This window comes from Scatophagus argus, chromosome 2 (assembly GCF_020382885.2).
Source record: "Scatophagus argus isolate fScaArg1 chromosome 2, fScaArg1.pri, whole genome shotgun sequence".
Taxonomy (NCBI): domain Eukaryota; kingdom Metazoa; phylum Chordata; class Actinopteri; family Scatophagidae; genus Scatophagus; species Scatophagus argus.
The window spans coordinates 20608201-20671813 of NC_058494.1; the positions used below are offsets into that span (position 1 = coordinate 20608201).

General features: G+C 41.9%; 4 protein-coding genes across 6 annotated transcripts in view; 3 read left to right on the top strand and 1 right to left on the bottom strand.

The window, feature by feature from the left end:
• Window positions 1–1238, bottom strand: part of mxd4 (MAX dimerization protein 4) — a 22243-nt gene extending 21005 nt beyond the window's left edge. The window contains exons 1-2 of the mRNA XM_046417096.1: window positions 1023–1238; window positions 270–369 (exon numbers count right to left, since the gene is read on the bottom strand). Of these exons, the coding sequence (XP_046273052.1) occupies window positions 270–369; window positions 1023–1086 (164 nt within the window). The 5' untranslated portion in view covers window positions 1087–1238. The remainder of the gene's footprint in view (window positions 1–269; window positions 370–1022) is intronic.
• A 19349-nt stretch (window positions 1239–20587) lies between these two features.
• Window positions 20588–34086, top strand: LOC124074326. Its single transcript, XM_046417121.1, has 6 exons — window positions 20588–21125; window positions 24965–25009; window positions 25321–25362; window positions 26678–26825; window positions 27976–28137; window positions 29096–34086. Exons 1-6 carry the CDS (start codon window positions 21075–21077, stop codon window positions 30196–30198), a joined length of 1551 nt encoding a protein of 516 aa, XP_046273077.1. The 5' UTR covers window positions 20588–21074; the 3' UTR covers window positions 30199–34086.
• A 2417-nt stretch (window positions 34087–36503) lies between these two features.
• On the top strand, window positions 36504–52890 carry pdcd4a (programmed cell death 4a). Its single transcript, XM_046417171.1, has 11 exons — window positions 36504–36986; window positions 43296–43598; window positions 43941–44038; window positions 46390–46503; window positions 46629–46850; window positions 47065–47162; window positions 47506–47620; window positions 49076–49183; window positions 50225–50335; window positions 50430–50569; window positions 51150–52890. Exons 1-11 carry the CDS (start codon window positions 36941–36943, stop codon window positions 51199–51201), a joined length of 1407 nt encoding a protein of 468 aa, XP_046273127.1. The 5' UTR covers window positions 36504–36940; the 3' UTR covers window positions 51202–52890.
• A 92-nt stretch (window positions 52891–52982) lies between these two features.
• mogs (mannosyl-oligosaccharide glucosidase) lies at window positions 52983–60682 on the top strand. 3 transcript variants are annotated; one of them, XM_046417135.1, is made up of 5 exons: window positions 52983–53106; window positions 54276–54639; window positions 55560–55783; window positions 55940–56133; window positions 57300–60682. In XM_046417135.1, exons 2-5 carry the CDS (start codon window positions 54291–54293, stop codon window positions 59068–59070), a joined length of 2538 nt encoding a protein of 845 aa, XP_046273091.1. In that variant the 5' UTR covers window positions 52983–53106; window positions 54276–54290; the 3' UTR covers window positions 59071–60682. The 3 variants fall into 3 exon arrangements, with proteins under 3 accessions (XP_046273091.1, XP_046273113.1, XP_046273102.1); XM_046417157.1 differs by having other exon boundaries at window positions 53006–53106; window positions 54206–54639; XM_046417146.1 differs by lacking the exon at window positions 52983–53106 and adding an exon at window positions 53166–53333.
• The last annotated feature ends 2931 nt before the right edge of the window (window positions 60683–63613 follow it).

Below are 63613 nucleotides of genomic sequence, written 5' to 3' on the forward strand. Positions count from 1 at the left end.
ATGTGTGTGTGTGAAAAACAGAGAGAGAGAGAGGGAGCAGCAGAGTTGACAGTGTACGCGTGGCAGTGTTTATTGGAGAGACCAAAACAGAGAGCCCAGCCCAGGCAGCAAAAAAGATGGCAGCGTGCGTGAAAAGAGCTCTCCTCCACTATGTGTGTGTGTGTCTCTGTGTGTGTGTGTGTGTGTGTGAGTGAGTGTGTGTTTCTATAAACTGACACTAACACAAACAAATGTTTTAGAGAGAAAAAAAAGCCAAGGGTTATATTTACCTATTGTTTTGAGTTTTTCTGGAAATTGGCGAGGCTTTCGTTTTCTTTCTGGAAAAGTCGCTACTGTACGGTAAAACAGACGCATAACCGTGTTCTGCCTCTATTGAGAAAAAGAAAAAAACACACACACACAAAACAAAATGATTGTTAATTTACTGTGGTGTCTTCAATGCAAGAACAAAATAAAACTGTGACAATACGCTGTGAACGAGTCATTTATGGGAAGAGTGAAACATGAAAATAGCTACAGAGGCTAAATGTCATTTCAGGAGGAACAAAACGTGATCGATCTCCAGCGCAGTCCCTTCCAATACATCCATAAAGCACTGGATAGCCTTCAGCAGGGTCTACATATTAAGCGATTAACGCTACATGAGCGGTTATGAGTATCTGTCGTTATGATCCTGGCACCTAAATTCAATGTCATTCTTGTTTACTCATTTCCCTGGAGCTAAAACAAAAACACACCGCATTCTGAGCGCGTACAACACATGCCCTGTATTAGAAACACTGCAAACACACTTCATAAATACATGACATATCTTAAGTAATAAAATGCAGCGGGTCCTTTCGCGCACGTAGCCAATGTCCCATTGTCTGTAAAGTGACATCATACCTGCACTATGGCAGGACACGTTGAAACTTTACATAGGCACACATCAAACATTAGGCTAGCTGACGTCCTGTTGCTTCATTCTCAAGCTAGTCATTAGCCTAGAAATCCTGTCAACTTGTCAGTTTAGCTTGAAATACCTCTGTCTCTTCTTTCCAAGTACTCTGCAGCCTCCAGCAGAATTAAAAGAGAATTAAGTTCCATCTTGTTGCCTTGTTATAAAAATAGAAGTAGCCTAATCTATTTACACAAATGTACAAGTCATTAAGTAATAGAATGGAAATTTAAAAACTGTGTCACAGCGATGTATGTGCGCTGCTATAATCAGTTCTGAGTCTTGTTGACTCCAAACTACAGTAGGTATCTACAGCACCTAACAGTCAGGAAAGTGAGTGATCGCACTACTGTCCAATAAGAGAAGACCATAGGTGGGCTCTCCGGGTGTCTTAGCCTATGAACAAGCTGAAAACGGTGAGGTGCGATTTGATTGGCTTTACAGTGTAAAACTCATCGGGAGCATACCCTAGCAACAGACTGAGTTGCCCGCCCCCTACGTAGATGACTGGCTTGACACAAATACAAGCAGTCTCTGATTGGCTGAAATGAATTATGGGCGTGTGTCATAGTTGAACTTGTTGTTTTGATGTGCCAAATTTGATAACTTCTCAAATTATGCCTTCGGATTTGAACCGTGAAGTAAAATACAAGCAATGGCCCATCAGTCGACAAGACTGTTCTGTACGTCAACTATTTCCCATAAGCGCGTGTGAGAGCGCAAACATACCCACAGGGTTTGTGTTCATTTCCTGTTCAAGTAATTATGAAAGTGTTGAATGAGGTTGCAGAAAAGAAAGATAATTGGTGTTGGCCTATGACTTGTGAAGATATAAAATAAGCAAGACCACAGCATGGGGTTGAGGAAAATATTGTGAACATGTAAAAGTTTCAAGACAGATTTTCATTGAAAAGTCTGACGATTAGCCACCTCATTTGGAAAAGCAGTTTGAGGTGAGGTAGTAGCATGAACCTATGAGAGCTTTAACACAACCCAAAGCCAAAGCTGAGATAAAGGCATTACTCTGCAGGTCACAAATAAATCTCAGTCATGAAGTTATTCATAAAGTGATTGACTTAATCTCAAGCAAGTCATTTTTAAAGTAAAAATGTTAAATATTGTTAAGTTTCAGCATCTCAGATGTGAACATATACTGTTGGTCTGACAAAACAGTTTGAATAAGTCAACCTTGGCTCTGGAAAATTGTGATGACCTTTTTTTTCGCTATTTTCCGTTCCATGTTTTGCACATCACCGTCTGTTTTCTGCAGACCACCCCAGATTCTTTGTGTCCGAATGTCATAACCCGGGTATTTTGTCTATTAGCTTGTTTGCTGTACCAAAAAAGACAATTTTTTCTTCCGTTAACACTCATTCTATATCCACGTTGGGTTGATGGCCCACTCCTCCATCCCAAAGCATCACTATTTTACAGAGACTCAAAACAGGAGACTCAACAATCAATTATCTTTGTCCAGAATCATTTATTGCACCTTTAAGAAACTGACAAGAGGCAAAATATGTAAAATATATAAGGTTTATTTGCTATTACGGTTATTGCTATTACGGTCAACATTCAGTTGCAAGTCTTTTTGAATTTTGTCACAAGTGTCATCATATTCATGACTCGGGTCTGACCGAGGGCCAAGTCATGTGACTCGCCTGTGGTAGCAGCTACTTCTGTCTCGAGACTCAGCACTAATTTGCTCAGCACTAGGTTGCTATGATGTTACGTAAAGCCCTTTGAGACAAACTGCTTGTAAAAGTGGGCTGTCTTTTACATACTTGAATGTAGATTTGAAATAACACCACTCCAAGACTGTTGCAATTTCGTTGTACAATGACAGTAAAGGCTTCTGGTTCTGATAATGCTTCATTTCAAATCCCATCAGAATCAAACCTAATGTTGCTGCATTTTCAGAAAGAAACCTCATCTGTGTAATATGCTTGAACTGTGGCAATGAGCAAATGGAGGACTGATGGATATCTCAGCAGGAGTGCTTGCAGAGTATGAATGTGGGTTAATATGCATAGCAGGCAGTTTACATTGTCAGCAACCAGATGTTTGTGCCTCACATTGTCCAAGTACATCCTGAAGAAATCACAAAGGCGTCACATTGAAGGAAGCGACTTTTAAGTGTGAATGATGAGGAGGAGGCCCTTGAGGAGCAGAGCCACAAACATTGTTTTTGTTGTAGTTTCTTGGTAATAAGTGTCACACAGGATCCTCATGGGGCCTGTAGTGCAGACAGTTTATCATGCAAGATTTCAGACAGTACAAATTGTTGGCTAAGTCTGTTGCTGTCAGCTCTTGTGATGTTTGCAGGAGGGATGTGTGTGGGGGGAAATGAATATGTAAAGCTATTTATGATTGCCAGTAACATCCACATAAACACAAATGGAAATATTGGTGGTGCTAAAAAAAAACAAATTTACATTGCATTTGCATACAATATATTGTGAAAATAATAAATGCTGTATCTTGGAGATTTATTTCCATCAACCTAAAATGAATGCTTCATACCCAGAAGTGTTTCCATTATTTAGTCAATCCTCCATGATATAATTTGATTGGACAAAAAAAAAAATCATTCTTACTGCAATACAGCTCACCAGCACTGCAAACTACACCCTTCAAAACAGTTTCAACATACACAGTAAATAATAACTTTCATAAAGGTGGGGTTTACTGTAAAATCTACTCTGCATTCCTTTTTTGCCAAGTCCAGATGTTTAAAGACAGTCATGGTGCAGGTGATGGTGGATGGCTTGACATTTACAGAAATTGTGATTACATTTTATCTGCCCAGCTGAAGCCATGCAAAAACCACATTCAGCTGCAGATGAAACTGTATATGAATTTATGCACATGAAGAGCTTTTATTTCCTGTTTTTTAACCTCTGTCTTCGTTTTGCATGACTTAATTTCAGTGTCAGTTAAATGGAGAGCTCACTTCTGCTGAACTCCTTTTGTGATTCACAAATTCACTGTCATCCTGATCCAGACCAGGAACATGTAGACGGTCTCTATGTTGTGTTAGCTATCTTTTGTTATGAGGGAAGGCTGCACACCAATGAGATGATTAATGGGCTCTTCTCCCAAGCAGTTTTAATGTGCTATGTACAGATCAGAGTAGGTGATATTTTTTGCTTCTTTTTGTGTGCCTTGAGCTCACTGGAATACGATGATTTATTTATGAGGAGGTTTTCCACAGGAAAATCCACAGGAAAATATTGTTTGCTGTCTGCCTGCATGCATATTCTTCATGGTGAAGCGAAGACACAGTAAACAAGAGACCAAATTGGCTTCACTACATCCTTGTTTGAAACAGTACAGCCGCTGTACAGTCATAGTGAAATACAACCCGGACGCACGTACGATGCAAGTGTTTCACAACAGCCAAGCTGTCGCATTTCTGGTCAAGACTGATGCTGTGCTTCGGCTAAAATATGTGACTATTTCTGGGGTAATTACAGAGACGTTATGCCATTTATCAAAGTCCCACATGTGCTATGACGTTGATTCACTCTGCCACTGAACTTTGTAGCTCATTTCAGATTGCAATAGGGCACAGGTTTATGGAGTCACACGGTGTATGTGGCTCTTCGGGTTTTGTTGCGTGAGCAATTTTTTTTTACCTCAGCAGAGGCCAATGTAGCCAAGCAAAGGCCCGAGAGAAAGCTGACCTTGACCCAACAAGGATCTTTTATGTAAGCAGGCGTTCATCATCTAACTTCTGCAGTTTTTATTCATCCTGCACTGTTTTAGAGGTCCTGTGTCCTACTCTAATTGACTACTGTAAACATGAAACTTCTTTTTTCCTGCTGCATTTACTGTAATTATGCAGTGACGTGGTTTAACATTCATCTCAGTTACACTTCTAACCTTTGCCAAGATTCTTCATGAAAAAGGGGGGTTAGTATGGTTAATGAATGCGGATCAAGCAGACATAAGGGAAAAACTCAGACCTTCTGTTCATTCACCATGTAAAAGACTTGCAAAATAACATCTGGTTTTGTACAATGCATGTTAATCTACTTGGACTTTTTAGATTTTAGTCTGTATCACATTTATAATCTATTTTAAAATGGAAACTGAACCACAGGCATGCAGACATCTGCAAATGTTTGGCTGCAAACCCAGAAAAAAAATGGGACAAATTTTTTTGATCAGCAGGAGTCATAAAGGAACTCGATCATGGCCTAAACTTTTTATTAATTGTCTGTTTCTATATTCACGATTGTGCTGTTGATGCTTGCAGGATGTTGTTGTTTGTTTGATTTTTTAATTGACACTTGTCCTACAACACACAAAAATCCCGAGTAATTGGAGCAAACTGTTTATTATCATCTCATAAACCCTCCTGCTGATACGCGTTTAGTGACTCTCAACTGGTGACATTTCATTTATATTATTATATATTATTCAATATAATATGGTCAGGTTGTCATCATGCTCATGTGTTTTACATCACTGAGGCAAAATAGGAATGATAACTCGTCATGATATAATGTACCAGAATTCAACCATCCTTTTGTATCATATGAGAGGAAATAGCCTTTGTCCCTCCCGCTGCATGTTTCTATTTATAGACTTATCATCTGCATGCTCTCTGATCATAGTGGCTCAGGCCTTGCTCTGCTCTTCGCCTCGGGCCTCTCAGCCAAATGACTGCTCTTTCTCTTTCTCTGACTGCTCTTTGTTTTTTTTCATCTATCGCTCCATCTTAGCCAAACATCTCGACCCGGTCGATCTCAGTGGTGCCCAGCACAGATCACCAGCTACAGAATGTGCACAGTTATTAAGACCATTATCATTATTGTGATGATGATATTAATTGAGCTTAAAAAGCTTTTCATGATGACTTTAATATTGAGGGTTTGGATTTTAGTTTCCGTTCTGTGCTGCTGGCTTGTACAGATAATAAAGGTCACTGACGCATCATGATTTGTGATTTTGGGCTATGTAAATTAAAGTGACGTATCTTGACTAGTTTACTCTGAAGTTACCATAAATTAAGCCTGCTTCCCTGCATTTAACACCACTGTTATATATTAGCGTTTGCTTGTTATATTATTTTCAGTACCAGTTTTATTCAGTGTAGATAAAATCAGCTGAAACTGCAGACTTCTTCATTGTGGTCTTTTAGGTCACCATTGACTAGTCAAAGCCTTCTCATTTCACTTTCCCTTGCTGACTTATATATTAATGAACAGCCTGCCATATTTAAAACATACCACGCTGAGGCCTGTGCTGCTACTGCTGCAGAAGCTTCCCACATGTAATTGCAGCAAAGTGTGACTGGACTGCAGGTCCCTATTTTTAAGAATTAGAAGATAATGTTAGTCCTCAATCTACAGTTCAGCCATATGCAAAGGTCATCCGTCATAAAAGGAATCAATTTTATGAAACAAAAATGTTGGATTTCACTGTCCTGCTTCGGTCAATTTCCATTTTTAGGCATGAATGAGGAACAGAATATCAGCTACATGTGTTTTCTGCTTCCTGAGCCGCAGCAGGCAGTCTCAAAGTGATAATCCCCCAATCAAAGTGATGTTCTCAGGAAATAACCCAGATGCTTTCAATATGCGACTGGAGGGTGGTTCCTTTTTACACAAGACTTCTCATTTACAGTCAAGCTTGTGGCTCATAAAGTCTTCAACAATAAATGGTCTGGAGACTCAGAAGTCATTAAGTCTTTCAGTTTTAAAAGACAACAATAAATGCTCTGGAGCCAGGACAGACAAACCAAGTCTGTGCCATCCGTTTATTTATTTTTGACCCCTCTTTAACCGGGGGCCCCTCTTAACATCAAATCCTAATCACCGCCATCTCACTAACGAGTTCGTATGCCTTTAATGTAAAGACTGTGAAGTCACCTTAATGGCATGCTTATCTCAAATAAGATCCACTTGCTGGACATCAATATTAAAAACCTTTTCCTGCAGTGTTCTGCACACCTCCGGCCCCCCACTATCCCACTTAGACATGTTAATGCCATGCTGGCAGTCTAGTGTAAAAGGACAGAAGTAAACAGACACACTTAGCATTTTCTGTCCACGGGCCCAGGATCAGATTAAAGTAGGAGTAAAAGCTTCCTTTTAAATACGAATCAAGTCCATAGGTCTTGTCTTGAAATACATGCTAAAACCCTGAGCTGATAGGGTTAAAGCCTATTACAAGCCTAAGATCAGAAATCCGGAGTCCATACCCATATTGAACAAAGGTCACATACTATTAGCGTGCGCACACTCCGATTGGTCTCAAGCACCATCTCCACCATCCCCCATTCATGTCACTAATTATATAATATGACAAAAGAGTGGTCCTGCTTGTGCGAATTCACACTTCCACAATTTTCCACTCAGCTTTAGCTTGATGCAACACACCATGTGGCTTGCATAGTACACGCTGACAAATTACCTTAATCACTGAGTACACGTCACGTCATTCAGGCCTTCCCCCCCCTCGCAGTGTTATTCAAAAGCATCCTGTGTGTCATAGGTGGTGACGTGCCAGATAAATACCAAAGGGTTAACTGTCTGGAAGCGTCCTAAAGGGCAAGGTGGGGCATGTACGCCTGCATGATCTGATGCTTTTGGTCGGTGAGAACATATCAATGTCAATGTTATTAAACAAAGCTGTGACTATGAAAAGTCATCACTTTGATTGGCCTGTTTTAACATTTTTCTGGAGCAGAGAACAAATGTTTCCTGCCCGGAAAAGCACAGCGAGGTACTGTGTATTCTATTGCATCATGTCATTATGGGTTCAAGGCAGGGCACTCTCATGGTATAGTTGGCATTATGCATCACACAATGAAACTTCTGTAAGTCTGAGAGACTCATCTCAGCCCTGACTTAAAAGCTTTGATGTTGCTATGCTTCAAACCTCAGTCCGTGGGCTTACATTTCTTTCTTTCAGCCAGAATATCTCAGATGTATAGGGCAATTCTCCCACATGCACACACATATACATACACACATTTCTGCCTGCAATCCAGACATTTTCCACCCGCAATCATCCCGCTTGATCTTTATGTTTATGGTTTTGCAGCATCATCGTGTCTCTGTCAGATAAAATCGGAAGGACATATTTTTTTCCCCCAGTATATTAGAAGCATTAGTCACACTTCCAAATTATTTATTTCCACAGATCAGCTTCAGCTTGTTGACTTGTGAATCCTTCTCATCAGCTTATATCAGCATGTGTGATGAACATGTTATAGCTTATCTAAGTCACAGTTTGGTTGTTTTCAAGAGCAAACAAGGCAGAAAGGTAATGTAAATTGATGATAAAATGGTTAGTTAGTAGATCTTTGTATTATATATAGATTCAATACATCCATCCATCCATTTTCTATTCCGCTTATCTGTCAGGGTCGCGGGGGAGCTGGAGCCTATCCCAGCTGACTACGGGCGAGAGGCGGGGTTCACCCTGGACTGGTCACCAGTCAATCGCAGGGCCAACACACAAAGGCAGACAACCACACACTCTCACACACTCACACCTCGGGGCAATGTAGAGTAGCCAATTAACCTAATGTGCATGTTTTCAGTATTGTGGGAGGAAGCCGGAGTACCCGGAGAAAACCCACGCAGGCACAGGGAGAACAGGCCCCAAACTGGGATTCGAACCTGGAACCCTCTTGCTTTGAGGCGACAGCGCTAAAACTTCATCATTCATAACCCACTGGAAGTGCATGGTGCTTAAAGCATATCAGTATCTGCAGAGATGCTGCCTATATTTTTATTATGTTTTCTTATTATTTTACTAAAAATGGTTGATTGTCAATAGTGTCAAGTGTCAAGTGGTTGCCAGCTTTTTGATAACCTGGGAATGAGACCCAACAATCGCTTATGTTTCTCCAGAACTGCTTAATGGTGTGTTTCCAGCTGGCAAATCCTGCATAGTGTGCTTTTAAGTACATTTGTGGTAACTCAATCACCAATGTGCATGGGTTGCATGACTGTTATAAGTAAAAGTGTACATGACCACTTTATCATTGGCTGTGTTTGTTTTCTTTTTGATATTGCTATTTTAGAGGCTACTGCTCCACATTTTTCTTGCATCATAATTTTTGCTCCTGCAATTTGCATATACACTATATGGACAAAAAAAACTGGGAAACCTGAACATTACACCCACTGGGACTGCAATGACATCACATTCTAAATGCATAGACATTAGTACAGAGTTGGTCCACCTTTGCGACTTTAGCAGATTTCCACTCTGGAAGAAAAGGCCTGGCTTGCAATCTCCGTTCCAGTTCATCTCAAAGGTGATCGATGGGGTTGAGGTCAGGACTCTGTGTGGGCCAGTCAAGTTCTTCCACATCAAACTCATCCAGCCATGTCTTTATGGAGTTTTGCTTTGTGCACAGGAGCACAGTCATGCTGGAATAGAAAAGGGTCTTCCCCAAACCGTTGCCGCAAAGTTGGAAGCATAGCATTGTCCAAAATGTCTTGGTATGCTGAAGCATCAAGATTTCCCTTCACTGGAAGTCAGGGGCCCAACACAAGCTCTGAAAAACATCCCCATACCACATCTGAAGGGAGATAAGATAAGATAAGATAAGCCATTGTTAGTCCCACAGTGGGGAAATTCTCCTTGTCACAGCAGCACAAGGATAGCAAAGTAAAGGTGCAGAAATGTCGAGTAAAAATATGCAAAGTAAAACATATGGGGATATTTACACCTTTTTTAAGAGACAGAAACATATATACACACAATATTTACAGTATTTCAATAATGAAGGGGCATGTCTCAATACTTTTGTCTACATAGTGTAGCTGATTCGGTATCTCTGTTAGTAATTTACTTGTCACCCTCACAGCATTGTGTTCTTCATCTGTACATGTGAATAAAGACCCCCTGAAAGACTCTTTCCTCCCATTCCACCCATGCGTTCTCCCATCTGTCCTGCTTTCTCTAATGGTGTGGTTCTGCCCACAGAGCTGACGCCTGTTCGCACAGCAACAGGCTGAAAGGTGGTAATCTATGCTGTTCCAGCCTTGTGGTCTAGCCTATTTTTTGTGGTGCTAGCCGGTAGCGCCAGGAGCTTGGACTCTCCCTAAGTTCCTAGGTTCCTCAGTTCTTTCTGCTTGCCTGGCAAAAGATGTTGTGCTAGAATGACTGTCACTTGCTCCTTTCCCTCACATGACCATGACACCAACGCCATGTTATCACCATGTTTTTGCTGGGACATATGTCCTTCATGATAAAGCATGAGAGTGCGCAGGCCATTCGGCTATGTTAGTGGTACAAGTAGAAATAAACTGACTTTAAATTTCTTGCCTCCCTCAATTTTTAAATTTCAATGTTAGCGCTGGCCAGCTAGTGAGGAAAAATCCCTCAAAGCTGAAACACAGACACCAAAACCACGTAAAAACCCCTACAGCCACCAAGGCTCAAAGAAGTCTAAAGGGGGGGCGGCAGGGTTGTGTGTATGTAAGGTTGAATGGGCTCAAATAAAACAACCATATCCGTGACCATGGCAACTGGCGAACTTAAGCTAATTCATACACTCAAACAGCGGGTCTCTAACAACAAACATCCTCCCTATAAATATGCAAACCAGGCCTATCTTCTCCGGTGGGTGGGCAGCAGAGAAGGATGGTGACAGACCACCCACCAATGGATGTGATTCTCTTCTGATAATGGATGAATTTTAGAAAATGAAAGCGTTCTCTAGATGAAATGCGAAGCAGAACCGAAGGCCCTGTACTGGTTTTAGACTTGAGTCTGATATCCCACTGAGAATCCTTGTCAGGATGTCTGGATTTTCAAATCCCTGGTGTGCCATTGCGCCTAACCTTTGTGACTTGTTTACTGTGCATTTCCGTGAATTCAGCTGGAGTAACACCCCGCCCAAAATCTGTCTTTTGAGTATCACCCCCTGTAGGCTTGAAAGCTGGCTAGCCTTTCTGACATAAAACAGTGATCAGCTCGGATGTTCATAAAGTGCTCAGCAGATTTTACAGCCCCAAAACCACAGATATAACATAAATACTGAGATTTCTTTTTACGTGCTTTCTTGCCAGGCGTTAGATGAGAACGTTAATACTACCTCCATATGGGGATTTCACATGCTGTGCTGATACTTCCAGTTTTTATGCTAACATAAACTAATCAATTCCTGGCTCCAACTCCATACTTAGCCAAAGCACAGACATAAGAGTGGCATTGAAATTAAAAATATCAAACGATTAAACCGACTTTTTCAACCACTTCTGCAGCATGATCCATTTTTAAACAATCTGTGTTTTTTTTTTTTACCATGTTCCTGCCTAAATGTGGCTATATTTTGCTGCAAGAGACTTGAGAACTTATTTTAAACACTGCAGCAGGACAATTCAGGCACACATAGCAGTCATCAAACAACATTACTTAAATGGGAGCAAACAACCGTGAGCGTCCGTAAGACTTGGTGGGGATAAAAAAACATGCACACGTGCCCCACCAATAATTAGTTGTGTGTGTGTGTGTGTGTGTGTGTGTGTGTGTGGGAATACCTGTGTTGCTTGAATGTCTAGCTTAAGCTTTTCATCAGCCAGCTCACAAGTGGTGAAAGGGCGTGGCTGAGACAAATGTCAGAGGCAACACGCCACTGTAATTACTACCATCTAACAGGGCTATAGAGTGTGACATGTGTTTTTGTGAATGATTGCATGTGAGCCCTTGTTTACTCTCGCTGTATGCCAGCACGCACACTCGCATGGAGTGTGTGCTATACGTGGATGTGTGTGTTTGGGTGTCTGTGTGTACATTATTTTGCCCATCTGGCATTTTGGGCCCACAGCTGCAAGATGCAGGGTTTGGCTCATATCCGGTGCTGAGCTGGCAGCGATGGGAGGGGTGTTAAAGGGTCTGGACTGTGAAGAGTCATCACAGCTCTCTTCCTGCTGTACTCTTCCATTGCCTCACTTTAACTCATACACAACTTCAGTGTTGTGTTTTTTTGCTTGTGTGGTTTTGTCTCTGCCTTTGGGGAGGGGTCTCTGTGTGTGAAGCTGAACGTGAAGAATGATGTGTGAGGCACTCCACTCCACAAAAATAAGCCATCTTTCTTTCCTCCATACGCACGAGGAGGCCCCTGACAGGTGGCGTCACCGCGGGCCGTGGCAGGTAATTCCCCGCAGGTGCTGTGTGTGTATGTGTGTATATAAAAACCAGCACTGGCAATTAGGGCAGGTCTGGAGGGGCATCAGACGCTAATCCAGACATGCTAGTATTGGTATCACCTTCAGGACCACCGCAGCTCTGACTTAGCTGAGGCACCCTCTGGATAATTCATGTTACACATCAGCTATTGTCCAGAGCAGCAGGGGGGGAAACACATTCTGCAGTTGAGCAATGTTTTCATCTGAAAACAATAGGCAGAACCACAGATATGCCCGGCTGTTTTTCAAGGGCTCGGAGAAAAGGAGGGCAAAGAACCTCCAGGGGTGTTTTTATGAAGGAACCAAAGTAGAAACAAGAGAGGAAACAAGCATGTCGGGAAAAACAAAAACATGCACATTTTTTATTTTTCTGAATGAGTTCAGTAGGACAACAATGATGAGAAGGATTCACAAGATTTGGTCGCGTTTAAAATCCAGAAGCGTGTTTCATAAACCAAAGTGCTCATGCAATCCCCTTATTCATCATTTTCACGGGAGGAAAGTGGAGGGAAGTGCAGGGGTTTCAGAGCAGGAAGGCATTTGAACAGCGAGGTTACAGCTCATTTCGGCTCTGCGATTGTTGCTGGCTTCAGCAGACAGAGAGAATGGCCCACAAATGCACAGCTGTTTCTAATCGGTAACTCAGCACCGATGGCTGACCTACATTCTGGTGCTTGCACGTCTTTGAACCCGTGGCCCTGCCAGACTCAGCCATGGGGGGAAGGTAGAGGGAATAAGGGAGAAAAACAAGAGGGAGGAGAGGCTGAAGTCAAGAGGGGTAAAAGAAACAACAGGAAAGAAAGAAGAAAGGAAGAAAGAAAGAAAGAAAAAGAATGTTTTAGATTTTACTTTGTTTTTATGTCACTACGGGCTGCGCAGGTACTGGTCTAGCACAGGATGTATGGCGTGCATGTATGTTTAATGACAGAGTATGTCAGGGAGCCAGAGCCCTGTGAGTGTCTGCAAATGTTTCCACAGCCCCAAAGTGCAGCTGTGCACACCTAAAAAGGAAAAAGGGGGAAAAAAAATGAACTCATAAAACCCTCCTGACCGTCAATTTTCTGGCCCTCTGGATCGACTTGTTACGCTTGGAAAAATCCTCATTTGTCAAAATTGCCTTTCTTTGTCAACACTCTGCTGTCTATCAGACTTTCATAAAGTTCTGCTGTCTGCATGTGAATGAGTGCCCCCTTTCATTAAAGCTGGAGTGCATGTAGCTAGCATTCCTTGCATGCAGAAGAGGAGTACACCCAAGTGCCAGGGGTCCCCTGGTAATGACTCATGGCAAAGATCCCTATCCACTCCCACTTGCAAACAGGACGTTTCCCTGGATCACGCAGAGAGAGAGAGAGAGAGAGAGAGAGAGTTTGAGTGAGTGAGTGGGGGGGTGGGTGGGTGTGTTGTATGAGAAAGAGAAACGAGGGGTGTGGGCTCTCTGGAGCAAAAACGCTGCAAAAACAAAAACCGTTAGCTTTAACATTTACTCACACACACTGCTTCAGAGAGAGGAAGGAACTGGAAGTGGGTCACTGTGTCTCAGGACTCCAGGAAAAAAAAAAAAGAAAGAAAGAAAACAGAGAGCACCAGAGTGGGGGGAGAAGGGATACTAAGAGAGAGTCAGCGGTGGACTCTGGCCAGCTAACAATTCACTGGATTGAAATGTGCAACAACTAATCTGCAAGGAAAGGAAGAGACAGTGGGCGAGTCAGAATGAGAGAAAATAAGAAATTAGTGTTTGCAAAAGCGTTACTCCTCACAGACGGGGTTTCATCTTGTGTCAGTTGAAGCAGGTGTGACACAGAAAAGTGCAAGCTTCAATAGCTGTGTGCAATATCGCACAAAGGGGCATGTTTCAGTATCAGTCAGTCCCTTTTTACAAATACCATATTACAGTTTCTCACCAGTCTTTTTTTGGCAACAGGCACCATGGTAATTCAACAGGCTGTGGAACAAAACAAAAAACATGTTTTTCCCTTTGTGCATGTGTCTGTGGCTGCAGAAGTAAGTCTCTCTCTCTCTCTGAAACAGTGGCACTGAACTTAGTTAGGTGTTAGGCATGCATATGGTGAAATGGCCGCATTTCAGACATGCAGTTAAAACCAGCTTTTCTGCTTGTGCTGAGTTTCCCCTGCTGACTGACTCGCAGCAGTCAGTGGTGCAGTTCAGCTCGGAGCACTTGCTCATGCGTCTCTGTTCCTCTCTGGGCTCTGATGGTCCTCTGGGTTCCTCTTGTTTTTGTGACGGGTTGAGAGACAAAAGTCTTAAGTCAGCAGCAGCAGCAGCAGCACCAAACACCAACGAAAAACCATCAAGGATCTATGCAGGGAATGGAAACAACTGTGGAATAAAGTGAGGAAGTGTACTCATATGGAGGCTTTTTCTGTTTTTTTGTTTTTACTTATTCATGACTTTTCCTTCTCTGTTTTTCATATGTGCTCCGTCCAATTCCCCACCTCCATTCTTTACTCCACTTCCAATCAAAGTTGTTCAGCACTTAAGTTATTATAGCCTTATCTCAGGTAACTGTGGACATAAGACTGCATTCATCTGGATTAGCTAGAAGGTTTAAGTGTGATCCCGATCCCGGTTTCGTCTCCTTTGTCTTTGATATGTTCTGTTTTTCCAGCACCCAGCAGGTTAAATCGCTGTGGTCTGTATCACTGCTGTGCCCACTTTTAAGCTGTTTTAACTCCCATTTATGACATTAGAGAGTCACAATCAGCATTGCTCTCTGTTTATTGCTGCTTCTAAACCAAGACTCATTAACCTACTCAGTACTCAGTTGGTGGTTTGTCATCACTTTCTCCTTTTTTGATTTTTTTTTTTTTTTTTGACATTTTGAATAAAGTCTGACTTCTGTGAAAAATTACATGTGCTTACTTAAGGATGTACAAGGCTTAGTAAATATTCCTCTTCTAACCTACGAGTAAACAAAACTGTCAAAACTTAAGGATTATGCTGTACAGCTTTTTGTTTGTGTTCTTAGGTTATGATACTCTGATGTTAAACATGGATTTCAGCAAGCAGCGGCGTGAGGTAACCTGATGCAAGCCTTCTCATATGATGTTTTGGTTGTTTCACTCAACGGCATGTTAATCATGTTTGATAGTCCCTGTGTGTGTGTGTGTGTGCGTGCGTGTGTGTGTGTGTGTTTGTGTGAAGGTCTTTACTACCCTCATTAAGTTCACTACGGATGACTTGCCAGGACTTGTCATGAGCCTGTGTTTGTCCTGCTGTAGTTCCAGACTCTGTGAGTGTGTGTGCGTGTGTGTGTGTGTGTGTGTGCAGAGGTCGGCGTGCGGGTGGCGTGTGGGTGTGTGACAGTTTAATCCGCTGCCAAAGAGAGGAACAGGAGAGTTGGGGTGCAAAACAGCCTGTCAGTCACGTGTGCTTTCTCCCTGAGTGGGAATCAGTGTTTGTCTCCTTGTAAACAGAACATTGTTTGCTCAAACCGCTTAATCAGGGAAGCAATACTTTGATCAATAACTACAAAAACGCAAGGGAGGAAAATGAAAAGTTGCAACAGGACATTTTTTGGTTTGCGTCGCTGAGGGTTGTAGATCTGAGCTGAGGTTTGTGCCCAGACAGCAGATCTGTACTGCCAGCTCATGAGTCAGTGACTCACACTGATACGACTATCATGTCCCTGTGAAACCAAGTGCCACACACTGACTGGGCACACATCAGCAAAAATACTGCTAGTGCTCAATAACGCGTGACGTCTACTCACATGAGTGCAGGTCACGAAGTGCGTGTGACAACGTACAAGCCAAGAGCCCTGTTCTGTCTGTGTATTCGCATGCATAGAAATGTGTGTGTGTTTTTCTGTGTTTGCTCTGCGGGTGGTTTGCGAAGGGCTGGACATAATGTCAAATCTGGATTAGTCCTGTGATCCCACGACAAACATCAGAGAAATAGTTTTGTGTATCTGTCGCCTTGTAGTTATGTTGCACAGCTGTAAAATATTAGCACAGCGACAGCTGATTTACAACACCGATGATAACACGCTACAACCACACTTCAAACAAAGTGGCCAAAGACACTGATCCAGTGACTTGGTGTGTCTTAACCAGTGACAGCTGGTGGATGATCTTGCAGGGGGCACATGAAGGGCTCGGGCTGTCAGGTATCATTGGTAGGCATGGGATTGAAGGGATCAGTGATGACGAGTTGTATAAGTACTGGCTGACAAGGTTAAGGCACCTTCAAGAAAACGTGGCTTCTTTATAGCATTAAATATCTAAAACAATGATTGAAGATGGCTTTAAGTTAAAAAAAAAAAACAACAACAAAAAAACACGATTTAATGCAAAAATAAGAGCTAAGAGTTCAGAATTCTGCGAATCTGCTTCATTGACACTGAGTGGGTGGAGTTAAATCAAAGTTGACAGCGGCATCTCCGTGGCAACATCTGCAACAAAGTTAAACAAAACTCACGCATCCTACGAAACCACACCCCGTTTACGACAGACAGATACTTAAATCACTTGTCAACAATTTGATTGATTGACCGTACACTACATGCTTCAGTGACGACGTAAAACGACGACGTTTCAATAAAGTCTGAAGCCCTGACTTCAGTAAGAGGCAAATACAACCAGTATCTTTGTGACAGAATCTGGTCCTGTAAGATCCTGTTTCTTATAATATATAATGATTAAGAACATAGCTTTCTTAGGCCCTTGAAGCTATGAGTTCAGTATGGAAAGTAAGGTGATAAAATGTAGTTTTAGATTTTGTTGACAGTCAAAGTGTGTGTTACCTTCAGCACTGGTTGAGTTTGATCTCTGGATATGCTTTTTGCTTTGAATGTTTTAGAGTAAATATATTGCAAATCAGTGCCTGGGAAGAGGCAATACAACGAGAACAGGAGCCTACACGCCTGCTGAAAATTACCGCACTAAGGCTTCTGACATTCACATATCATCAAAGGCACACACAGGGAAAAAGACAAGTGGCTGTAATTTAACATGAAAATACAAAAAAAAAGCTAAGTGCCCCTCACTACTTTGGAAAATAGCCAGTAATAATGCAAAGTATGGAATTTTTCTCTCCCCTTCAGGGACCCATTGTGCGCCGAGCTGTCATTTACGGTGGCATTTTTAAATGTCACATGTCCATGAGGCACAGGATGTGACTTGACAGTGTGGTAAGTGCAGGCAGATGCATCTTGTTTTTGCAGCACCAGACCACTTTGCATTTCCCAGCATTAGCAGACTGTTAAACTTTGCTGGTTGATTTGTGGACTTTTTGTTTGGACTTTAGGGAGGAAAAAGGAAGTTTAAAGTTGCATGACTTGTGCTGTTTCCCTATCAGTTTTCCAGAGTGGCATCACTGTGAAGACTTATGACAATCACTTGACGGACACGTTTCAAAATAACACAGAAACCACGTAGCCACAGGAAACATTCCTCGTTGTCTTATAAGGCCTGTATTTTTGACAGTGTGTCAGTGTCTCCAACGTGAACCCTTGAGTTTGTGTTCTAGCTGCATCTAATCTTTCACAAAACAACCTGTGTTTTGTTGTCCCCCATGCCGATATGACAGTGGACTTTACTGCACAAGCGCTTACAGTATGTTGGTTGTTCAAAGTAAGATTTTATCAGAAGGTGGAATGAAAACTCATATTTGCTGTAGGTTTGAATGCATACATTTTACAAATTAGCATTACAAGAAAAGAGTCCCACATCCAACCTTCTCAGGCACAGGTACATTGGAAAGTCTGGCTTGAGTACTGAAAATGGAAAATCCCATTTACTGCTCTTGCTAGGAATCCTAATTTATTTTATTATTATTTGTTATTTATTTATTTTTCAAGACAAATTAATAAAGACCAAAAATATCCTGCATGCTGCTTTAACTAAGCCATGTCGTCAAAAAAAAGAGTTAAAAATCCTGCAACTTCATTCCCAGTTTACAGGTTGATAGAAAATCGACACAGTATTCTCTGGAAAGCAGAAGATATTGCTGTTTACCAAGAACTGTTAAAGTGATTGTAACCACAACTTTTGAACCTTGTGTGTGACTGCTGTCTCAGTATTACTCAATGCTAAATAACCTTTGAACAAATGCTAAACTGTCACTTCTTTAAATGAAAAACTATGCATTTGGCTCGCTGAAACATTATTTGTGCATTCTCACTTAACGACATAAAGACCCGCTTGGTCTTTGGTCTTGGAAAACACGGTATGTATGTCATGTGCTTGTGGACGACTTGCATCTCAAGCTACTTGCCTTCTGTGGGCAGAACGAAGCACTGTATATTTCAGCATGGTGTATGGTGTATTTATGTAAATTAATTTAGACAAAAACTAAAAACTTCCGGATTAAATGGACACCATTTATCATGAGTTAGTTTTGTTTCTGTGTGGGCGTGCACGTGCTTGTGTGTCTGTGTGTGTGCGAGATGGGCCAGAGGAAGTTTGTTTTCTCACATTGTGTCATTATGTGGGCGAGTAAACATGCTGACCAGTTTTTTTTAGCATCAAGTTCAGGCATCAAAGCTTTTATTTCTCACAAGGTAAAATACTGATCTGTTTTATTCTCATGTTAGCACACAAATTTAAAAGCCAAGAGGTTGCTTTATTTAACCTAATTGTTTCATTATTATTTCAAAATCTTTCTCAGGTTCTTCTTCTTGCTCTCCAATTGAATTACTCACTCTTTCACTCCAAGTTTTTACTCAAAACAGTTGCAAATAATTATCGCAGACATTTCACATATCAGAGATAAATTCCTGTCTGCACATGGCTCATTGACATGGTATGAGACAAGGTGTCCTTACCAACCAATTAACACCCATTGCTGGTTTATCATAATACCTCAAAGATGCTAACACACCCTGTTTATTAGTTGTTACTCCCTTTAATCCAGATGACTAAATGGGTTTACACTGAAATGCACAAACAAAACTGACAAGCAAGAGATCAAACCTGTATTTCACTGTAAGAGTTTTGAGCCACAGGCTTGAAATATGGGGGAAACAGCAGGCGGGGCGGTGGCAATACCGTACTTTAGAGTTTCTTTGTTCTCCTTTTGTGTCATTGGGCTTACACACACACACACACACACACACACACACACACACACACACAGAACGAAAGAGCAAGAAAAAGAGGGAGAGAATGAATAAATGAGTAAATATAAATAATTCTCAAAAAAGTTTAATTACCATTTCTTTAACTGAAACAATACAACTGTAACTGTATGACCAGATGGAGATGGAGATTTATTTTCTACTGTGGGTCATTAATCCTGCTTCAGAGTCTGTGTGCAAAGAAATTACTTAAAGAGCAAATGCCTGTAGTCTGCTGCCCTCTTGTGACGACCAGATACAACCTGCCAGTGACTGCTGTGTTTGTATCTCCCCAGTAGGGTTTCGAAACAACGAAGAAAGGAAAAGGTTAGAGTCAGTATTATTTTGCCATGAGAATTTCCATTGAAAATCAAAACTGGTTTACAAGGGTCATGGTGAAGACGGCAACAGGCCTTACAATGGACAAAACCAACCAAATTACAAACTTGCATTCAGCAACAGGAGACATATATTATTTGGCCAAGATTTGTTTTTGTAATCTTCATCAGATGTTTTAGCACAGCCTGACTCTGTAACCATGATACAAAGGTATTTATAAAATTGGCATCCGAAACAGAAGGCCTATGTTTCAAAGTATAGGGTGATAATCAACCTGTCAACAAACAGTGCGTATGTCACGGATTTCTGTGAGATCAGGTTGGTATTAATACATACTGTATGTTGTTGATTTTATGTTCAAGATTTAAAAAAAACAAAAAACAAAAAACAGAAAAAACAGAAGACAGTTGAAACAGAAAACACTTCAAGCACAAGGAGGCACAAGAGCCACCAAAGACTCAGGAGCCCCCAAGGACTGACCTGACTCAAGACAATGGAAACATTTATAATAAGAAATGGCAAAAAGCACCGTGACTTTAACATATACGAACATTTAAAAAAAAGAAATATAAAGAAGAAAATAGCTTTCTTTCAAGTATTATCACCATGATAACTAACATGACGGACAGGAAACAACTAAAGTTTTCTAAGCCAATGCTTTTCTTAGCCAGCCTAATAGGATACTTAAACAAGTGATTCAATTTTGAGTTAGCTACTGATCCTACTTTCTACGTATTTCAGAGGGAAATGTAAACTTTAAGCTGTTTATTCAAAACAAATACCAGCTTATAATTTTGACTTCAAATTTCTGCATTTACCCATCTTCACTATTTGCAACAATAAATGGTTTGCATCCAAGGCAACAGTTCAAGACTGTTGAGACACTGTTAGTTAAGTTAAGTTATTTAACCTTTCATTACTTCTACTACTTGTTCACTTTTTTTCTTGTGCAGATTTTTACCAACATGGAATAAATGAAGTGGTTTGCGCCTTTGCACGTGACTAAAAGACCTAAGTACGTCTTTAAAGCTTGGGTACACAAATATTTCAGGTGATGTTATACACATACAGGTGTTGCTGTCTTTTGTTTAGCCGTAGTCCCAGTTAATCAAGCAACAGTGTGTGAACAAGGCCCAGTTGAGGCGGCCTCTGTGCGGCTGTTGCTGGGAGCTCCGGCCAATCAAAGCAGCAGCGCTCCCATACAAGTACTTGGGGGGCTGGAGAAGCATGACATCATGCACAGCTTCGACCCTCTCTGCGAAAACAAACGAGTGAAACATCATTAGCTCACTACAGCAAAACAACAATCGATTACAGAGCCGTTTGCACTCCCATATTCCGCCGTCCCATCCTTAAAATACGCCCGGAGTCCGACCCCGGTTGGCACCCCGCTGTGTGCAGCGGAGTCTGGGAGGGGCATCCGTTTGTCCGTCCGGACAATGGCGGATGGGGAGACCAACTGTGTCTGTGGAGTGGGACGGCGGTGATGGGGACTTAGTAGAACATCATCCCACTTGTCCGTTTGTATTTTCTCTGCATAGCTTGGTACTCAGCTCTCGCCATGGATCCAGAGAAAACGCTGACATTCTGCCTAGGGCTGAAGGCAGAGGAGGTAACACACCGCACAGCTTTTCCTCTGACACAAACACTGCTGCCAGCAGCTGGGCTTCAGTCATTCTGCAGGGCAACATGCTCCCCTCGCCTTGTGTTGTGGTTGACACACAGTGGCCTCAACTTAACAACTGTATCTGTCTTTTTTGTTTTTTTTTGTTGTTGTTTGTTTGTTTTTTTTACCACGAATCGTTGCATGTTGTTGGCATATTTCTGGAGACAGTGGGTGCATTTGTGCACCACTGCAGCAAATATTTTGTGTCCAGTAAAGTCAGTCCACGATGGTTAGTGTCTGATTGTTGCGGTCAGTGGAATGGCTGCGATGCTGTGGTCAGTGCAGAACATGTGTTTTAGAGTTGTGTGCCTTCAAAATGTCCACAATATTGTTATGTTGCTATTCTGCAGATATTCTGAATTTTGTATGGTTACTCAACTTAAATTATTGACACGTCTGCTGAACACATACATTTCAGTAGTTGGTACTTGTTGATTTGTGTTACTGAAACTGCAACTGAAACAGAGAAAGTCTGTGGTAATGCACCAAGGACTTAACTCTAAATTATGCAATAAGAGAGCCTTTTGCTGCCAGACCACTATAGGCTAATAAATCAAATGTACAGTTGCTTGTAGAAGAACACCGTTGTGCTGATTCAGGACACTGACTTGGCGTGATCCAACACCATTGTTGTTTTCTAGATGTGTTTAGCTTAAACAACTATATTTATAATACCAATGACATTGGCTTACACATAGAAAAGCTGAAAGTTCTCAAGGACACGTCCATGTTCAGCCAGTAACTGGGACATGTAAAATTACGTTGACCACGAATTCTCTGGCACTAAAAGGTGAATGTTTTGAGGGGAGAGAAAAAGATGTTTTCAACTCAGAATTTTAAACTCAGCTGTGCTTTAGTGGCTTAACTATAATTATTGGCAAAGCAGATTGTACCAGATATGCATTCTAAGAATATTATTTGCTTTAAAAAGGCAAAAAAGGAATAGTTTCAATCTGTAACTTTTTCATTGTAAGTTTGTTTTGATTTGTCTTATTATTGCCGTTTGATTTTATTTCTACTCAAGAACTTGGTTCGTATGTCGTCAGGCAAATTGCAGTGACTGTCTTTGCATGTCTTGACTTTAGGCTTCAGTGCAACAAAAAACGTTTGTCTTTCTTGAATTCGTCCTGACAGTGAAGTTGAACCTCTTCAGCCCACGCAATAACAACAGTTCTCTTCGCAGTCTAAGCGCGTAAGGCCGACTTTTTTCTGTGCGTGTTGTCACTTTACTGTTGCCACTTGCAGTACCAGATGAAACCTTTTTGACTAATAGTATTGTTGTGGCGGTTCACAGAATTTTCAGTGTTGCCTCACACCACATCCTCCACTCATGATTTTTGGGTTTTTATGTGGCAATGAAAAGGCTCAAACCTTGATGTTCATGGCCCCACAGTCGGACACATAACAACTAATGCGTTCTGCACAGTTTTATCGTCACGTAGGATGGAGGTAGTGAAGGTATGTGTGTAGCGATGCTGAGGGGAACTTTGGGACCCCAGGGTTGGAAATCATTTGTGGTTACCGTGTGGTCTTAAGGGTTGTTTCAATGATCTCTTCACACCCATGCGCATGTACTCAGTGCCTTGTGGTGAGCTTACCACAGGAACTTCGATGCCTGAACATTTCCCCTTTTGACTCTGCCTTTCTTAACTGTATATAAGCTTATTTTTAAACCACCCAAGGTTATATTTGACAGCTGGATATGCAGCATAACTTGTCTGTTGGGTTTTATTGTTGCACAATATTTAGTGGGCTACGCAATACTTGGTAAAAGCGAAGTATCTTTTCAGGCCTGAAGATTTGAGTGTGTCGGCTGCTTTTGTTAAATGAATTAAAACGCTTCAGAAAATGTTTTATATTTCTCAAAGTAAAGTATCAAACTATTATTGATTTCCCATTGATATCAAATTTGAACTGTATAGACAAAAGTATTGGGACACCTGACCATTACACCAACAGGAACTTTAATGACATTGCATTCTAAATGCATTCTTCATGCAGTAGAGCATTTGTGAGGTCAGACACTGATGTTGGACCAAAAGGCCTGACTCACAATCTCCATTGCAGTTCATTCCAAAGGTGTTTGATGGGGTTGAGGTCAGGACTTTGAGTGGGTCACGTTTTTCCACACCAAACTCATCCAATTTCTTGGAGTTTCCTATGTGCACTGGGACACAGTCATGGTGGAATAGAGAAGGGTCTTCCCCAAACTGTTGCCACAAAGATGGAAGCATAGCATTGTCCACATTTCCCTTCACTAGAAGTAAGGGGCCGAACCTCCGAAAAACAACCCCATATGACACCTGAATTCAATAATGAAGAGGTGTGTCCAAATAATTTTGTCTATATTGTATGAGCACTAGTATAGAAAACTTGGCCCAGCTCCGATGCTACTGCCTATGATGATCGTGTCCACATCATGTCACGACCACATAGTTCTGTCTGCAACCAAATTAACTGACTTATCTGTCCCATGTCCTGTCCGTATTTCCTTGGTTAGAAATTTCTGTTTGACCAAAATGCCATATAATGTTGTGTTGTGCAATTTTGATATACCTGTGGATGCATGTGTAAACTATGCACTACAGTATGTACTAACATACACTATTGTCATTTTCTCAGCATCACGTCAGTGTGTGGAGTTAGGTGCTTGTCAAATTTTGGCTCATTCTCATTTTGTATCTTACAAATAGACAGTAGTTGTACTTCTGAATCTGTTAATAGTTGTGTGTGCACTGGCTCGTATCTGTGTATCCACACACACACACACATTGCAGTCATAGGGCCAGCATTGTTCCCCATGCTGAGTACATAACCAGCAGCCAGTTGTTAACAAAAGAGGTCTCATTTACATGGCTGTAGGCCTGGTGCGTAACAAGGCAGTGAGCCCCCAGTGTCTGCACATTGTTTCTGACAGTGGCCCCACATCCACCACCAGCACACACACACACACACACACACACACACACACACACACACAGAGGCATTTTTCATGTTACTCACAGTGGGCCTGAATGACATTTACAGAGACGTGAGTGGCTCACAGAATCTTTTAAATCTGCGATGTGGCAGAACAGCATTTGGAGAGAATAAGTGAAGAAATAGTATTAATAATTTCCACTGCAGATGATATTTGGACACTAATAGTGCTGATGTGCCAGCACCCATCCTTATAGGTAGGTCAGCCTGTCTGATGGTTGTAGGTTTTGCTGCTGGCTGACGTGCTTGTCATAACCAATCCCATGAGGAAAAGTGATAAAAAAATGAATTGCCAGATTTTCGTATGTGTGTGGCTGCTTAGTTTTCAAATGCTCTGTTGATTAGGCAATCAACAGGAAGTGGTTAACTGTAACCCTTGACTGTTTAGCTTCTTCGCAGCTTTAGACGTGTTCCTTTTGCATGCGTGTGTGTGACTGAAAGAAACGAGGAAGGAGAACAAGCACAAAAGGTGTGAGGAGCGAGCCTGGGAATTGGTTCCATCTGCCTGCTCTGTGGAGCCGCAGAGGACAACCGCTTTTTGTTAAAGAGCCATTGACCTTCCCATCTCCTTGAGCCATGAATGTAGAGAAACCAGCATCACTAGACTGGAAAATAGACCTTTAGTGGCCTTTTTTGCCTTGCTTGATTAACGCAAATACCTGAAAGATAATTTGTTTCTTGTGAAGCGCGTGTCCTCGTTAGTTGAAACATGAAGAGTTGATTTTTTTTATTATTATTATTATTGTTCACTTACAATGTGTCATTTCTTTCTCCGCTGCTCCGCCTTCGTCTCTGCCTTTTACCAGATGACCATAACCCTGCAGGGCCTGGATGGGACTGAAGCTGCTACGGTAGGGAGCTCGACCTTCAACCACAACTGAATACTCACATATTGGTGGTCTCATGTGTGGTAATTTTGTCCATAATAGATTTAGCAACCTCTTCTTCTTCTCTTATTGTTATAGTTTATGGTTTTGAAAAGTGCCTGAGCTCATCAAGTTTTGAATCCTAGAGTAGTGAAATTTGCTGGATTTTCTTTATGATCAGACATTTAATATTTAATGTGTGGGTTTAATTCTTCAGTTGCTTCTCTCCGTCACGCTGACTTGCTAATGATTAAGATGTCCCTGTAAAATTCTCAGAGGTCCATTTCTCATTTTAGGTGGCTGTTTCGCGGGAGGCTGACATGCGCCCAGTTAATAAGGTGTGAGGTGTTTTTTCTTTAAATTTAACCTTCACATGTAGCTGCAGACAAACACACTGTCACACTGTCATCGAGCAAAATAATCTCACAGCCGCCTTAATCAATATTTTTACATTAACAGTGGGAATTTTAGTGTCTTTCAGCTCACTGTTTTGGTATCAGGCTTTCTATTTTTATTCTATTCTTATTTTAGTTTTATATACTTCTTATTTATTTCTTTTACTTTCCTGATTTCTTTGTACTTATTGTTGTTCTTGTGCCAAAGTAACAGCTGAATTTCTCTGCTGGGAACCAATTAAGGTTTGTCTTGCACTGACTTGATAGTCGCTGTAGGCCACTTTATTCAGCAAAAAGCTCCGATAAACCTGTTGCACATCACCAAACAGCAGACATAGTAGCATAGTAGCGCATTTAGCACCTAAAGAACCAGACATTTATCTGAGGAGTTGGTGGAGACCAGAGCTGAAACACAAGAGAAGTGAATGTTGGACTTAAATTTGTCAGCTGATCAGAAATGTGACTCTAAATAAATGCTAGTTTTACTCTAAAATGTCATCATAATCTAATTATCAAAAAACATAATATAAATGTAAAAAACAAGTAAGTAAGTTTTAAGATTCATCTACTTTCAGATGCCTACTTTTACTTTCAGACTTTTCTCAGTTGTCAGGGAGGCGGTTCGGTTGTTATCGCATGATTTAAATATGGAAATTCAGTCAAGAGAATAACGACTGGTTGTGTAAAGGGAGATTATAACTCCTGTCTTAGTTCAACGACTGGTGTCAGATGTCAAGGCTTCCTGTTCTGTCCTGATCTTATCTTCTGATTTAAAAAAAAAAAAAAAACAAAAACTGAAGAGTGGACCTTAAATGCCGGATGCAGGATTTGCCTGTTGGTGTTTGTAAGCACAGCAGATGGACTTGGTGCAGTAAGGGGGAAAGGTAGTTGTTTGTTGAGTCTACAGATGCTTTAGGTCTGTGGTGGCATAATGTTTGATGATGATATTTGGAATGAGACTAAACAATCAGCCATCTTTCTCCAGATTCGCTGATGCCCAGAAACATCCCAAACAGCAAAAGATTGAGAACGTAAGAAAATCCAGGCGGGGGGGCCCTGCAGGGGGGACTACTTTTGTAGGAGTCTGTATGCTTTTTTTTTTTTCAGGGAAATCCTACATAGTTTAACTTAAAGTGAAGAGCATTTTACTACTTCTGCGCTGGTCAAGAACGAACTTTTGCACTAACCGTTACAGCTGTCTCTCCAGTTTACACTATTTTTACCGTGCTAATATGTAATGCTGTGTTTCGTCCACTAGGTGGTGAAGCATCACGGGGGCTCCGGTAGCCGGCCTGTTGTCAGTCCCAAGTATTGTCCTGGAGTAAACAACAATCCCGGTTACCTGTGTGAAACAGGGCACTGCTGCGGAGAGACAGGCTGCTGTACCTACTATTACGAACTGTGGTGTGAGTCAACTGACCGAGTGACTGGGGACAAGGACCCGAGTCCAAGTCTGCACTTTGTGACAGTAATCATGCAGTCCTGCCTGGTCTGGATACAAAAATGTTTACTTTAATTACTATCATTTAACTTTAGGATCAGGTTATTGAAGTATTTTGGCTCACCTTGTGAATGGGTTTCTGTTGTATTAACTGGATGCGTGGAACCAGAAATGCAGACAAGCTGCTTCATGTGAAAAGAATCTGACCAGGAAACTCAAAGGTGGATGTTTTCCACATCACCTCATGTCTTATTTTCAGGCTAATTCAGTTGTGGTCATTCCCATTCATTTCACTTGCAGAGATCAGTTTTTGAAAAGAAAAACACAGAGCTTTTTTTTTCTCATTTGGTTAAAAGATGTTTCTGTTTAAGTTATAAAGAACATGTTTAAAAAGGCGTAAACTGTCACTACTTGACTTTATTTTGCATTGTAATGTTGAGGTACAGCTCTTCATGTGCTTTTCCCCTCCCCCCTGACATGTCATCTGTTTAATTTTAATTAAACCAAATTCAAACTAAAATACACGATCATGGTATAAGATTTGAAATGAACACTAGGGGGCACCAAACAGCTGTTCATGGCGACACGTTGCAATGTTAAATTTGAAATTTGATCTTAAAAATCACATTGAAATAACATCTAAATCTGTACTTTTTCCTTGTCTGATGACATGTTCATAAAAGAGTGGACCTCTATAACGTTATAGGTTAAGTACATGCTTAGGTTGATATCAAAAGATTTCTTTGCTGCTAAAAAACGCTGAAATCACGAACTATGCTTAAATGAGCCACCTTTTCAAAATATACACGATACGAAATTCAAAAGAATCAAATTCTTTTTACCTGCCACAAAGATGTTGTCTGAAAGTTGATATCATCTTCAAATGAATGTAACCAAAGCTGGAAAATAAATCTAAAATCTCAGGGTTTGCTTTGGAAAATGAACAGCAGTAACGTAAAACATGAATGATTTGTGTTTAATGAAATAAAATATCCAAAAAATACCATTGCTGTAGGTTTAAAGCATATCTCTATGTAACCTGAGATGTTATTTTGGATAACAGCGCAAAACTTGAATGGTGTGTTCATGTTGGGTTAATTTCCTGTTTTCTGCAGGGTTCTGGCTGCTGTGGACGGTGCTGATCCTCTTCAGCTGTTTCTGTGCTTACCGCCACCGCCGGGCCAAGCTGAGGATCCAACAGCAGCAAAGACAGAGGGAGATCAATCTGATTGCCTATAACGGAGCCTGCAACTACCCTTCCTCAATGCTGGACCTCAGTATGTTTTTGTTATTTTATTTCACACATTGAGTTTACAGTACATATTATGGTCAAAGCTGTCATCTACACTTATTAAGCAACATCACAACGCATGGAGTAAAGTAACGACAGCAGGAATATTAATTAAACTGAGTAAAACAATCAGTAAACCATTAAGAAAAATGTTGATTTATTTCTAAATCCGGGCTGCAAATAAAAGTTAAGAACACAAATTTGTGTTTCAGGTGCAGTGCTGATCCATTATCACTAATTGTCAGGAAAAGTGTTTTTAATTTTTACTTGTGACCCTCATTTTGCTCCACCTGTTTGTTCCTGGTTGTGAGCTAAAATTGTAGCACATGCTACACTATATAGACAAAAGTACTGAGACAGACCTCTTTATTATTGAATTCAGATGTGGTATGGGGATGTTTATCAGGGGTTGGGCTCGGCCTCTTACTTTCAGTGAAGGGAAATCTTAATGCTTCAGCATTCCAAGACATTGTGGACAATGCTGTGCTTCCAACTTTCTGGTAACAGTTTGTTGAAGGCCCTTTTCTATTCCAGCATGACTGTGTCCCAGTGCACAAAGCAAAGCTCCATAAAGACATGGTTGGATGAGTTTGGTGTGGAAAAACTTGACTATCCCACAAAGAGTCCTGACGTCAACCCAATCCGACATCTTAGAGATGAACCGGAACAGAGATTTCAATCCAGGCCTTTTGGTCCAACATCAGTACCTGAGTTTACAAATGCTCTACTGCATGAATGGGCAAATGTTTCAACAACACTCCAAAACCTTGTGGAAACCCTTCCAAGAAGAGTAGAATCTGTTAAAGCTGTAAAGTTGTCTGTGTATTTAGAATGTGATGTCATTAAAGTCCCTGTTGGAGTAATGGTCAGGTGTCCACAGAATATCTAATAACAAGTAGCAGACTGCACATTCCAGCTGATGTATGATATTTCTTTCATCACAGGTTTTCTGGCCTCCTTCAAGTTGCCCTCCTATGAAGAGGTGGCGGCGCAGCCCAGTACCCCTCCCCCACCTTACAGCTCCGTCTTTGCCCTGCAGGGAGGTGCCATGGGGGGTCCTAGCTCCGCTTACCCACATCATCACCATCACCGCCACCCATGCCCTCCCTATCTCGGCCCAGGTCCCGGTCCCAGTGGCCTGACTTCCTCCCAGAGCTCTGACAACTACACCAGCTGCTCCTGCGAGTCGTGCTCCCTCACCTCCCCCTGCAGCACCTCCTTCTCTGTCCAGGTGACAGACGAAACATATGACAGCAGCCACCTCTCCACACCCAGCGAAGCGGGGGGCGACTGTGTTGTCATGCCAAGGGTTGCCAGTTTCGCTCCAACTCCTTCACCTTCTCCTCCATCACAAGTTCCACCAGATGTTATACCTGCAGTCACTCCAGATGTCATACCCGTACAAAGACGGTCCTCTAATGGCAGCGAGGGAGTCTCACCTTTAGCTCCACCGCTGTCTCTTCCTTTGCACTCTCGTCCCTCACACCCTTCTCGTCTCCCACTTTCTCCCCTCATTCTGTTATCTTCCCTTCCTCAAGGTCAAGTCCATCCTCTTGTCCTCTCAGACCCACTCGGAGCCACGGCCTTTCAGAAAGAGAAAGAAGAAGGGGTTTCGCCTTGCGGTACAACCTTAAAGCCCACTCTGTCGACCCCTAAGCAGGCTCTCTTCTCCTCAGATGTGTCCGTTTTCACGCACTGCAACAACAAAGAGGATCAAAAAGGAGAAAAAGAAGACGAAGAGGAAGAAGAAGAAGAAGAAGAGGATCATTTCCGACATCGACGCCTAACGGGTGACTCAGGCATCGAGGTATGTCGCTGCCACGTGAAGAGAGAAGAAGAAGAGCGGCAGAAGGGGCATTTTGGTAAAGGAGGCAAAGAGGCTCTAAAGGAGGCGGAGAGGGTACTGCATGACAGCGTGGACTGTTCCCTCCGTGCTGCTCAGTCACCTCTCCTGGACGACTGCGGCGAGCAGCGTGACCACGTCTCCTCATCCTCCAGCGTCCTGCAGAAGGCAGGCGAGGGCGTCCTCGCTGTGGAGTCCTCTTAAGCTGACGGCCATGGAGTTGTAGTGAAACAGTGGAAAAAGTGACACATTTATGCTCAGTAGCATCCTCGTAGATCAAGACTAGTAGGTGAAAACTAGAATCACTGAAGAAAAGTCTTGTGGGTCTTACTGTAGTGGTTGCGAGCAGAGGGACTGGTCGAGTAATGGATCCTCTTGTTTTCTCTGTATTCTACTTCAAATGAGAAACTCCAACATAAGCCGACACCTGAAAGTCCTGTTTTGCAGTTGATTTATTTGCGGTTCAGGAGAAGGCTTATCCTGCTTCTCTAAAGTGGTGAAAATGCTAATGAAATGTTCTTTTTTTACCAGTGGCTTTGTGTCAGCATCCCTAAATTCCTCTACTGTTTACTTTTCATCTCACTTTTCTCTCTCTGCGTGGCACAACATTGTTAAAAAGAAAAGAAAACAGTTTTGCTCTTTGAAATGAAATCCCACATAGAAAGTGGTTCCCAGCTTGGGGGGATCAAGACCCATGTAAGGGGGGGTTAAGAATGAAGAAAAACGTCATCTGCTATACAAAATTGCATGCTAATTTCCTGATGTTTTTATGTGAAATTATGCATTGTTTTCCCTCTTTGGGCATTCAAATGAAACAATCCTGAGAGGCGGAAATCAATCTCTGGAGCTGCTCACAGTGACATATGCAAATATTCTTTCATTTTAAGGGGTCATGCAGCAAAAACGTTGGGAACCACTGCTTAATGTAGAAGACGACTCACAACATCCCAGGCGGTAAACATGAGCGAGGCTCTTTATTTTTAACCGACGTCTTCTCGAACAGAATAAACATGAGTACATGTATATCACAACTTAAATCGCCGAACAGTTAATTTTCGAATGAGCAGCTCGATCAGACTTCTGAAATGGGTCACAAGTATTGAACGCCTGGTTGGACCGCAGATGCAGATTTTTCGTCATGGGGTGGATCTTTGCTTTCACCAGCCTACTTCCCTCTGTTCATCAGAGAAAACAGAGAAGGCAACTATTGTGACTGATTCAAGAAGCTTGTGTTTTATACATTGTGTCTTATGTTGCTCCCTAAAGGAAAATGGGGTGCAGACATTGATTTAGAATATGTAGGTGGCAAAGCTTTACGACAGTACTGCGATTATGCGTTGTTTCAGACTGTTAACATGATTTTGCCGTGTAGACTGTTTGACTTTGGATTTAAAGTGTTTGAAGATGGTCCTGGTTGGTCGTTGCCAGTTTTTGCAAGGCAGCATAAATCTGTTTTCCTCCATGGACGAACTGTTGAGTTTTTACAAGGCAGAAACTTTGAGCCTAATCTCGTCACTGATAATGAATGTAAAAGGTTATGCATCGCAAAAAAAAGAAGAAGCAGAAGAAGAAAAAAAGCAAAACTTCACTGTCTTGTTTATGGAGAATTTTTATGGATTGACTGAAAACCTCTTTAAGAGTGTCCAGCCAAGTGCGAGCTTTGAGAAGACAAAGCTGACGTGAAGTGCCCGTTGTGATGTCTCTTTGAGTCGAATTACGCAGAGGCGTATAAATGTACGAAGTGAGACTTTAAAGTCGCAGTTGGCATCATGCCTGTTTTATTATTGCTGCGGCTAAACGTGTGCTCACTTCTGAGAGTTGACATGCTTTTAAATGTGTCCTGGTTGATCCTGTTGGTTGCCTGTCCGCTGTGTCCGTCATTAGAGGTCAGTCTCTGCCTCAGCAGGCGGACTGTGAGGTCGATGCGCTTGATTGATGCTTTTTCCTTCCCGGTTTTAGAAGTGGGAACAGCACACACGTTCGCTCTATAAGATGTAGGACAAGATTTAAAAAGAAAGAATGTCTCAAAGTCACATTTTTGTACATGTGTGTCTCGAGACAAACGTCTCTGCAGTTCGCTGACTGGAGGCCACTTCGCCGTGTCCTTGGCTCCCTGCAAAGCCGACCTTATTTTCTAAAGGCTGAAGGCAAAGCTTTCAACTCATTTATAGTTCTGTGGAAAAAAACGAAAACAAAACGTTGTCTCGGTTCAGCTTAGTAACACCTTTATTTGTCACAGACAGGTCCTGTGTGTGTCTGTGTGTACCTTAATAGGCAACGCGAACAGGTTTGGGTTATGAAGGTTTTGGCGACATCGTCCGATCATCTCAGAGCTCTTTTGCGGTGACTCACAGGTGTGTCTCAGAGGTGGCTGATGCTCTGAGGGAGACTGTTCAACCTCTGAACTCAGCAAGACGAAAGCCTTTTGGCTACTGTACATTTTTTGGCCTAACAATAGACAGTTGTGATTTTCCTCATTAGTTCTAGCTTATGACTGTTTGTCAAAGTATATGATTCCTGGACGAAATTAGTCTTTCAGTTAGGCGTTCTGTAGTTTACTGCTGCTATGTGGGAGTGTGTGTGCGCGCGTGTGTGTGTGTGTGTGATTTCTGTAAATTCGTATACTTGTACATCAAATGGGCCAACATTTTCTAGCAGTGCTTAGCAGTCTCTTTCTATTATACACAGTATGTAGTACATGTGAGACTTGCAAAAATAGTATTTAGCAATAGTATTCACACTTTTTTCCTTACTCTAGTTAATGCTGGTTGATAGGAAATTAACTGTTGTGAAAAATACATTTACCTCTTTATAACTGATCCGTGAGCTGTGCTGGGCAGAGGCCCTTGATTGTACATAACAATGCATTTTAAATGCCTTTGGCTTAAGGTTTCTCCCAAGTGCAAACTCAGATCATCTGGTTTTATCGCAGCCCCAGTTTGTGCCTCTCGTGTTTTACCGTCACATTCGGGTCACAGAGCTTAGCATCCGTGTGTCTGAAAAATAAATAACGGACCACGCTGTTCCGAAGATTTCCAGATTCTCCAGTGACTCCGATCGCTTAAAAACCACAATCTTCCACTGCATGATAGAAAAGGTTTTTTAAGAAAAGTCCAAAGTTGTTCAATAAAGATGCCGGCTGGAAATAATGCATGTCCTTGCTCCATTTGTCAATCATTCGTTGCATTTTCTGTATTGATTTACCTTCCTGTTGTTTGTAGCTTCTTACAAATGTATTCAGCCCTGAATCATATGTTACGTTTTATTTATGCACGTCCAAAAACACTCGGGAGGAAAACAAAAAAGCGAGCGGCGTGATTCTGGCGAAGTGGGAGGTTGACTCCCGTTATCTTATCACTATGATGATTAATTAGTTAAGTTAATAAATTAAGTTTAAAAGGTTAAAAATCAAATGGCTGTTCAGTTTGGATGTGTTTACATTTGATAACCTCTGGAAAAGGGGACATTATGATTATTTAATCATGACAGTACGTGTTTTGTCTGTAACTGATGAATTTTACTGTAAACATGAAGGTTACTTTTGGAGTAAATAATGTCAGAACTTAAGAAGAGATAAAAACTCAAAGCAGATTGAATATTTGTTTATCTAGAGGGATAAAAATGGTCCTTGAGGATTTTGAGAGTGTTGTTAAGTGACCCAAAGAGGTAATTCAAAGATGGTAATACACAAGATGAGGCACAAACAGGCTAGTTTTCCCCCCAACTCTGATTTCCACTGAACCAAACTGATCTGATCTTTTCATTTGCCTTGTCAAACAGCTGGCTTGTACAGACAAAAAGCCCAAACTTTACCCTCATCGTCACCGAAGGCCAAGGCCTGATATAAGACTGTTACCTCGCTGAGTTTTGACTGCAAAGGACTGTTCTCTTCTCCTTAACAAGATAGTATTTTACTCTATATTTGTACTGACTTTATTTTGTAATGCCAAGAATTGAAGAATTGAGAAAAAAAAGAAACACAGAGCCCGCAATGGTGCGACTGAACTCGTTTGCCAGGAAACAACAACAACAACGAACAACAACAACAAAAAAACCAAACAAGTCGTCAAACCATGTTGATTCAGGATAACTCAAGACTGTTTGAGTGTTCTCCTTTTGCTCCTGCAGCTATGAGACAGCGGGATTTACAGAAGTATCTATAAGTGATTGTGTGTGAAGTAGATCAGATTAATATTACTACAAAATGTGGTGTTCTTTGAGGGTATCCTTGTGCAATTCTACCTGCAGCTCTTCACTGTGTCGTGCGCATGTGTGGGGGAGTTATCGTCAGCCGTGTTTGTCGTGGTGTTAAAACATCGGCGCTAATTATGAGGCCAAAGTTGATCGTTGTTGGTATTTGTTAACATGATATGTGTCAGTATAAATATCCAAGCATTTTTGCGTCATCACGAATATCAAGTTTATTTTGTATCTTGGTGTATAGCCTAGAGGTCTCTGATGCATACTCTGATGTGAAATCCAAACCATGAGATACTCTCACGTTTTTTAAAGCCTTGTTTGTTTGCTCGTATCCAGGTGCTTTTTTTTTGTTTTTGTTTTTTTTCCAAAAGGTGGGATTGTATTTGAATTTCTTCCATTTGAAGTTTTCTCCTTGATGCTTATTGGGATTCTACCACGTTGGTCACTGATATCTGCTCTACTTTATTCAACAAAAACTGTGGATTTTGTGTCGAAATAAATGCTAACAAGTGCTACCAAATAACATGTCTGCGCTTTTGTAAACATTATGCACACGTGTGGCTTCAGCTGCCGGGGATACAGCAGTATTCGGCTTTGATTATACAAAACTTCTTCAAGCAGGGAAGGAGCAGCTGTCACTGTGACTCGGGATAAATCATCAGGCTACAAATTGATCTGAAAGCTTCATCTTTTCAGGAGTAAACCACTAAAAAAAAATAAATAAATAAAAAAAAATGAGTGTGAAACCTTTGATTGTGTCTCTCTTACAGCATCACATATCAGCAGTGACAATTGCAGCATCTGGCAAAAAAAGTTCAGGAAAAGTTCACTAGAAATATTGTTAATTATTACCATGACTAGGCAAAGTGGGAAATTGTCCAGCCTCCATCAAACTTTGGAGAGGAGACACAAGAGCTCCAGAAATAAATGAATATCAACTGGTTTGTGCTTATGTGATTGAAAATTCTCTTTGAAATGAGCCCTTCAAGGACCTAAAGATGGAACCTGCTTTATTACCTAATTGTGAGACGTGTCTTCTTGTATGTTTTGAAGCCCTTCTTTATCTTAAATTAGCACAAAAGCAAACCACACAGCCTAGAAAACCCACACAGCTTGCACACAAACAGTGTGTGGTGACTATCAAAGCAAAAAATGAGTCACCTGCGGCTTGGGTTTAAGGGAGTTTTAACTCGTGTCCAAAAATGCAGTCATCCAAAGAAGGTCCAAACAACTTGCCTTTGAATAGAGCCGTTTCCATTTATTGAAGGTGTTGAGTATGGCAGATGACAAAAAACGGGTTGATCTTATTGATAAGGATGATATCTAGTGAATTGGTGGTGGAATCAATTATGAAAAATAAAGGAAATTCAAAAATGTTGTGAATCACTGTCACGGTAAAAGCTGTGTGTCCTTTTCCCATGTGCTCTCCTTTCCACTAAATAATTCACACCTGTGGCACCTTACTTAACCCCACCTTACCTGTGACCCATGGCTTCCCACTTCCTGTGCAGACAAGCATATCATTGCCATCTAGGGGCCAAAACCACAAACCTAACCAGACACATAACATAAACATCCGCATTACTCTTAAACACCAAACACAAAACTTAATGGCTCCTACACAGCGGATGCAACTTGGCCTTAATGTGGACCGATCGGTTGATTTTTCCTGATTATCACAAACCTGAGATGTTTGTTAGCATGTGTTTGCAGGCATTTCTGTAAGGAGATAGTGTGTCATGCTGCTGAACACCAGGGTCACCTGTATGCAGTAACTAAGCTGCACATTAGCACCATCTAGTGGTGTGAATTTGAATGACAAAAATACTTAAATGCGGTGATGAAACTATGGGCATCTCAACCCCCCTACAAGTCGACACGTCACACAAAAATAATTTGCTGTTGAATCAATAAAATCCACAAGAAACAAAAGATCTGAAGGAGGATCAATAGTTTCCCATTCATCCAGCAACCTCTGCTTTTTCATCAGTCCCCACAAAACGATTTACAGAACACGGAATGACTGCAATTAAAAGTTATATTTGGGCTGTCATATATTGTCTGAACCTGTAATTGATACCATCCGATGTGATAAAGCTTTAATGGTAAGATACTCAATTACAACCAACTTTTAAGAATAATTAATTAGATAATTCAAACAAGAAACTTGAACTTTTGTTTTTTTTTGTTCTATATCGCCCCGTCTTACAGTAGGCTGGTTTATCCTGCTCTGTGATTGGTCAGACTAGACCGGTACCCACCCCCTCAGCTGACCACTCCTCATCCGTGTTCCCTGCCCCACGTGACTCCGCTCGGCTCGCCACTGCGAAGTTAAAAACTGTTTATCTTGCAGGCTGGTTTGTTTGACATGCCCTCACTGTAGTTAACCTGCTTTCTTCTCCAGCCTTCACTCTTGTTATTTTATTTTATTTTATTTTTTTTTTACTCTTCCCAGCCGTAAACGCTGAGAAGAGTGTGAGATCTTTATATTCTTTACGCTTTAGCAATTCTACTCTTTTTGTTGTTTAATTTGACTAATATTTTTGTGTGTGTTTTCTTCAGCTGATACCGTGCAGCACAGAAAAAAAGGGGGGGGGTCAAGAATCCGGTTTCCTCCCTTCGCCAGCTTGTCAAAAGACTTGAGTTACACTGAACAGTTTGTTCTGCAGACGTTTAGCTTGCAGAGGTTTTGTTGCTCGACAGGGGGATTTTTTTTTTATTTTAAATCGACCATTTGGAGAGCGTCATGGCGACTGAAGTGGATTCGTGGTCCGCCGCTCCCCAGGCCGACGGTGAGTAAAGGCTTTCAGCTTTGTTTTGTGTTGTGTACATCGGTGCAAAGTGCATGCATGCTGGGCCTGCTGGCGTGCTCTTCCCCGATCCATTGTCCCTGCATGGGATGGGCTGCAAGCGCTAGCCATGCTACACCATGTGCTGCGTTAAAAGCAGACCGCACGCGGAGCGCTGGCGCGACAGTCCCCGCACGCGGACGCGGCCAGGACCGAGCTCGATTTGTGTGTTTTGTCACGTACTGTTTTAATGAACGAGCTTCGACACGGTGTTTATTGTTGTACTGCTCTTACGTTTAACCCTTTACGCGTTTCTGATTGGACGAGGCCAAAATGCTTACTTCCGCTTTGTCAGGCGTACACAACATCGGGGCAGTTTGAGTCTGAGTGCGTTTTGATACACTGGAGGACGTTTCTTTCCCGTGTGTTTTCGTTCTGCGTAGGAGCAGGATCGACTTGTCTTGGTTCCTGGTTTCTTTTTGTCTAGAATGACACGATGTTATTGGTTGTGCTTCCTCAATCACTTTACTCGTGAACACGTTTTGCGTCAGCCTGTCTTTTAGCTGCTGTCGTGTGTTTCAGATGGCCCAGTGTTGCACTTCCCTTTTCCTGCATGAAATTATGTTTTTGACGAGCGCGACGCCGCCGCTGTCAGTTTCCTCGTTGACAACCAGATGCTGTTTTGATTTTGCGACCATCTTGGGCAGCGCCTTTTTTTGTTGACCTTTTCCTGTCTCTATCCCGACCGCGTTTTCCTAACACCACGCGCTTTAAAGATCATCTCATAGTAGCTCGTGGCACACGGGGTCTCGCGCTTTCCTCGCTCTCCCTGAGCGATGACGTCGACACGTATGGCCCACCATAAGAACCAATAGGTTCTTACATAATCTCGTTGCAATGTTGTGAGTTTAAATCTTACATAAGTAAGTAAGTGGAAATGTATTCGGCCGCTTAAAAATGATGTGTTAAAGGCGAGATTTCGCAAGTGTGATGAGCGTTTAACCCTCCCAAAAACCCCATTAAAGCTCGATTTGCTCTGCGACGTTCACTTTGAAGTGTCACGGATGTAAATCAGCGCACGCGAGACACCACGTGGTATGTTCTGGTAGGTCCGTGTTTGTTTGTGTGTGAGATGCCTCGGTGTACGGATGGACCGTCCTGCGTGAACATGACCAGCACTTTATTTTCCTGGAGGAGGGTCAGGCACGCCTGACAGAGCAGCCCCCGTTAATGAGGTGGTCACACTCCCCTGTCAAAGAGTCTATTGTCTGTGTTGGCACAGATTAAAATGAGGGAGGGAGGAAGGAAGGGAGGCAGGGGGGTGGGCACACACTCCTGGGACACTTTGTGGGTCAGTCTGGATACTGAACTGAACAATATGCAGAATCTGAATTGTTATCACAAGGGAATCTTCTCAAAGATCAAGTCACCTTCCTGTTTTGGCATAGTGGTTAGTTATTACAGTTTATCAATTAATCAGCCAGATTACTGGTAAGTTACCAGAAGAAATGTCTTAAAATAGCCCGACCAGCAGCCAAATGATTCTAAAACCGCCAAGCTTGTTGAGCGTCAATGTTCTCGATGTTGGAAATGATGCTTTGACAAAGTGATCTGGGCTCAAAAGTCACATCCCATCGCGTTGGAGCTTTTTATGCTGCATCTTACAGCCTTAACCAGTAGGTTGGCTTGGTAGGTTTTCTTTTGCCTTTAGAAGCAAAATATTGCAAAACAACTCAGATTGTTGTCTGATGTTTTTTTATTGTTGGGAGGAGTATTTCGACTTGATGTAGGACAGATGCCAAATCAGTACTGGTGACTTATCAACATATCAAAACAACGTTTCACCGCAGATGTTCTGTTAGCCCTTGAGGAGCTTTTGAGGCAACGCAGGGCAGGTTTGTATTGTGATAAACATCCCGTAGGTGCAGATTTAAATCCTGCGTGTCCCCCCCCCACACACCTGTGAGAACATTTACGCAACGACACACGCGTTAAGAGCATTGCGGAAGAAACCCGCGGCCATAAATGTCAAGCCAGATCTGTTCGTGGCCCGCTGAGTACACATTATGCTATGGTCATTCCCCTCTCTCTCTTTGTTCAACGACACCACCACCACCACCCACATACGTTCATGAAAACATGTTTGCGCACACCATCCGCTTGCATTAAGTCCATCACCACCCGAGCAAAGTAGTGTGTTACTGTGCAACAGTGGAGGCTGTTGGCTGATTTTGTGAGTGGGGGGAAGACCAAGTGACTTGGGGAATTTATCTAATCTTTCCTGTGTATTTTATCTGTGTTGTTGCTGTGTGCAGCTGGTACAGAGAATGACTCAGGAAGCAAAAAGTACACCAGTACTACTCCGTTAAATGAAGTCCTTTATTTCTCTCTGTCTGCATTAATAAAAACCGAGAGTCACATCATCGGGTCCAAAACGGCGACCCTTGTGCTTTTACTTGCAGCCCAAATATGGCCACCGACTCGGTCTCTGTTGTTGCCGTTTGTGTATTTAAACAAAAATCAGCATATGCACACAAGTTGAGGAGAAGATGTGTCCGGAGCGTGCCTTGAAGTCGATTTCTGCTCGGGCCTCTTCTCATTAAGCGAAACGGCGGTTAAACTCCCTGGGACGTCCACGCCCTCCTCTCCTCTGATGGATAACGGCCACAGGACCACATGCATCAGGGCTGTTTTCTTTTTGTCCCCTTATCGTTATGGAGGTCATCACACATGTTTTTGCTTATCTCCTTCCTTGCTTGGGTTCATAGAGAATTGTTGTTTTCTTACTCGCTTGAGGTTTATTGTAGCCAGGATGTTCAGCTGAGATTGTAAAGCGAGTCCAGTCCGAGCTGCAGCGGCGCCGCTGTTGTGTTTCTGAGGTAGAGGTAGACGTGCAACTGACACTCGGATCTTTTCAGAAACTTTTGTTGTATTTTGCCGTTTAAGCTGTAATGTGAGAGAGTTTGTGACCCGGCTGCCATGTTGAAAATGGACTCAGGGAGGACAGGTAGTTTCTTACATGGTCTGGACCAGACTGAGACCATAACAAAGAACAGATAAGCTTGGGTTACAACACACACCCACACCCACACAAATGTCATTTTCTGCTAAGGTTCTGTTTCATCTTCACATAGCACTTAGATTTTTTTCTGCAATATTAATGTTCAAAGTCTCATTTAACCTTTAAAACAACAACAACAAGCTGTCCCTAACGTGCTGCTTTTACCTCAGTGCTTGTGTGAAACCACTTTGTGCTTACAAACGGACAAATCTGTTGGTCTGTGCGGGTTAGATCGCTCGCTGCTGCCTTTTTACTGTAAACACTTTCCACTGAAGTGTCATCACAAGTTAAATTAGTTCACACTGGTATTCTTCGGTGTGTAGCAGCGTATCTGTTACAATGCAGTTTTTGCTAAAACTGACTGAATCAAAGCAAATCTTCATGTGAAGATCCTGCACTTCGATTGATATTTTTTTTGTGTGTCTAATTTGGTTTTTTTCCCTCAAAAAAGTTGGATTGCCTAGTTGAAAAATAAATTACATCTGCTCCTCCAAAATTTTGAATATGCAGACGATTCAGGTGTTTACCTCCCGGCCACAGTTGTGTCGAAGCCTTTTTCGTATCTCAAAGACGATGGTCAGCAAGGCTCATCATTGCTGCTGGATTTTTCAAATGTATTTATTTATTCATTTATTTAGGCTCTTTGAGCACCACAAGCCAAACAAGCTCTTCAGGGAAACTGTCCCTTTCAAGAAGTGCTCAGAGAATTGTCTTCTGCATGAATGCAAACACGTTTACCAGTACCTTCAGTTACATTTACAGTATTAACCTATGAGGAATGTGAGAGCTCTACTCCGCTGACCTCCTGCTCATTCATGAACGCCGCTGCTGTGTAGCGACCTGAAGCGCGTTGACTCTGTGAAAGCTCCCACGCAGCATGTAGGCCAGAGGTCCTCTGTTGGTCTGCACTGGCTGCACGAACAAAAACCGATAAACTGCATGTGGGCGGTTTTTGAAAAACCATCACGACGGTGTTGTGTGGTTTGGTGTTCGCTTTGGTGTCGGGCAGAGTTAAAGGCAGCTGATTCAGTTTGTTGCTGCAGCTTTGTGGGACTGTGATGGCGACACACAAACCCACCTTTTTTTTTGTTTTGTTGAAGATTAAAGTTCTGCATTACAGAGGCAAATGGTCTCTGCTGGCTGCATTTTGATAGGTTTGTTTTGCAACTCTTGGCAAATGGCACCAACTTTTTCTGGCTTCCCTTTATTTTTTTTTAAACCCCCCCCCCCCCCCCCCCCTTTTCCAATTGGCCGGTTGTGTGTTTGGCATGCCGCCATTGGTTAACTCCTAATATACAGAGCTTGCAGGCCCTGTGGCCTCCTGGAGGGAAGGAGGAGGAGGAGGAGGAGACACATGGTCGGCTGTTTACAGAGTTGGAAGGGTGTGGTGCTGCTCCTACTACAACAGCTTAATTCAGGGAGATGTCCTTCTGTGCTCAAAGGTGCTTCTTTTCTTTTATTATCCACACTCATGAACTCTCTGTCTGATATCTCCTGAATTTTGTTTTTTTTCTTTTCTGCGCAAGAAGCATGACAACTCCACTATTTTTATAAGAGTTTTTTTTTTTTGCCATTTGCAGCACGCAGACTGCTGCTGCTGCTTTTTTAGGTTGTTAGTTTTATCTGCGGCTTGGACGTTTTCTCCTCCCTCTGTGTGTTTTCTACATGTCCTGTAATCTATAGGGCCATAAGTCCTCAAATTGCCATTTGGGGCCCGTGGAAGTATTCATTACACCCTCAGACATTTCTCCTCCTCCTGCCCCCCCCCGCTCTCGTCCAGCCCTGTCATGTGACCAGTCGTGGACCCAACCATGCCATATGTAGTCAGGTCCACTGTAGCTGCTACGTACTGATCGCGAGAAGATGGGGGGGGAATGGAATAAAAAAAAAAAACCTAGCGTCAGCATTTCTCCAGCATGTGTTCCTCTTTGCTCCCTCCCTCCCTCCCTCCCTCCATGCCTGCAGGAGGACTCCAGTCCCTGTCATTGTTGTTGTTGTTGTTGTCGTCTCTAGAAGAAGCAACCTGAGCAGACTTTTTTCTTTTTTTCTTTTCTCAACTACAGTATTTTCTTTACACCCACTGAAGAATAGCATATTGAGTTACATTACACTTTGACCCACTTTATGGCTACTAATAGAGCTGGTGAGTGTCACAGGAATGCATGCGTGGATTTGTTCTGCCGTCTTCTCATGTTTATGTTGTGGGTGTTGCGTGACCTTTGGCTCCATGTGCAAAACATGACCATGAGATACGGAGGTGGATGTAGCGCAGTCAGGAAACGTCGATCCGCTGTTGCCGTCGAGTTGAGGTGTTCGTGTGGTTTGCTGAACGCACCAACGTCGTCTGTGGCTTTCGCTTTGCATATAAATCAAAACCAAACAATAAAGACAAACATGCAATGTGTCACTGTCGTCTGGGTCGCTTATTTGTTCATGTACTGCAGTAATATGCATGTACTTTCACCAAAAAGAATACATGATTGGGACTTGATTGCAGATGTTTACCTAGATAGATAGATAGGTAGATAGATACTTTATTGATCCCGAGGGGAAATTCAAGCACCAGTAGCCCATTACAGCAGTGTCAGTTAGTCAAAAGTAGAAAAAATAATACTAAACATACTAAATAAACTAACGTATGCTACATAAAGTACAACACTGTGCAGAGAAAGCAGGTTGACCAGATTGACTGTGTAAACCTTGTTAGGTTTAAAGTTTTTTTTCCACTGCAGTAAAAATACGTCAGTAATACTCAAACCACAAGTGTAAAGTGTTAAGATCAAGTCTTCCTCTGGATCACCTAAAGTATTACGGAGTACGTTTGCTTTTGTTTTCCACTTGAGCACAATTTTGCGGTACTTTTATGTTTACTCGTGTGTTTCCATTTAATATTGCTTTATACTTTTACTCCCCGTTTACCAGCTGCTGCAACATTAGAGTGGTAAACACATAAGTGTATCGATAATTATATATTTTGAAATGGACCATTCTGCATAATTAGTCGGTCTACTTGTAGTTGTTACAATAATAATTTTGTACTTGAACTTCCTATAGACATTTTTTTTAATACGACATTCAGGAGTGAATTCTGATTGGACAGAGGGAGTGGCATTGTCGTATCTTCCCCCAAACTGTTGCGGTTCACTTCCTTTTAGCCATATAATGCACCAGTGATGTCTCTAGTAATTTGTGTGTGGATTCCAAAGTGCATCACTGACAGCCTCCAGCTGTTCTGATTTCCTGACCCACAGGGATGTTCTCTTTGGAAGACAACCTGGCCGAGGCTGACCATCCCTACAGCGGTGACGAAGACGCGTTGAACGAGGCGGAGGTGAACGGCAACTGGACGCCTCAGGAGAAAGCTCTGCACGAGGCGCGGCTCAAAGCCAAAGCAAAGCGTCGCCTGCGCAAGTCCTCGTCCCGCAACTCGACCAGCGAGTCCTTCTCAGAGTCGGGAGACTTGGCGGGAGGCGACCCACACAGTCCGAAGGGCAAAGTCAACGCCAACGACCGCAAATCCAGGACGGGCAAAGGCCGAGGCCTGCCCAAAAAAGGTCAGTTTGAGCTACATTAGTGTTTGCGGCTTTCAGAAAATTCATTTGCAGCTCAAGAAAAGTCAAACTTAGCGCTGAAGACGCGAGCGCTTTTCTCGATCAGTCAGTAACAGTGAGCACACATGTTTTGGTGTAAGTAAACGGACGACCGGCTATAACCTCAGCTACCAGATTGAAAAGGGCGAGCACACATTAATGGAAACGTTTGTTAGTGTAATCAGCATATGTGTGAAGTTGAGAGAAAAGATTTCTGTGTGCTGATTTTTGACAGTAGTAATGTAATTTGGTTGGAGATCCGATTGCACGTCTTTAAGGTTTGGCTTTGTGGTTGTCTGCCTGCAGGTGGGGCAGGTGGTAAAGGAGTTTGGGGGGCTGCTGGGATGGTTTATGAAGACGAGGAGCCTGATGTTCGGGACCCCAACTACGATGAATCGGCTCAGGTGAGTGTGTGGATTTTGGGGCGGTTCATATGAACGAATATGCATATTTACCAAAAAGAGTTTGGACTTTGTCTTCATTAGACAGATTGGCAGGAAATGAGGATTTTTTTTTTTAGTTACAAAGATATGTTACAGTGAAAATGAAAAAAAATGGGAAAAAGTTGTGAATTTTGCAGTGTAATCTAAAAACTTGTGTACATTATGACGATCATTAAAGTCAGCCTGCAACCAGCAGTTATTTTCCAATATTGATTAATCTGTTATTTCCTCCATTTAACTGACTATTCATGGGATCTATAAAATTTTTATTCCAACGTGGCATTTAAAAAGTTAAAAATTGTATTGTGCAAGGAAAATTTTGTTTTAGTCTGGAAAAATAACAAATAAATAATAATAATCAAAAAAAGGAATTAATAAAATTGGCTGCAGATAAATTTTCATTCAAACTTCGAATCAATGAATTGTGTAGTTTTTAAAAGAGAAGCTTTATTCTCTTTGGCACAGTGGAAGCTGATCCTTTATTTGTTCGCGTTATCTGCGTTATCTTTCACACACACTCGCACACTCTGCGGTGTTTTTGCCGCAGACGAAAGCGCGTCACCAGCAGAGGTTGGTTCATCACAGTTGTTGTTGGTCTGACCTGTTGTGTGGAGCAGCTTTTTGTTCCCGCTGAGGCCCGCTGATCAAAGCTGTGGCGCGGTGGATGACAGCTTTTATGTCTTGTGTCAAGCAAACGTGCTGATGTCGAAGTACTGATGCTGAAACACGTCCATCCATCCATCCGTCCGTTTGCTATACGGCTTATCCGTGCGGGGTCATGGGGGCTCTGAAGCCTGTCTCAGCTGACGGCGGGCGAGAGGCAGGGTTCACCGTGGACACACAAAGACAGACTTCCCCAAACACACTCACACCTAAGGGCAATGCAGAACAGGACATGTTTTTGGGATTGTGGGAGGAAACCGGAGTACCCGGAGAAAACCCACGCGGGCACAGGGAGAACATGCAAACTCCACACAGAAGGGCCCAGACTGGGATTCGCACCCGAACACGATAACGATCGTCCACGTTCGGTGCGCTCTGAAACGAGCTATACAGTGCAGCGCTCTCTACATGATGAGTTGTACTCTCTCAGATGGCTTTAAAAAAATAAAATCTACAGGATTATTGATCTGTTGAGAAACGCTGTTTTATATCAGAACGTCCACATGATTTGGCCACAGCTCATTTAAAAACCACCCCCTCACATGACTCATCCAGGTGGCTCCGTCCCATCACAATCACTAGCGTTTTCAGTCTTTGACCCTGTTATCAAGCAAACGCTTGGTGTTGTGCGGAAAGTTCGACTCCCGTCATGGTCATGCTGACTGACTTGCGAAGTGGGAATTGAGCTTCTGTCTGTATGAAGTCGATAACGATTCGGGGAACTGCTCACAAAAGCCGGTGTGATTTTGGCCTTGAACGGCGCAGGAGCGCAGCAGAAAGAGGTCAGTGTTTTAACAGGGAACTGGATCAGAGTGGTGACGAAAGACACCCGGGGCGAGTGCAGACGGTGCCTAGTGAATCAGACGGATGAAGGATCCCTGTGTGGTAAAGGTTATCCTGTCCTTGGGGAAAGTCTAAAAACCGACTTGAGCATTCCCCTTTGTTTTCTTTTGACCAATCCTTGGTTTAGTTATAATTGGCATGTTGAGACAAACCTCTGCTGAAATGTTGACTGCATGTTCGTTCTTTTTTGTCTGTACTTGGCACTTGTTACTTCTTGTTTTGGTTCTCTTCCATCATCCTCTGCATTCAACGGTCACTTTAAGGAACATGAGCAGAAACAGGAAGGTGAATCAGAGCTCTGGACTTTTGGCTAAAATCATTCTTTATGCCAGTATTAGTTTTCCTGTTATAAGAACTTGGGCTTATCGGAAGAGGGGAAGACATTCAAGCAATTTTTTCTTTACACTCATCATACAGGATATGAAAAGCCAGCTTTAATGCCAGGATTATGCTTACTTTTGTTGTCCAGATAAAGTAAAACTTCACCTGAGAGTTTAGCTTGGGCTGTTTTCATCTGATGTTCTTTACATTCAGTAAGAGACATTTTTAAATAAACCTCAGTGGTGATTAGGGCTGCCTTATCAGATTCTCACTGGATGAGTATCGTGACCAAAAAGATAAACAGAACATCTGTGCTTTATTATTTACATGATAACAATATTTAATTTTTGAAGTATCACAGTTAATCATCAAAATAGAGGGATGTGGGAATATATGACAGATTGTAAAAACTTGATGATGCATGAATTTTGTTGTGTGTGCGTGGATGAATTTACTTGACTGATTATGTGTTTGTTCCTGCACAGGGAGACACAGTTTACGCAACAGTTGTGCCAGAGGTTGATGAGAAGGAACTGGAAAAAATGGTCAACCCGATCGTACAGGAGTACTTTGAACACGGAGACACAAAAGAGGTCCAGGTAGGCGATTAACCAAATAATGTTTTTTTTGCCAAGATCATAAGATCAGTGCTGGTTAGACGACACAGTTCTGCAAGCTCCAGTTACATTGTAGTTACAGTTCATGTTGTCCTCCCTCCTGTCAGTTGCTGCTGAAGGGGCTAAACTTGGGCCCACATAAGTACGAGTTCTCCTCCCTGGCCGTGTCCCTGGCCCTGGAAGGCAAGGCCAGCCACAGAGAGCTGACCTCCCGCCTGCTGTCTGATCTGTCGGGCAAGCTGCTGTCACAGAGTGACATGGCCCGAGCCTTCGACAAGATGCTCAAAGAGCTGCCAGACCTCATACTGGACACACCGGAGGCTCCGCAGGTAAACGCTGACATCCACGCATTTCTGTTTGTGCGAGTTTGTGTTGTGTGCAGGAATGGATCAGACTTCATAGCTGGATTCAGGGGTGAAATCTATTAATCCTTTTGTGAAGTTTCACATTTACTTTGTGGTTATTGCTGTACTTATTGGAGTGTATAAAAAAATGAAAATAAGTGATGCTGTTGTAAACCGCGTTTTGTCTAATGTCATGCAGATGTTGGGCCAGTTCATAGCCAGAGCCATAGCGGACCACATCCTCCCCATGTCTTTCCTGGACTGTTACAAGGGCAAAGTGGACTGTGAGCACGCCAGGTGAGCCCAGACAGGCAAAATGAAGATGCACACACAGCAGCTTGTCCGTCAGCAACCTGTAAAGCCTCTTTAGGTTCTTAAAAACAAACATGTGAAGGGAATTTTACATTTCTGTGCTGACTGCTGGTTACAGACGCAGCCGCAACAGACACAACCCTCTTTGACTTTCCTTCTCTCCCGCTTGTATCTACTAATAACATCTGTGTTATGGTGTTGTCTTAGTATTTTTGGACCTCTGTGCTCACTCTAGCCATGGCTTTTTTTTTTCTCAAACAAATTAGACTAAATGGTCACACTCTTACCCATTTTCATGCCGAAAAACATCATTTTGTTTGTATCTCAGAGTGGCTCTAGACCGCGCTGCAGTACTGCTGAGCATGAAGAGGGAGATGGTTCGTCTTGATAACGTGTGGGGTGTGGGCGGAGGCCTGAGACCCGTCAAACATCTCATCAAAGAGGTAAGCTCAAGTCAGACGGGTGGACTATTGCAAAGAGGTCAGGAGCCTTTTCCTTTATGTCACACGTAAACAGGAGGCAGGAATGCATGTGGCGGGCAAAGCCTCTGCTGTTTTGCTGTGTCAGCAGAGCACTTTCTCTGCCCTGAGAAACAGGAATTGCAAAACCGATGGCATGGGGAGTGGCTGACACACACAAACACACCCTGGACTTGAACTAAAGTCGACACATGCGCGCTTGTTAAATGCTCACGCTTGCATGCCATGTGCTTTTGATTCATGTTTTTGTTTGCAATTATTGTTCCGTCATCTTGATTTTGTTTTTTTTTGGTTTTTTTTTCCCTCCCTGCAATTTTTCATGCTAATGTGGGTGTGGGTGGTGTGGGAGTTTCAAGTGCACATCTTGTAAATTGTTAAGAGTTATGCAACATTTTAAGGGATTTTATGCATGTCTAGAAATGACAGAGTATCCTGCGTTTTGGAATCCTCAGTAGCCCTCGGCCCTGCTGGCACTCCTGTCCAGTTCTGATTTCCTGCCTGGTTGTGTGCAGCCTCAGGGTGGGAACACGCCGGGTTGTATGAGGCACAAGGCCTCCTTCCCTCGCCGCTCTCTCTGATTCACTCGATCGTTGTGCTCTCGCTCGTAGCCTCTTCTGATCCTCTCAGTTCCTTCGTCCTCTCCCCTGTCGCCGCCACATCACATCCTCCACTCGATGCTCAGACGACCACACGTTTCCCCAGCTTAGTGATTTTTAAAACCCACAGTGTTGGTCCAGCTTTGAGGGTCTTGAACTTATTGCATCAGTCACACGCCTCTCAAATCTCAAGTGGCATGAGTAATTGTATGAGTAAATTTTAAACAAAATGGTCGTCGGAGTGTGTGTTTGTGTGTGTGTCTGCAGCTCAGCAGCGAGAGTGATGTAACCAAGTAATGCCAGCAAAAGAAGCAAAGGCTAAAAGACTTGAGCACAGCTCCAAACAGGAAGAAATGTTTGTTTTTCTAACCGACTTTGATACATCAGACATGTCTGCCAAATTTTCATTTGCCAAGGAAGTCGGGTTAAATGTTCTGTATAGAGTGGCTTCATGAAATACTTTTAAAGAGGCTTTCAGGTGTTATTGAACTCTCTGTTCGGCTCTGACTGTGTTCAGTCCTGCAAATTTTGTCCCTGTGAACTTCAAACCTGTTGCTAATCCACGGTGCGTTAAAACATATAAAGGTTTGTCTTGGATAAATAAACTTATTTTTTTATTATTTCTAACATAAAGAACCAGAAAATGAATGTGTCTGTCCATCTGTTCAAGCCAAAGTTTAAATTTATGACATTTGACAGGATGGACAACTCCCTCCAGGGACAATAGTTACAGGTCTGACTTCATTCCTGCTGCGGTTGCACACAGAAATCTCAGCAACAGAGCTGCTTTATTCGTGTGTGTGTGTGTGTCTCCTTGTTCCAGATGAACCTCCTGCTCAAGGAGTACCTGATATCAGGAGACGTGTCGGAGGCAGAGCACTGTCTGCGGGACCTGGAAGTCCCACACTTCCACCATGAGCTGGTTTATGAGGTATTAGCGGCTTGATGCGATTGTGTCTCTCTTGCACAAAATTACTCAGAAAACAAACACGCAAAAACAAAGACCAATAAAACACTGCAGTGCAGAAACATTAGACAAAGCAAACCCATAAATGAAGTGAATAAGATACAGAATAATCAAAAAAAAAAGTCTCAAGTTTTCAGAGATAATGTCAGAAATTTATGTTCTCTCCATATTATGACAACAGGAGACAAGTAAAATGTAGCACAGAAGGAAAGTTGTTTTTTTCTTAGTGATGCATGTGAACTTTGTTAGAAAAACGGGTTTCCATCGTTTTTTTTATTTACTGCCAAGGACAGTGTGTGTCTGGCAGAGACAATTTCTCATTTGCATTACTTGTATTAGTAATCTGTCCAAATAAATCTATCCAAAAGTCTGAATCACGTTGCCTAATATGGAGCCATTTGTCCTCCATAAAAAGGTAATTGCTTAGTGAGAGTTGCACACAGGAAAGGGCTGAATATGTATGTGTGTATACCTTTGTGATGCCACACTTTCTTCTGTTACATCTACTTTTGTAGGTAAAAATGGGTTATGAAATGCCTGATTGGGTTTTGATAGTTTTTTTGTGTGCACAGTGGAAGTGAAACTTTTGTCTTTACTGCTGTAAAGACTTACTTATTTTTACTTTTTCTTTACTGCTTTCACATATGCTGCACATTCAGAAAGTCTTACCCAGCTGGACTTTTTCTGCTTTTAGTCTCTTAAGATTTTTTTCTAATAACCACAATGTTTTATAAAAATATATACTATATATACATTTTTTTTATTTCTTTTTTTTTTTATAAATTAAACAATTTTTGTTTTTGGGGTTTTTTTTTTTAAGTGTTGGGGTACTTTGCCTTCTCAGCTCTGTTTTGTGAAATGGCAAACACTGCCACCATGTGGTGAAGTGTGCTGCTCACACATTAGATCTTACTTGTTGACTCTGATCACATTTGACTTAATTATCAGATGACGGCAACACACTCCTCTCTCTGACACACATGTTTTATCGTGATCGCTTTCCAGGCTGTCGTGATGGTGCTGGAGTCCAAAGGAGACGCTGCCAGTCATATGATTATAAAACTGCTGAAGTCTTTCTGGAAAACAGGCCTCATCACTGTGGATCAGATGAACAGGGTCAGTTTACAGTTTCTCTGTATTTATAAAGACACTATTTTATGACAGTTAATGCGTTCATTCAACACTGTCGTCTGTTCTCTTCTCCGTGTAGGGCTTCCAGCGTGTCTATGACGAGCTCCCTGAGATCAACCTCGATGTCCCGCATGCTCACTCCATTATGGAGACCTTTGTGGACCTGTGCTACCAGGAGTCTGTCATCACCAAACAGCTGAGGGATGCCTGTCCCTCCAGGTTAGTTGGCCATTAATGCACCAGTGAAAATGAAAGTAGTGTTTTCCTCTTTCCTTCTCGCCCTCACGTAATTAATAGTTACCTGCTGTCGTTCTTTTAGATTTCCCTCATTGCCAACAAATCCCATCAAAACACCAAAACCAGCAATTTGTTAGATTTTCCTCTTAATGTTTTCGGATTTCCTCACCAGCATCAGGCCAACTTCTGCGCAGGAAGTGCACTTGGGGGACTATTTTCAGCCGTGGATTAATACTTATTTTTGTGTTAACAATGACAGGATGGTGTGTGTGGTATTGACTCATAGTAAACTACAGCGCCCATGTTGATAATGATTAATGGGGTTAATGTCACCCTGTGAAAATGTGTTGGTGCTTTGATGTGTTTTTTGGGGGGTGGGGGGCAGCAGTGGAGCTCTTTGGAACGGAGGAGTAACCTGACGAAACGGTTTAGATTTTGGTATTTTCACAGGGTTTGTTAAGAAATAGAAAGAAACATAAAATATAACCAGAATTAATCTTTAGTATTGTGAATAAACCAACCTTACACTGACACGTCTCTCATGCTGTGTTTCCTCCACTAGGGGGCGGAAGCGTTTTGTAAGCGAAGGCGATGGTGGAGTGATCAAGAACTAATCCACGAGAGGAAGAGCAGCAGCAGCAGCAGCAGCAGAGGAGGAAGAGGAGGAGGAGGAGGGTGGCTACAGGTTCTTTCACCCGGTTTTCGCTCCAGCATGTTTTCCCTGAAACCGAACGTGCTGGCAGCCTGAAGTTTCCTTGTTCCTCTCTTGTTGTCGTTACACAAACCAGCGTTGACGTTCGGTGAAAGTAAACTGAAGAGGCGCTCAGTTCCCTTCATCTTGTTAATCACAGTTTTTTCACTTTTTTTTTTTTGTAAGAATATTCTTTATTTCTGCGTAAGATGCGGCCCTCTCGCCTCGATCTTTGTACCTGTTTCTCAAGAATAATTCAAGTCAGAGCGGCAGAGAGACGACGGGACAGACTGGGGAGTGTGGGATATGAATCGGGGTGTTCGTTTTCTTGCTTTACTTCTCATGTTGCCATCTCTGTTTCTTTTTCGTTTTTTTCGTGGAACATGCTCTAAATGACAACAGCACTTACAAGACGGCATACTGCGCAGTCGGTGAGCACTTGGTAATTTAGCTCAACAGAAAGATTGAAAGTAACTTCAAGGACAACATGCTTTGTAGCTTCTGGGCAAAGTGGCTGCTGATCCTTAATGAAAAGTATTTTGTTTGTGTTTTTTCCTTTGGTTCTTGGTCTCTGAGGCCTTATGTTCACTTTGTAAAGCAGTCAAAACAAGAAGGGTTTTGGCATTGTTTGGGTGTTTATTTGAAATTTGCATTTGGGCAAATACACTTTGGAGGCTATTTTTTTGAAAAATGAAAATAAATTGGGATGTGTAAAAAAAGAAATGTATAAAAATAATAAAAAGAAAATATAAACAAGGAAAAAAAAATACTATTTCAAGCACTCTGGCTTTTCTTGCAATTAATGAATCTACAGCTCACACTGTCTCTGGACCTTTAACATTTACAATAGAAAGCCAGACCTCCTGCAGAGAGCAGACTTAATCTGCTATCCAGACCAGCTTTTGTTGGCAGAGGACTTAATGAGCATTCAGACTTTTATTTTTTATTTTATTTTATTTTGTCTCTCTCAGTTTTTCCATGTTTACCAAAGTTATTTTGACTCAGAAATAGATCTTTCATTCTAAGAAGAAAGATTATATTGTTCTTTTTTTTTTTTTTCTTCATGACAACCAGTGTTGTTGTAACCAGGAGGAAGCGGAGTAGTGATGTACATCAGTCACTTTTGTTCATCTTTCATTTGCATCTTGTTTTGACACTCATTTCTCATAATCCTCTGTCACTAATGGTCAGGCCAGGTGTAAGAACGTTAACTTAAACCTGTAACGGAGATACAGTGTGAAGCCAAAGGTTGGATTTATTTTTTTTTTTAATCATTTTTTCTCCCAAGGCTTTGACTCTTGATCCCATCTATGGTACATCTAAGATACTTGGTTATGTGTCTTCATAGCACAGCTTCTTTACGCCTACAGTGTAAATAACCGGTTGAGGGAATTTATGTTAAATGGTTAATATTTGGAGAATTGGCAGGACAAACTCATTCATGCATGCAGCTGCCCACTGTCAAATAGAGGGCGTAATGTTGATGTTTTGTATTCCTATAGTCATATTTGTACTATTGATTTATTTTGGATCAGCAAACTGTTCACGACACACTGCCTCTACACAAGAAGTCCATATTATATATTTCAATAAAATGACATTTTTCCCTCTACAGTGTCGTATTTGTATTTTTTTCCCCCCTTTCTTGCGTATTTGTAGAAATATTGATCGTATTTAGCAGCATGATGAGCACGGAACGAGGTGACCGATGACGCCACTCACGTACACTCAGAGCGGAGTACACGTCATTGAAAACGAGCTATAACCAGGAAGTGGCTAGTAAGCTAGCAACGGATAATGAGCCGCTGAGAAGTTGCTAATTTGACAGGTTGGTAATCATTTGCTCACTGAACATTAAGCCACAACTACGAATTGTCTCCGTATTTAACTCGTTCATGACTAATCAAAACCGCATTGTATCGCGACAAGCCGGTCGGTGTGGCTGAAAACTAATGTTAGCATTACGACATTAACTAGCGTGCAGCCTTGCAGGCAACGTTGCATTGCTGGGGCGTAGTGACGAATAAGCAACTGAAGCTGTTGTCGCGAAAACAGGTGTCTGCGGTCGCCGTTTGAGCTTGAAGCTGAGTTTAATTCATGAAATAATGACTTTAAGCCTTTGTAAGGTTAACGTGAACATACCTGCAGCTACATCTCTTTTTTTTGTCTTTAGTCTGAGATGACGTGAACGTATGTTACAGGCGGCTCCTACAAGATTCACCACGATGATTTTAATTTGATGTGTTGTTATAATTATGCTATACTGCAGTAGTACTAGCAGTTTCTGCTGCCTTGGCTCTGAAAACTGCTCTCCTTTGTGTACACAGCGTTAGCTTAAACCCATGCTGTCTAGCAACCTTACAGCCCCGCACTAAACCAGACCTCCTTCACCAAAGTTAAAATTCTCAGATTTTGTTGAAATGATTTACAGAGGTGTATACTGGGTGGTGTTTCTTCTATTTTATCCACCTCATTTGTGTTGTGTGTATCTCGGGCTGCAACTAATAATAACTTTCATTACCAATTTAACTATTATTTTGCTAACTATTTGTTGTTTATTCTATAAAATGTCAAAAATCACATCTTTTGTCTGAACAGCAGTCCTTCCTTTACTGTCTAACAGAGACTCTTCATTTGCTATCATTCATGGTATTTTTGCTTTGATGATCACTTAAAAAATGAATCAATTGTCAAAATAGTGGGCAGCTAATTTTCATTTTATTGACTAATTGCGTAATAAACTAATTGTTGCAGCTCTAGTGGTGTCTGAACTTAATTCTACTAACTTCATGCTGGGAGATGTTCTACGCTTTTGTGCAACTTATACTTTATTTGTTGATACATGCGCAGAAAAGGTTCACATTTCTAAGACTGTGCAGGAGAAGGCGCTTTTTGAAACTAACCTAACCTAACTAACTAACCTCCAGTTAACTTCCAGTTTGCCTGACACTGCTGCACGGATAAAAACAGCTTCCTGCCCTCTCTGGTTTTCTGCAGCTTCAGAAGGGCAGGATGGGCAGGCAGAGGAAGAGGGTGGTGACTGGTGAAGCTGCTCCCCCTCCAAGGAAAGATGAGAAGCCCTCTGCACTTCACCGCAAAGAGAAGAAAAAGAAAGTTGACATTGGCAAAGTCTTCATCAACATCTCCATTGGCCTCTGCATATTCAGCCTGATTTGGTTCTTTTATGCTCTGTACATGCGGTCCAGCCTGGCCAAACGGGTGGTGACCTTGCACCCGTCACCTCCTGTCCTGGATGCGAACAGCAGCAGTGCCAAGGTTTCCCCGGAGAGGTTCTGGGGTTCATACAGGCCTCAGGTTTACTTTGGGATGAAAACCAGGAGTCCCAGATCGATTGTGACAGGTAGGGTGACACATTCAGTGGAAATCTGATAAGTGAATGTGTGGCGGAACAGTTTAGAGAAAAATCCAAACCAAAGTAACTTTTTAATGAAATATTTTATAGATTTAATTTGTGATTCTCTGTTATTCGAACTTGTTAGAGGACACCAAGACAATAAATAATGGATGCATACCTCCTGGGTCACTGTCACAATCCTCATGTTGGAGATATGGGTCATGTATGGACAGAAATAAATATCCTAATATACATCAAATTACATTGATATACAGCATATAATATGATAACAAGTCCATATTATGGATTTATTGGCTATGGCGATGAAGCAGGTTGAGGAGCATTGTTCATTCAGATTAACACTAATGAGTTTAAAACCACAAGTGCAATTTCAAATTCTTGCAAAGACCTTTAAGTTTCTACAGATACTAAATAGATCAGGTCACATATCAAATGAAGCATAGAAAACTATATCCTCTCCGTTTTATGGAGTGGGGCAGCCATAAAAAACCTCAGTCATGAGTTTGAATATTTCACTCATCATATAGCTTCAATGAATTGCAATAAGCTGATACTAAATATATACAATACTGGTTTGAGAGTGGATTTTCCTTTTAATGTTTAATTGTTTGCTTTTACAAAATATTTCAATTCCTATTTCTGTAAACCCTGTCGTCCAATTTGGATGACCAGTATTGTTAATTCATTGACAGCACAAACTGAACTACATTTTCAAATACTGCGTAACAAGCGGTAACTAAGAACTGCAGTTTTTAAAACCCAGTAGGTTGGTAACATACTGCATGTAGCCAGGAAGTTTTAGGCCTTACCTTCTGCTTGAAGCTGTTGCTTTCCAAATGATGTATTTGTACATCCTTTGTCTTGTGCAACAAACTGGACTTGCATTGATGATTAAATCTCCCTAGGCATGATGTGGATGCGTCAGTTTTCTGACATGGATGTAAACCTGAGGCACACTTGTGAGCAAGGGGATCGTTTGCAAGGTTATGGGTGGCTGATGCATGACGGGCTCACCTTTGGCGTCCAGGAAATCCGAGACAATGACTTCACACTAACCACAGAGTTTGTCAAGAGGTTGGGAGGGGATCATGGAGGAGACTGGACCTGGAGGATCACTGCCAAACAGCATGTGAGTACTGTCTGTCCATTCAGCGTTTTGTCCAGAAGGTTGCTTCATGTATCCCAAATGTATTTTGCGTGGCAAAGATGTACCTTTCGTATTTAAATTTTGCCAAACAGTTGCCATTATTGCTTATGTTTAATGATTTCTGTTTTTGCCCAGCAGAGCTCTGCCCCTCAAGCGCCAGTCATCTCCCTGATGTTTTACGCTGCAGCAGACACACAGGGCTCGCTGGAGGCTCACGTCGAGGAGAGAAACCGCCTTGCATCCATCACTGGTTTCTCAGAGGAGCTTGGAAACTTTAAAATCACCTTCAGAAAGCCAGTTACGGGGGAATTATCCAGTGCTAAATATGCCAGGTAAATACATTAATACAGAAGTTATGAGGAAGTCAGCAGCAACAGCAGTGATTACTAACGCGGAAAGCTGGAGGGAAGAGACTGTAAAATGACTCCCAGTGCTCAGTTCAGTCAGGATTAAAGATATGCAGCAAAGAAGATGCTAATTAGGAATTGCCTTTGACAATTGGCACAAAGGCTTTGTTTAAGTAAATATTTTTTAATGAACAGAATAAAAAGTTATGTTTTGTAGTGCTGATTAAAATGGTTGAATAATCAGTCACTGAGGGTAGGCAAAACTGTATATAGGTAAACTGTCATAAAAAGGTAAAAGGACATTGTCATTATAACAATTGGGGACGGTGACCATTTAAACTGCATACAAGCAAAAGATCCAAGTAACATGCATCCAAATGCATGCATGTTGTGATTTAAAGTGTGATGTGACTATAAAAGAAAAGAATTGTCGAATGACCCTGAGATTTGAAGCCTGTGACACTCTTGATTCCCAGTATCAGGTGTGCGGCCTTGGGTTGATACTCAGCAGTAATGTCATTTTGTACTGCTGAAAAGAATATCCAACCACTAGATGGCAGCAAAAGCAAAAACCCTTTTCCATAAGGGCTCTGTTCCTTTGAAGTGGCACAGGTGTCATTTAATCAGTGAAGGTGTTTATCCGCCTTCAGAAGAACTGTCGTTGCAGTATTTTTTTGTATTGAGGAGATCAGGACGCTCTGCTAACAACACTCACAGGGAGCAGCAATATTTCACACTTTCATGAGGGACAGAGAAGACCAGCATAGCAAATAGAAAGGTACAGTATGCACTGACAGAAATGATGAGAATTGTCTGAATTATGATTTATTTTTGGGAGGTGGATGATGAAGAGAAAGTGGGAGCTTAAAGTTTGATTTTTTGTTTTTTTTTTGGCTGTGGCCGGTCGCTTAACCTCTGAGTCACTCGTACAGCATGCACAGTAGAAAAGGGACTGCTAAGGCTTACACCATGCTCTTCTTTCAGGATATGACACACTGTGCTAAGGCTTCACAAACATCAGCTACTGTAGTTAAAATCAGTTGTGCGTCAGTAACTCGGTATAAAGTGCTTTCAAGTTTGTGTTTCTGCTTTGATTTCATAGATTTTGAAAATGCAGGGTTAACAGTTGCCTCCTCCTTTTTTCTTATTAGTTACAACTATCTTCAGACTGTCTCTCCTGGCTTGGAGAAGTTGACTGACATCGTGAAGCACAGTCTGAACCGCAGGTTTGTCTACAGTCCTCCTTCTGGTGAGAAGAGACATTACATAGCTGTAGACACCTACAAGCCCCCTCACCACCAAAACCAGCAAAAGCCCGCTGATGTGAGGAAAGAAAGTGACTTTGTGGTTCACCAGGTGACCGTCCAGATGCCGTTCCAGATTGAAGTGTTGTTTGAGTCTGGGAGCTTCCACAACCGTCCCAACCAACTCGTGGGCTCTGTCATGACTCAGGAGCTGGAGAAGAGGAAGGCTGAGTTTGATGCAAAATTTGAGAAGACTTTTGGCCTTGAGAGCAAAAGGTTTAGCCAGGCGCATATAAAGTTTGGCAAGGCAGCACTGAGCAACATGTTGGGTGGAATTGGCTACTTCTATGGCCAGTCAGTGGTGCAGTCAGTCTACAATGAATACCCGCTCTTGTACCCTGCTGGCGCTTTATTCACTGCTGTACCGTCACGCTCTTTCTTTCCCAGAGGGTTTCTTTGGGATGAAGGCTTTCACCAGCTGCTGCTGAGCAAATGGGATCCCCAGGTAACAAGAGAGGCTATTGCCCACTGGATAGACCTCATCAATATCGAGGGCTGGATCCCCCGTGAGCAGATCCTGGGAGACGAGTCTCGGAGTAAAGTCCCAGCTGAGTTTGTAGTTCAACACAATGAGAATGCCAACCCACCTACTCTTTTCTTAGCTCTTCAGGAACTTATTGAACAGCTTTCCTCGAATCCAGAGAAGGTAGAATCTGAACCAACCTTGCCTTTTCTCCGACGGCTCTTTCCCAGACTGAAAACCTGGTTTGAATGGTACAACACCACGCAGACAGGGCCCTTACCCAACTCTTACCGCTGGCGTGGACGCGACAAGGACACTAATGTTTTCCTCAATCCCAAGACCCTGACTTCTGGGCTGGACGACTACCCCCGGGCTTCACATCCATCAGCAGATGAGCGCCATGTGGATTTGCACTGCTGGATGGCCTTGTCCTCAGGCACCATGGCAAGTATAGCCCGACTTCTTGGTGAGCCCCATCAGGACTATGAACTCACCCACCAAGTGCTCAGTGACAACAACCTCCTGAATGAGCTCCACTGGTCAGAACAACTTCGTGCTTTCAGTGACTTTGGGAACCACACACAGGCAGTGTCCTTGCAGCAGGAGAAGGTGTATGTGCCCCCTGGACAGCCACGTCATCAGTTCCCTATGACACGCCTTGTGCGCTCAGTCCGCCGAGCCCCCAAGCGCCAGTATGTTAATGCTTTGGGTTATGTTAGCCTGTTCCCTTTTTTACTGCACATTCTTACACCAGACTCGCCCAAACTAGAACATATCTTCCGTGACATGAGAGACTCCAATAAGCTGTGGACGCCCTATGGCCTGCGTTCACTCTCTAAGGCCGATCCACTATATATGAAGCGAAACACAGAACACGATGCCCCCTACTGGAGGGGACCGATATGGATCAACATCAACTACTTGGCAGTCAGAGCTCTGCACCACTATAGCAACATAGAAGGGCCATACCAAGAGAAGGCAGCTGCTCTCTATGAGGAACTCAGGACTAACATTATCAGTAATGTTTATAGACAGTATGTTGAAACAGGGTATATCTGGGAACAGTACAATGATAGCACTGGCAGGGGCCAAGGAAGCCACCCCTTCACCGGCTGGTCAGCCCTGACAGTATTAATGATGGCTGAACAGTACTGATACTGTAGATTTCATCTCATGTTGTCTAAGATTTTGGCCTTCATTTATCTGGATGCTATTGAAACAACAGCTTGTTCAGGGGTTAAGATAAAGTAAAATGTCTTGTCTGGTTGATGAAACTTTCCTAGCCATTGAAGCACTTGAATTGAAAGATCCAGCTGGAAAAATAGCTATTTATGATCACATTATCACATTTAACCTTTAATTAAAATGACAGGTTTCACACAGATATTCTCTCAAGGGCAATTTCAAACAAGCATAAGTGCAGCTACCCTGTCTGTGTGTGTGCTTAAGTTATATATTTGAGATGCATACAGAAAGCACTTAAAGAACTCCTGAAGCTTTGAGTTGGCATTATGGCCTTCGCCGTCTCAGTTCTTTTGAAACAAGAAGCGACCATATTTGGACGAGAGGGTGGAGTAGGGGAGGATATGCATTGCTGTGCCTCTGTCCTGACCGGATCTTGCCAAGAACCCAAGGACATCATGTGGTAGCGACTTGCCACTTAAAAAGTTGCCACATCCAGAAGCCTATCCTGCTTTATTGTCTAATTCACTCTAAATGGGACCATCATTTACAAAATGAACATCATGCTGTATTGAAGAAGACTTGAAACTAGCAAGAAAGTGTTTACTGATGTAGTCAAGCGAGAGGTAGGGTCATTTTCTCATAAGCTTGCGTACAATCAAATTATTTCTGCAATCAATGGAGTCTCCCCCTGCTGGCCATCAGACAGAATGCGAGATTTGACGCAGTGGCTTCACTTTTGGGACAGAGGATCTTCGTTCACTCATTACTCTGTCTGTGTTTCAGACAAATGTAACTCCATTGCTTCCTTCTGCAGTATTTTGATTTGGAAAATCAAGACAGGTGATTATTCAGATTATACAGTATTATTCTTTAATGGTCCAGTGTGATTGCAGAATCCAAGCAGCTGAACACCCCTCTTCTCACCATCTCCTATGGTGTAAGCTAAGGTGAAAAGCATGAAAAGCCCTCTCTAGAGCAAGCGCTTGTCTGTTCTAGGCCACTGTAGAAACATGGTGGTGCAACATGACTTTGAAGGCGTGCTCTCTCTGTAGATATAAGATGGTCATTTTAACAACAAACCACAATGATTATTAGTTTCAGTTGATGATACACTTCACTATGAAAACACAACTCTGAATATTATATTCCATTTCTTCCCCTAAATCCTACACACTGAACTTCTGAGATGCAGGAAATTGCTGGTCCACATCTCTGAGAGGAAGTTCATGTTCACACACTGTATGTGTGGTGTTGTATATGAACAACTCTTAGAAGATTTGTCAGTTTTTATCTGGAAAAATAAGTGCATAAATCAGCAAGTTGTGCATTCACATGACAAATGAGGGCCATTATTTTATATTGTGCCATTTCTCTTAAATCATATGTTCTCATTTTGATATTTAGTTGTTTGATCAGTCTTTCAAAAGAACGATACAGTCTGTACAGTCTTGTTCATCATTTCTAAAATAACTGCTCCTAATAGCAGCCATATTTTGTACACACAGCATTTGACTGGCAGGGAATACAACATTGACTGTGACATGATTTATGTTTTGTTAAGAACAATAAATGGTTTCAATAATTTTGTTGTCACACTTTACTTTTTTGGCCTCTGCTTTGGATGGAAGACACAGAAAACACCTTCAACCATGCGTTTGTTTGTAGTGGCTCAGAACCTGGCGCTGCCTCACACTGCAATTGGTGATTGGTAATTGGTCACTTCTTGCGAGATGCTGTTGAAAGAATCATTCTGACACAAATAAAATGATAATCTTTCTTTGCTCACAATTTTATATAGTATGTATAATCTTAGATTAGTGAATTATTATTATTCTCAACAGATGAAATCCCACCGTGGCTTCTTTTTCTTTACAACCCTATTGTGTAAAACCTAAATAAAACAGAATGTGAAAATTTGCTAATTATTTTTGACAATTGAAAACAGTGCAAGTACAATATATATATACCTTATCATGTTCATTGATATTTGTAAACATATACTTATTCTGCAGCATGTGTTGGAAGTTGGCAACAGGAGCAACAACAGACTGGGGAAGTTGTGTAATTTGTGTAAGTTATTGAAATAAACAAACACCTGTTTGGAATGTTTCACAGGTAAATGAGTTAATTTGTAACAGGTGATAGTATCACCTCGAGTGGAGCGTTTCTGGTCGTTCTAAAGTCAAGGTTAAAGACTAAAAGTGTTCGGGCTTTTGCTTTCAGAGCCCCTGGGCTTTGGAACGACCTTCCTGAGGAGATGAGGCTTGCAAGGTCAGTGACTTCTTTTAAATCACTTCTCAATACCCACTTTTATAGATTAGCTTTTATATGATGTTGTCTTTTTATTGTCTTTTCACTGTTCCCTTTAGCTTATTGGTTTTATATTGTTAAATTCCTGTATTTATTGTCATCATTTTTTAAATTTCATTTGCTGTTCTTTTACATTTTATCTTAAATCTTTAACCTTTCTCAGAAATTGTCTATTTATGTTTTGTTTATTGCTTTCTATTTATATATGATTTGTAGTTTTTGTTTTCTAAATGATTGTTAAGCACTTTGGAAATGTGGGTTTTGAAAAGTGCTATGTAAATAAAGTTATTGTTATTATCATTATCGTCACATAATTGGGTATGAAACTGTTCACTGTTTTGTGAAACACATGGTTGAATAAAGGACATTACCACACGGGCTAAGGAACACTTTGTAAAACCGTTGCAAATGTTTACATTCTGTTTTTATTTATGTTTCACATAGCATCCCAGCTTTCCTGGAATCGGGGATTTATTTCTCAGATCTACACCCAAAAATAGACTGATACTTTATAGTGCATATTGGTCCAAAAAAATGAATAAGCCTAAGATCTAAAAGAGGTGATATTTAATGAGTGGCAGTGGAGAGTCAGGTTATTTTAACCTCAGACTCAGTGGGAGGTATTTGATTGATTTGCTTGCAATATTGCAAGCAGCCAAAATTGTTACCTTCTTACTTGTTCCACTTATCGGCACAAACTGCAATTTTGCATGTAAGTATTGATATTAAAATACTTTTAGCTCCTTATGTGTTCGGTATAGATCTCAGCAAACCTTTGTCAGCCAAAACATACTGTGACCTTAAGTACTGCAGCCTCGTCCTCTTTTGTCAGATGGCACATTCGAAGGCCTCTAGCTGACGTCAGTCTGCTTTTTTACATGGTTTCCATGGAGCACGGTTGCTGTGAGGACTAGGTGCTTAATTAGCTAGCTAAAATCAAAAGGCACGGAGAGTACATAGATGGCAAATTCTTTTCACTCCTTGACATACGCTGGCATACATTCACACACCGGGGCATACAGTGGCAATGTTTTTATTAATACTTTGACACCAAATAAAAAACACTGGCGCTGAGTGCACTGATACGAGCTCTCAGTCTGTGTGCATGACCACTGGGCTCCAACCTCCAGACTGTTATGAATCCTTTGAATGGGCTAGATGTGCAGTTGTATAGTTGAAGGGTTAGCATGGTGCATTCAGGTTGCATGGCTATAAATAGTGCCCCTATCAGTTAGCAGAAGAGCAGATAGGCTGTGAAGCCACAGATTGGTAGTTTCAACACATTTATTAGAAGCAGCATGTCCCTCAATTTTTCTACTCATGAGTAGCAACACGAATAAACACTGTAATTCATCACCTGTGTGTATCTTGACAATTTACCTTTTAGCATTTTTCAAAACCGTGAAACACTGGGTTGACTGAATCACATGTTGTAAATTAGCGTATGATGTTCAGTGTGCAATGATTGCTTTCAGGCTGTTTCGTGGGAGACGCAAGCTCATCATTTGACCCCTTGACCTGTTAACGCAAAGCACGGTATCAAGGGATTTGGACACAGATGAGCCATATCCTCTGCCTTTCACTGTTTCTCTCGGAGGAAATGGATTCCACATCCCCTCAATGCAACTCCAGTTGAAAATGCATTTATTTCTTTGAAGAGTGTGGACAATCTGTGTGACTAAAGCACTCACTGCGCAATCCATCCCCCTCACCCAAGACCCTTTTTTCACAGTGAGATGGGATAATAGCCAAACAGCATCAGAGCTAACTAATGTGACTGCATAATAAACAGATGAGTCAGGGAGTATTCATTTGCATATCATCCCAGCCTTATCAGAGCTTCTATATAGTGAATATTTTGTGATTACCTACCACTGTTGAGTTGGCCAGTGAGTGCAGTGAACATGGAGTGTCTGCCGTGTGGAAATGTCCGTGTTGGAATCGAATGTATTTTATGATGGAAATCATTATACATCTGCAGAGTAATTAAAAAAAAAAAAAAAGATGGAAAAAGTTGTCTAATAGTTGGTGGAACTACCCCCCATGCAGTGCTGGCTCCTGCATTGAATGTAATTACTGGGAACTTGCTGCTAGAGGGAGCTAATTAATAAGGCATTTGTGACTGGAAAAGAGGCTTTTTGAATACAGCTTAGCTATCATTTTACTTACAATGGAGAGCTACTTAGAATTAAAGCAGTATAAG

Coding starts and splice junctions, on each gene's coding strand:
- LOC124074326 (XM_046417121.1), top strand. CDS start 21,075: ATGGATCCAGAGAAAACGCTGACATTCTGCCTAGGGCTGAAGGCAGAG. Junction 25,363..26,677: donor ACATGCGCCCAGTTAATAAG/GTGTGAGGTGTT, acceptor TTCGTCCACTAG/GTGGTGAAGCATCACGGGGG. Junction 28,138..29,095: donor TTCCTCAATGCTGGACCTCA/GTATGTTTTTGT, acceptor CTTTCATCACAG/GTTTTCTGGCCTCCTTCAAG.
- pdcd4a (XM_046417171.1), top strand. CDS start 36,941: ATGGCGACTGAAGTGGATTCGTGGTCCGCCGCTCCCCAGGCCGACG. Junction 46,504..46,628: donor GAGACACAAAAGAGGTCCAG/GTAGGCGATTAA, acceptor CCCTCCTGTCAG/TTGCTGCTGAAGGGGCTAAA. Junction 49,184..50,224: donor ACCATGAGCTGGTTTATGAG/GTATTAGCGGCT, acceptor ATCGCTTTCCAG/GCTGTCGTGATGGTGCTGGA.
- mogs (XM_046417135.1), top strand. CDS start 54,291: ATGGGCAGGCAGAGGAAGAGGGTGGTGACTGGTGAAGCTGCTCCCCCT. Junction 54,640..55,559: donor TCCCAGATCGATTGTGACAG/GTAGGGTGACAC, acceptor AAATCTCCCTAG/GCATGATGTGGATGCGTCAG. Junction 56,134..57,299: donor TCCAGTGCTAAATATGCCAG/GTAAATACATTA, acceptor TTTTCTTATTAG/TTACAACTATCTTCAGACTG.